Raw genomic sequence first — 70731 nt, 5'->3', positions numbered from 1 at the left:
GACTTATGTACTTCGAGAAAATCAGACGATACTTACCGACGCCACAGTCAACAGGAAAATGTTGGCGTCGGTAGCTCAGCAGAATATAACACTGACAATACACATACCACTGGGGTGACATTAAAGAGGACCACTGACCCAGCGAAGAAGTGGCTGGACAACATTCCGACACATACAGGTAAAAGTAACCAATTTCCGAAAAAGATACTTCTTACATTTTTCGGAGTACTGCAATATATTCGCACTGACAAAAGTAGAAAAGTTAAAGTGTCTTAATAATTGCCTAAAGAATACTGGATATTTTTGGTGTGGAATGTTACAGGACACTGTAAATGAATACAGAGAACTCCAGATATTATTTTTACAGCAGTTTTGGTGCACTCGTATCCAAATCAACGTAACGACACAATTGCATCCGGAAAAATATTTGATGTTAAGAAAGGGAAAAACTAGCAGGCTCATAAACAACATGTTCGAAAGAACTTTGTATCAACTCCAACTAACAGGCAGACAATAAACATTGACTTTAAAGAGTAACTGCTTACATACGATAGACCAGGGAAGTAAAAGAACGCAGGAATACGAAAACACCTGCACATGGAAACACTCTCTCTGAGGCTAAGCTATCCTCGACGGAAATTCTTGTTTATAATGAAGCTTAAAGCAAATTTCTTGTAGATGTGTTGGTATAGTGTTATGTTTTATCAGTACTGATGACATGATGGCATCATGGGAATTTTCCATAGCGAGTTATTTTCAATCTATTAAACGAATTTATACAACTACGATTGGTTTTGCCATCAAATTGCTAACCATTTGATTGGAGTTCAGTACAGTAAGTACCTCCATGATTGGCGCCGTAAACAGTTGTCCTGTGATGGAGGTGTTTACCCTTGAAATAACCCACAGGTTGTTCAGAAACTACGGCCGGCATTCTCACGGTCCCCTCCCACAGAGTGGGAGAAACTTACAGTTCGTTTATACATTCTAGAGCAATAATAATTTAAACAGAACTGCTAGGGATAGATCCCTGTTTTTTGATCGGGAAGGTATTAGTGCTTCGGCCATGACTAGCGGCTGGAGCCACCAACCCAGCACCGTACCTCGCTCAGCTGACCAGACAGTTGGCTGTGCGAAATAACCCACGTGAAGACGCACACCCTGTGCACCGACTGTTTCCCGCAGGGGGAGGGGTGCTGGCCGGGAGATGACCCTCGGAGTCAATCAGACGGAGGTGATGGTCCAGGGATGCTGGGTACAGCAGCGTGCAGGAGTGGTAGGAGGAAGTGTTGGCGGCCACCTGCGGATTGAATGGCCGAGGTGGAGGGGAGTTGTGGAGGGGGAAAGAGGGGGGGGGGGGTTGTGATAAAAAAGGAACCAGGGCTACTTTCGGAAGAGCAGAGAGCCCACGTCGTATCCCCGGCGGCCGGAGTCCGTAAAGCAAGGAGCGGACGAGAGCCGGGCCAGAAGGCGAAGGAAGGAAACGAGTCGGAAAGGGCGGGAAGTACCGACGAGGGTCCTTGGAGAGGATTCCTGGCGTCGGAACCCCCCCCCCCTTTTTTTTTCTGCCTCTCCCGGGCACGCCCCGGGTTCAAGGCCGACCCCCACCTAGCCAGGAGCGATGCCAGCAACACGTACACACCTCTATGGCGTGTGTTCCCGCTCCGGGTCATTATTCTATACTTACATTCCACGGGAAACCTTCTTTTCACAGACGAGAGAGCCAAACGCCTGATCGTGCATCTTCGGTTTTTTTTTGGGTTCATTGTAAATAAATATAACGGTGTTGATAAAAGGAAAGACCATGAACAAGGCAACGGTATATATTTGTAATTGTTTTTAGAAGATAATACCTAATTGAAGAAACGTACTTCGTGGATTTGTATATTTTTCATACCGTATAAAATCTAGGAAGTCTTTGTCTTCCACAAATATTCTCGGGACGCCCCATATTCCGTGAATTTTTATTTCGGACAACTCATGATAACCAATGTGCAATTAGGTTAGGTTAGCTACATTATAAATACTTTAAAACATTGTGGACAGTCGATTTGGTTAGGATAGCTACATTATAGATACTGTGAAATCATGTAAACGGTTTCCTAGCACTGGATAGCTACATATTAAAAAAGTTATTTCCTAAGCAACCATAAAATGAATTAACAGTATTTTTAATGTAGCTATACTTACCTAATATAACCAACCATCCACAATGTTTTAAGGTATTTATAATGTAGCTAACCTATCCTAATCGACCGCAAAATTTAATGCCACACCGGTTTATACATTGAGATAGAACGGAAAAAAAAGCGAACATGAAGTTCGGAGAACTTCGGGTGTGGCTCTCTCGTCTGTGAAATGAAGGCTTCCCTACATTTCACACGGCCAAACTTGCCGACTTTTGAGTGGCTTAACTTTCACAAAATAAAAAAGGAGGGTTGTCTGTAAAGTCGGTTTACGGACGATAATTTTACGTGTTAACGTCATAAGAAAGCATTGATGAAAAATTGCATACTTTTTAATTTTCGAATATTATTTACAGTTTTTTGCAAATATAATTTAATTAATTTGTTTAAATATAATCAGAAATAATTAGCCTACTTATAGAAATAAACTGAAATCAAATCAATGTCAATAAATTGTTAATTTGAAATGACGAAATTGGACAAATAAATCAATTTATTTTTAAAATTGCTGCTTTTAAAAAGCCCGCCTTAACCTGTTTGATATTATAGAAGATTTTCTCGCACGGTCGTTGGCCGGTTCTTGCACGCTCGGCTCAGGCGGAACGTGACAATGAGTCATGCTTGTTCGTGCGCGCAGCCGGCGTTCATCGATTTATAAGACGTTATCACGTCAAAAAATATTTATATCGCATACTTTTTTGCATAATTTGATTGCAAACTTGCATTTTTAACGTTTTTTCGTACTATGGATAATGAAAATGAAATGTGATATAAAACTGGGCATCCTTACTGGACACTATGTGATATGGTAGAATTTATTTCAGAAAAATAAGTATTATTTTTTAGCTAACCTTTTATAATCCTCAGAATTTTTAAGAATTAAAAAAACGAAACTAAAAATAAAATTTCCTGAAATAAATTTGAACCATACCATGCACTAAAACCCAGAATTTTATTTATATATTCCATTTCAATCTTCTTATCCACACTGTACAAAATGTTCACAGTTGAACTTTGTCAGATAATTATGGAAAAAAAGTATGCACTGAATTTTTTTCGTTTTTTCTTCTGAAGCCCGGTCACTTGAAAACCTACAGGTGTAACCGTATTAAAAGTAAAAATAATATTTATTTAAAACTTACGTTTAACATGGTTAAACTTGTAGACTTTTTGAGTGGTCGAATTTCAAGGAAATTTAAGATATATATAGTACATTATTTCCACATAATTATCTGGCAAATTTGATTTTTAAAATTTCTTTGCAGTTTGGATAAGGAGAACAAAACGTAATAAATAACTGAACATTTTGACGTGACAACGTCTAATAAACCGATGAACGCCGGCTGCACGCAAGAAAAAGGATGACTCATTGTTCCGTTACGCACATTGTCCCGTTTAGCTCATTGTACGCTTGCGCCGCATCTATCTCTCAACCAACTCGATTGGAACAACCATCGATTTGACTTTTTTGAGGCACATTAAACTTGAAACACTCCCATTCGTTTCCTACTTTTCCTATCATCGTCCTATCCTTAACAGAATAACACAGATTGGAAGAAGTTAAATAGCAAACATGTATAAAAGTTATAGTTATAAAATCTCTTCGTTCAAGTTATAAACATATTTGAATGAATGAGTGCAAATAAAAGTCAATTTATCAATTAAATTGTAGATTTCAATTCACTCCTTCTTTGTATCCATACAAAATAGTGATAATTCAATAAAAATGATTCAATTTTATCCATAAAAGTATGTAATCATTTCATCAATGTTTTTTTATGACGTTGTCACGTTAAACTATCGTCCGTAAACCGACTTTACAGACAAACATTTTTTTGGGGGGGGTTTAAGTAAATGCTGCTGGCTACTGCGTGTTATGGTTTGAATTTTTTTTGGAAAAAAATTATTTAATGGAATGTTAATGCAAATGCAAAATAATGATCTGGCACGGGGCACCCCCCCTCCCTTCTCTAACCATGGGCGGCTGCTAGGTGATAGGCCGTCGTGGCGAATGCTGTCCATAAAGCCACGCCCTGAACTTGCTCACGTGGTGTCTGACAACCAATTACCTTCCCAGTTCCCTTTTATTGCGTTCCTTACGTGTAACATCTGTGATCATCCGCCAGAATCAACGGCAACACTGGGAACATATACACCAATTCACAACTGAATTTGTTTTAAACTCAAACGTAGCTTGAATTTATTTCAAATGGAAAAATGAACTATGAAAGCAAAAAAAAAGTTTATTATTTTTATTTGTACACACTGATAGGAAACATTTAAAAATAATTTTGAAGTGCTCAGCTTAGCCCTTATTTACCTTTCCCTTGGATCCGGCCATCAGGAGGGGCGGCGCTAAGGCCGAATCTCGCATGTGCATCAAATGAGTTATAGTCTTAACTGAAGACTCGCTCTAAGTCAGCTTGTTGTATCACTGCCTGAGAAGAATGCATCGCCAACCTATACGTTACTAACGCGCAAAAAATCTGCCACGAGTCTGAGAAAACAATATGGTGGATAAAAACAACCTTTAAATGCCACTTCAAACGTAAATTCTTGATATAAATTTATCCTCAAATTGAAAAAAAAAAACATTTATTTCACAAACAAATGTTGAACAAATATGCACATACATTAAATCATTGATTAGAACACATTTCGAATGTCAATCACGTAAGGTAATAAATTTACTTCGTTCTTTCTGTCCCAAGCTAGATAATGTTTATTTTGATCGAACTAGGCCATATAAAAAAAAGAGATGAAAAAGTTTATACCCTGATGTTATGGAAGTTTGCCAACAGAAAAAAAAAAAAAAAAAAAACTATTGTTCAATTCTAAGGGCGGCTTAAGATACCCAAGCCGAACTGAAAATATACACATTTGAATGTGGGGCGTATTTCTATCTCTTCGTATATGGCGTGTAGGCTACGAGGAAGGCAACGGGATGAGACCGAGAAACGAGAACGCTGATGCCGCATTTCTTCCTATCTCAATTTTTTTCTTTCCTTCTCCGCCTGGCAGGATCTCGCAGGCAACCGAGCACTACGCACCGGTTCAGCTGGTTGCGTTCCGTCACACGGCCAGGGGCACACCTCCTCACGGCTCTGGCGTCTATAGCGCTTCTCATCCTTAGATTGTAGTGTGCATTTAAATGGGCATTTACTGTCTCTCTACAATGAAATTGTGTCTGCGTATTCCGTTGACAAATAAACACACACACAAGTTTTAGAAACTACTTTATAATTTAAAAAAAAAAGAACAAAAACTTTCAGGGCGTATTCTTATGTACGAGCATTAGGCGTTTTATTTACTTGGCGGGGTTAAAAAAAACCATTAAACTATCCATGCAAAAAATTAATAGCAAAAATATAATATAAGAACTGGAGTGATATTATAAATACGGTTGGTAATATACATTCGGTAAAATTAAAAAAAAAATTGAATAAATACTTAGTATTCAATATTAATATAAATAGGTGTATAAAATTAAGTATTTACTTTAACAAAGTATATAAGATAAAATTTAATTTGTAATGAAAATCAATAAAATTGCTAATTTTTTTTCTATTTTATTAATTTTATTTACTTTTAATATAACAAATAGGGTTTCCAGTGTTTAAAATTGATGATTTTTTTCCCTGTCAAAATAGAGTGTTTTATGGTCTTAGTAAAACAAACAAAAAGGAAAATTGACAAAAAAGTAAAACTTAATATAATAATTAATTATATGCAAAAAAAATAATAGTAATGTGACCAAGGAGGCAAGAGTGGGCACTATCGGCCCTGTACTGCAGTCCCAGCGTGCGACAGACTGTAGCGGCTGGCAGAGGGCGGGGGATCGACGTCTAGGGTGAGGGGGGAAGAGGACGAGGGAGGAAGCGAACAATACGGAGAGGGGTCGCGGCGAGGGGACTGGATGGCAGCTCACAGGCGCGCGTCCGGGCGGAGCACAGGCTATGGCCCTGGGGCCTGGAGCCTGGAACCTGGAGACTGAAACCTGGAGCCTGGAGCCTGGAGCCTGGAGCCTGGAGCCTGGAGCCTGGAACCTGGAGCCTGGAGCTTGGAGCCTGGAACCTGGAGCATGTAACCTGGAGCATGTAACCTGGAGCATGGAGCCTAGAACCTGGAGCCTGGAGACTGGAACCTGGAGCCTGGAACCTGGAACGTGGAGCCTGGAGCTTGGAGCCTGGAACCTGGAGCATGTAACCTGGAGCATGTAACCTGGAGCATGGAGCCTAGAACCTGGAGCCTGGAGACTGGAACCTGGAGCCTGGAACCTGGAACCTGGAGCCTGGAACCCGGAGCCTGGAACTTGGAGTCTGGAGACTGGAACTTGGAGTCTGGAGACTGGAACCTGGAGCCTGGAACCTAAAACCTGGAGCCTGGAGCCTGGAACCCGGAGCCTGGAGCCTGGAACAGGGCCGTGCTTCCCCTGAAACCTTGCCTGAATTGCGGCAGCAAGCATTGCTTCCAACCTGAAGCACTATAGAAATAAAATATAAAATAAACAAGCGTGGAAAAATTTTAATTGTAATTTTTACCTACGACGCCCTAACCTCCGCGGAACAAGACCAGTTATCAAAAATCTTATAAATATCAACTGGGAAAAGTAAAGGCAAAACTAAATATAATTATTTCATATATTTAAAATAATTAATTAACAAAAAAATTCAACCAGTGGTAGAGTTCAAAAGGATTATATGGATGTACAATAATTTACAAATAAACCAGATAATAAATAACATACTATCGTACGGCCAAAAGGTATCACAAAATATTTAAGAAAAAAATTGAAGTTACATTACATGCATAAGCATGATAATATGTATTTATATTGTACAAGATATTGCCATCATGCGTTGCAATGCCCCAATCATTTTTTTTGGTATGTAATTTATATGAAGTAGGAACACATATACAAAGCATCTCTCTAGCCATCTTTCTAATCCTCTAACTCTCTTTATATCTCTATATATATCTATACCTCTCAATATCTCTATATAACATTATCTCTATCTTTATCTACACATATATATCAACCTCTATCAATCTCTCTAACTTTATTTACCTCTCTCTCTAACTCTTTATCTATATATATATTTACCTCGATATATCTCACTTCCTCTATCTCTCATCTATTTAACTATATATTTATATCTCTATATATGTCTATATATATGCATCTTTGTATCTCTTTATTTATTTCTGTATCTCAAACTATATATATCGCTTTATCTACCTCTATATATCTTACTCTCTATATCTCCCTGTCAATTTATTTTTCTCTCTCTCTCTCTCTCTCTCTCTCTATATATATATATATAAATATATATACATCTATTCTCTATCTATCTCCCTTTTACATTTAATTCAATTCTATAATGCGTGCACACTCATACACCGAAAGCACACGAACTGCTGCCAAACTTTATGAAATACAAACATTTGTTGAAACAATATGGGCATATGGTAACTACAAACATATATGTATATATATATGGGACAAACAAACACATATATGTATGGGACAAACAAACATATATATGTCTTTATACAGCTAATTTTTTTTGCTATCAATATCCTAACCAGTTAACTTCAACTTCAGAACATATAAGCACTCCATAGACTAATACCTCCATGGAGATGACTCGCACGCCATCTATTTATTGTAAAAATTTTTGTGTTTCAAAGGTCAAATGTGCCAAAAATTTCACAGAGCTATGTTGAACAATGCGTTAACAATTAAATGGCAAAATATCATCCAGAATAATGAAATTATGTTTTAAGGGTTAATTTTATCGAAATCTCAAAGGCCAACCGTGCAAATTTTCATATATAAAATTTATAATTCAAAAGACCGTAATTATTATATAAAAAAAGATACATATTTGATGTTGAAAAGTTTTATTACTTGCTTTTAAGTCGATGGAATAATTTAAAATGTTAAATGTGTATATTAACAGGGCAAAAAAAAATTACGATGGACCCTTCCTCCATGGAAGCCACCGGCAGACTACCTCCCACCGCTAATATCAAGGATTATATTACTGCAGTTAGTATGACGTCACGCAAGCCATCTTGTTTTCGTCTGCCGCCATATTCGATTACATCATCACAGCCGCCATGTTGTTTCCTATTCTTTAGGCCGCCACGTTGTTTTCTATTCTTTAGGCCGCCATGTTGTTTTCTATTCCTTAGGCCGCCATCTTGTATTATATCATAGCTGCCATATTGTTTTCGTCTGCTGGAGGCAGCCATCATTATTTTCAGTACCTGATACTCGGAGTGCTAGTGTCACGTAGCGCACACATCGTCTGCCAGAGAGCGCTGCAGCCATTTTTCAGTACTTACTACTAAGAGTGCTAGTATACACATTGTCTAACAAAGTGCGCTGCTGCCATATTGGTTTCGAAGTCATTACTTCGGTGGCCTAGGGCGGCTTTTCGTCGGAGAATTTGGGTCGCTTTATGGAATTTTCGTTTGTTGGAAGGCAAAAATATTTCGAGGCATTTAAAATTTTAGACCTTTTTTACTTTTTTCCCCCTTGAAAAGAGAATTTAGAATTTTTCAGATTTTTTGGGGGCTTTTTGGGCAAAATATTTTTCCCAAAAACTGGACATTTTGGCGAAATTTTGGCGAATTTTGGGCTAATTTTAGCAAATTTTGAGTAATGTTTGGCAAATTTTGAAAGTAAAGGTGAAGGTAAAATGTAAAGGTCATACAAGATGGTCGCCGTGACGTCACAATACAAGATGGCGGATTACGACACCAACACCTCACCCAGAATCCAGTCTCAGAACCTACTTAAATATACTACTCATCGCAGCGGGCGGCATTCCCGCCGACAGGACACGTGGCGGACGGGCCAATGGGATGCGCTGTAACACCACATCGTGGTCGCCAACCACTCGCTGCCACGCACCGCGCGAGAAGCCTCTCTACTGTGTTCCAGTCCAAACGATCACTCAACATTTATCGCAGTAATGGCGGCGAATAAAGCGTAATAGGTTGTTTTCTGTAAAAATTTTACGTCACAACTGAGATACACGCTCAGCTGTACTACTAAATGGCTTGCAGAGCTCCAAGTGCCAACGTTACAAGATTATAGATTTTGTTCAATTATTTAGATTTAAAAAAAATATTATTCTATGTACAACGAACAAGGCTACAACCGGTGTGTTTACGGTTGTTTTAAAACGTTAAAATTCCTGAACACAGTATTCTAAGCAAGAGAGAGAGAGACATTTAAGAATCCCTAATCTTGAATATTCCTCCGTATAATGATCAGGTCACCGCTCAAAGTCCGGTGGAGGCGCGTCTCATAGGAGAAGACTGCACGCCAGTTCGTTGTCTGGCGCGTAGGGGCGAAGTGACGTGCGGAGCGCGAGCCATTGTCGCCCTTAGCGATCTAACTCTTTTGGAGCTAGTGTGGACATCGTTTATAAAATTTGTTTAAAAAATTGTCTTTTAAATACAGACATAGTTTTATTATTAAGTTACATATCCACAATCTTCGGCAATAAAGAGCTTCATAAGTAGAGACCGGAAAAATTCGCTGATTCATTTCACGATATGCTAGAATCCAAACAACTGTACCTTTTTATTGCTTCTGTGATTGGATTACAGTTTATCTGAAGGACTTTTAGCCAATGGAAAACCTTCAACCAAAAAAGTATCGAATCGCAAGCGTCCCAGTTGACAGGTGTCACGAGTCAATAGCCAATGAGCAAGTGGCATTTGCCTGAGTGTGTAGGGGGTTGTAGAGTCTATCATAAAGGTCATCGAAAGCGCGAATTTTTCCAGTCTCTATTCATAAGTACTTTATTTCTATATTATGCGAGAATGTACGTGTTATCTCTTGTTTAACTAGTCTCGTAGGCAACACGCCCATTAGTGTCCCGGTACGGAAACTTGAAACCCGAACATGCATCAGGTACCCACGACCGCGAGACCTAATTTAGATCACGTTAACGACTGCTGGTGTGGTTCGCAATCTCAGTGATTGCAGAGATGAGATAGACGTCGAGGTGGGAAAGGCGAGCAGCGGCAAGAGCGAGCTAACAAGCCCGATAGGCATAGGGTCGCTTATCGCGAACGGAACAAGGGGGAAGTGCCCCTAATCACTTCCGCGCTCATTAATCATAATAAGACAGGCCTGTTAAGCTGTTCCCACTCCGCACCGAGCGTCGACTGGAAGAAAAGGCTGGAACTGCCACTGGCGTGTGCGCCGGGCTCGTTCTTGAACTCTAGTGGTTTCCCAGGTTTCTACCAGCCGTCCTGGGACAGCGGACCTACCATGTGGGCCGTGGTGTTGTTGGTCACCCTGTGCTTGGGAGGAGAGAGAGGTAACTATGGCAACGAGGAAGAGCAGACCACTGAGCCTGTTTTGGCACAAGACGACTGTGTGGGCCACAAAGCTAGGACAACTTACTGACGAGCTGAAGGTTCCTGGTTTTAACCGCGCTGGTTCATCGGGTCAGAACTAAGGAAGGCAATAGTGAAGACCGTAGAATCATTTATTTAAGATTCATTGAAGAGAAATAGTAATCACTTAAATTTTATATTTAATTCATTAATAAGTTAAATTATATGCATCAATTCTATTTATTTTTGCTGTAAAAGTCACACCGTAAAATTCTGTGCATAATGATTTAGAAAAAAAAAGTATTTATAAAAGTAAAAAAAAATTGTAGGCAAAAGTGACATATTTTAAAGTATTTTTGAAAAAAAAAATATTTTTGAAATTTCATTAGATGTGGCACTGAAAAATAAAATAAAACAATACCAATAATACGTGTTGTTTTTAAAGTAACTTTAAAAATAGTAAATACTTCTATCATAATTTTTAGTTTAAAATTAACATTTATTTTGGTTCGGGCTACAGCTGTTGCAGGAATAAAAAACGAGAATTCCTTAATTTATGAATAGGGACACCTGTATTTCGCGATTTCATTGCATGTAAAGGTATTTCACAAAACACTGTAACTTTTTTCTAAGAGTCGTGGCAAATTGTGAGGGTGCAGCAGTACGGTGACCACATTCTCATTGGCCCCGTAAAGAGCGGGACGACACCTCTCACCGACCTCAGCCAATAACCACAGGAGAAAAGCTGCAGTGTTTTGTGAAATATCTTGACACGAAATGTATTCGCGAAATACAGGTGTCCCTAGTTTATGAATGAATCGGACGACGGCGACAGACGGACGACGCTCCACGGGAGGTGTGCCGTGTTGCAGCGCTGGGCGCGAGGGACCGCATCTCCATGGGCAGGGACTACGCCGAGCAGGAGGACCCCAGGTTCTGGAAGATCATCGGCGGGCAGGAGGCGACGTACGGCGAGTTCCCTTTCATGGTAACCGTCGCGATCTGTATCTCTCTCGCACTTGCCAGGCGTCGTGGCGGCTGCTCACCAATTGGTAGAGACCTGTAAAATTCACGATTTCAAATCCCTAAAGGATAGACTCCATGATCCTCTACGCACTCGTGCAAATTACATCTGCTGATTGGTTACCGACTCGTAACACCTGTTGACTGGAATGATCGTGATTCGCTAATTCTTCTGTTAAAGATTTTTCATTGGCCCAGAGTCCTTCAGATAAACTGTGGCCCAATCACTGAAGCAAAATAATGTCAAAAGTATTTGGACTCCATCCTATCGCGAAATGAATCCGTGAATTATACAGGTCTCTACCAATTGGCAGAGACCGGAAAAATTTGCGGATTCAATGACCTCTGGAATAGCCTCCACTGTCCTCTGAATTTCTCAAGCAGACACGCGTGTTCATTGGGTGCTAACTTTTGAGGCGTCTCCACTGGTAGCTTGTGATTCGATGCTTCTTTGGTCGATAGTCTCTCATTGGCCCAGAGAACTCCAGTTAAACTGCGAGCCAATAGCAGGACCAGCAGAATTGTACACGTGTTTGAATTTCATCTAGGTCACGAAATGAATTCGCGAATTTTTCCGGACTCTACCAATTGGTTAAAAAAATCTGAACGCCTATTAGACTGCAAGAAGGTATACCCGCACCAACACTTTCTTCCTTGTGATTGGCGGCGCGTCTGCGAGAGAAGTCGTTGCCTTGTTTGACCGAGCCACTCAGGACGCGTTTGCTTCCGCACTGGATTATCGTGATTGGTGTTGTTACTAAATACTTGTACCAGAAAGAAACTCACCCAATCACGAAACACAGACGATGCTACAGTGTTTTAACTTTTAGCTAGTCTCGAAATCTTTTCGCGAAATCGACATTCCCCTACTTAAAATTAATTAGGAGTTAAAACATTGGTTCAAAAAGTATGAATTAACGGCAACTGCCCCTGATCACTATCGTCATGGAACTCATTGCAAAATTATTTGAAAATCAGATGTGAAGCATTTGTTATACCAACACAACCACAGCAGTGTTAATTTTATAATAGTGACATGGAATGTCAAACTAACATTGAACAATAAATTATCAAGTGTGGGATAGTCATGGTGACATAAACGTGCACTCGTAATTTTCTACATTCATTTGTTGAAACATGTAATGTAGTTGTAAAGTTATTTTATCAAACACATTTTCAAAGAATTCTCATGTAAAATTAATAATATTAAATGAGAATTTTCTACCGCAATAATCACCAGTGCGAACTATATTACCACAAAAATTACAACTGTCATGGTCATAACATCACCATTTCACACAATCTCTCACCATCACTATCACCCCCAGCACTTCTCCGAATCTTGCCGATCTGCGAAGCGCTGTTGGTGGAAGCTCTGGTCCTGGGTTAAAGCCCCGAATAGATAATAGGTAGTTTGTCGTTCTGCATAAGTGTGAAGGTTTAGTTATTTTTAACACTTCTCCTGTTTAGCCTTAAACATAATACATAAAGCGTTAGTGAAAAGCGTTTAAAAATCTCTACCACCATAACCACATACACATTATTTAAAAAATTCATCCTCCACACACAAGTACCGTAGTTCCCACGCCTCTTGGGCTGGATGTCCCTGGAAGAACTCCGTGGCTAGGACCATCCATGAAAGGTCACAGCCCGAACAAGGAACTCTAGACTTGAGGTAATGGAACCTGGTGAAAATACCGTGTCCAATCTTACGGCTGGTGGCAGTAGACAACAAGTAATAATTAGAAACCGGAAAAATTTGCGGATTCATTCGGTGATAGGCTAGAAGTCAAATACATATAGCTTTTAGATGATTTTGCTATTGGCTTACTGTTCATCTGTACGAATCTCAACCAATTATAAACCCTCAACCAAAGAAGGATCGAATCACAGACAAACCAGCTGAGACGACTCACAAGTCAGCAGCCAATGAACTGGCGTTAATTGCCCGAGTGTACATGGGAATGTGCAGTCGATCCTGAAGGCTATTGAAACCGCGAATTTTCCCGGTCCCTAGTAATAATGTTCGCAGGCTTTCACGGCCATTGTCTGAAGTAGCTTGTCTTGTGGGTTGTAGCCGCGTCCTTGGGCGAATAATTCACCGAAGTTTCGGTCGAAATTGCAGTCCCCATCATCATGGAGCAGATCAGCATGAAAACTGCTCCCTGATGATGGCGACTGCAATGTCGACCGAAACGTCGGGTGAATTATTCGCTCGAGGATGCGGCTGAAACCCAGAAGCCTAGCTACTTCAGACAACAAGTACCCTGGGGATTGCGACTTAGGGTAACTTCTTCTGTGGCCCTGTGATGTGAGAACGGAGAAACGAAGGAATGTACGGGCGATGGGAAACGGGAGCATCCTGATACAACCTGTGACCGTGTATGGTCACGAGACGTTAATTTAAGATTCTACACACAAACATATGACATGAAGAAGCTTACCTTTCATGTTAGCGGGTAGGGATAAACTGACATCTTGTGACGTCATGACTCATAGATAGGTTAGGGCTGTGTGCGGCAAAGACAGTGCACTTTCACAAAAAAAAAAACATAGACAAAGTGGAGACTTCATTCCAACACAACATCGAATTCAGTGTTACCAACTCCGGGATTTATTCTTCTTCTTCTAAATCAGGAGTTCCTCAGCGCCGCGGTCCCCGTGGAAGGCAGTGTGCTTGGATGTGTGGAGAAAACAGGTGGATGGACGAGGGAGGTTGGTTTGTCGACAGCTGGCGCTGGAGTACGAAGGACACTCCATGTGCGGAGCTTCAGCCATCGGTGACTACTGGGCCCTGACTGCGGCACACTGCGTCCACATGTGAGTGCGCTCTTCACACTTCATACATACGGGAAGCCTTCTTTTCACAGACGAGAGAGCCAAACGGCCGATCGTGCATCTTCGTTTTTTTTTGGTTCATTGTAACGAATGATAACTAATGTATTTTTCAAAACACCTAAGTAAAGAAATGAATAAAAAAAGTCTTTTTAAATAATTTTATCAAAAATTAAATGGCTTATTTACCTACATAAAATGACAAATGTTTTTTATTCAGTTGAAAAATGGACAAGCTCATTAAATATTATGTGAAGAAATACGTTTTTTTTTAATGAAATATTCACAATTTCCAAGACTTTGGTTTATTCATATTATAAATTATGACTAGTTCTTATATTATGTTTATATTATGGAAATAACTAGTAATTAAAATAATGATTACATTAAGATTAGTTATAGCTGTAACCCTGCATTGCTGGAAACATAGGTTATGGCTGTAACCTTACATTGTTCAAAACATAACTTAAGAAAGTATTATTTATATAGTTTGCAATATAATCTCAGTCATGCATAATTCTTAATTAACAAATAAGCCCCGAAAAAAACCTCTCTTTCTAACATAACAAAGCCAAACGCATTACTAATCGGAACTTTTTGGAGGTTATGTAAATTTGTGATACAAATATAAAACCACGCGCATGTGAAGGATAATACATAACATTTAAATAGGCAGCCAAATACAGCTAATTGTTGTGAATTTTGTAAGATGATAGATTGATCTAAAGGCATGAACTTATATCTTCGTGTTATATTGTGTTATATGCAACTTTTTATTTTATAGAAACTATAAATAACTAAAATTTCATAGTTTTGCTAAGGGCTTTGAGTTAAAAGTTCTTTAAGGTAGAATAAATTTTAATTTTGTAATGCTATAATAAAAAAATAATGTACATACCTCCAGGAATGACGTCCATGTCACAGAATAAAATATAATCACTTCACTTTCACGTGATTGAATTACTGAGAAATGGTTTTTTTTGTTGCAGTAATGCTCACTCGATACATTTTCCACGATGGCTGACTTTGAAATGAAAAATCAAAGATAGATGCAAAGCCAAGAACTTCCACTTTCGCAGATAGACACCCAAGATATTCCACTACCAACTCCACCAGTCAAAATTACTCTAGCGTAGATGACCAATTTTGAGGTTTTGGCTACCTTGTCAGGGTTTGGCCCCACTGTGCGTCGCCACGTGCCGGCCGAGTTCTCTGTACCGTCCGCAACATACCAGAGAGATGCCAAGCATGCATCCGTAGTGGGACATCCGTAGCGGGACAATTTTTCGTGCGTGCAGAAGCCTTCATCCATTTATTAGACGTTGTCACGTCAAAAAAATTTTCTCGCTGTTATCTGATGATGACAGCGTGACACGTTACGGTTCGCGAACAGCAGATCTGGCAAGGAAAAAATTATTGATAAGTAGAGACCGGAAAAATTCGCGAATTCGTTTCGCGATAGTCTAAAATACCATTAGTTATACCTCAGTGCTGCCTCTGCTATTGGCTCACAACTCACCTGGGTGACTCTGGGCCAATGAGAAACGCCAAACCAAAGCTTTATCGAATCACAGGCTGCTACGTTGGGACGTCTCACAAGACAGCAGCCAATGAGTGGGTGGCATTTGACCGAGTGTAGGTAGAACTATGGATTTCATCCTGCAGGTCATTAAATACGCGAATTTTTCCGGTCCCTATCGATAAGTGATAAACAATTTTGTGTTACAATTTGTTATTGCAGGAAGTATTTACTGACGTGAACAAATAACTTTATTCTTAACCTTATCCTCAATCTTTAATTTTGAAAATAAAAATAAAAATTAAGCCAATAATAGTTAAACGCATGCAACATCACAGAATTGTTAACCTAAAAGAATATTCATTCAAAAATTACCGTTATTTTAAGAACTGTGAACAGGCACTGGCTCACAGCAGTCCCGACACCGACTGGCGACTGAGAAACGCCGGCAAGGATCGCCTCGCCGGAGGATAGCATCACAGGAAACTAACCTCAGCGGGCGATAAGAACGGAATTTTTATGCTGTCCATGTCGATGTTACGGTAGCACTGAAAGAACCGGGAAGCTATTTTTAATTCCCGGTTCTTTTATAAGGACTGTGCTGATGAGTAGGGACTCCTGTATTTCGCGAATACATTTCGTGTCAAGGTATTTCACAAAATAGCTGTAGCTTTTCTCCTGTGGTTATTGGCTGAGGTGGGTGAGAGGTGTCGTCCCGCTCTTGACGGGGCCAATGAGAATGTGGTCACCGTACTGCTGCAACCTCACAATTTGTCACGACTCTTAGTAAAAGCTACAGTGTTTTGTGAAATACCTTGACATGAAATGAAATCGCGAAATGCATTTGTCCCTACTGATGAGTTCACAGGGAATACGTAGTAGTTAGCGATGATGGGAAGGTCGCCGACAAGTGGGGCGGGGTCCAGGGTCTCAGGGGCGTGTCCGACGACTGTCGCAGGATGGATGCGGAGTCCATGAAGCTGAGGGCTGGCTCCCTGAAGAGGATGGAGGGCGGCACTCTGCACCAGGTCGTGCGGGCCATCGCGCACCACCACTACCAGACCGACAACACCATGGGCAACGACATAGCTCTGCTCCAGGTGTGTGCGCCGCTGCGAGGATGGCCGGTTCCCTCGCCGACACCTCCGCCCACCTCGGTGGCGCAGTAGTTGGGTGGTTCCATCGCCGACACCCTCCTTCCACCTCGCTGGCGCAGCAGTTGGGTGGTTCCCTCACCTACAACCACCGCCCACCTCTATCGCGCAGTAGTTAGGTGGTTCCCTCCAGGAAACCTCCGTCCCCCTCGGTGGCACAGCAGTTGGGCGGTTCCCTCACCTACAACCACCGCCCACCTCTATCGCGCAGCAGTTGGGTAGTTCCCTCACCGAAACCTCCACCCACCTCGGTGGCACAGCAGTTGGCCGGTTCCCTCACCTACAACCACCGCCCACCTCTATCGCGCAGTAGTTGGGTAATTCCCTCACCGAAACCTCCGTCCCCCTCGGTGGCGCAGTAGTTAGGTGGTTCCCTCACCTACAACCACCGCCCACCTCTATCGCGCAGTAGTTGGGTGGTTTCCTCACCGAAACCTCCGCCCACCTCGGTGGCACAGCAGTTGGGCGGTTCTCTCACCTACAACCACCGCCCACCTCTATCGCGCACCAGTTGGGTGGTACCCTCACCGAAACCTCCGTCCCCCTCGGTGGCACAGCAGTTGGGCGGTTCCCTCACCTACTACAACCGCCCACAGTAGTATACGAATGTATTTTCTGGAACATGGCTTCTGGCTGTGGAGCGGGGAGCCGAGCCACATCTCTGACGCCACGTCCATCTCTGACGTCACGGCGGCCATCTTGGACCCAAAATTCCTCAAAATTCCTCAAAATTGACTCAAAATTCCTCAAAATTGACTCAAAATGACTCAAAATTTCCCGTTTTAAGAAAAAAAATTCCCGTTTTCGAGGGAAAAATTCCCGTTTCGATGGAAAATTAGGATTTCGAAAAACCACAAATGTCTTTTGCCTTAGAAAGAACTCAAATTCCTAAAACTGGCTTAAGCATCCTTAACTCAAGCCAGCGTTAAGCCATTTATAGGATTATGACGTCACCGTTGCAATTTTCGTTACGTCCGCCATTTTGAAAATCCACAATTTTTATGTTAGAAAATCGGGAAAAATTTTAAAAATCATTAAAAAAATTATTTAATCGAATTAAAAAAATATTAAAAACCACTGTTGCAGTTATCGTTACGGTTGCCATCTTGGATTATATAAATGTTACATATTTCGTTACACCCGCCATCTTGGTTGAGTACCATGTCATTCTTACACTTTACGTTACGACCACCATATTGGATACTATTAATGTTGCAATTATCGTTATGGTCGCCATCTTTAAATTTGGACGCCATCTTGGAAATCCGTAGTTTTTATGTTAGAAAATCGGGAAAAATTCCAAAATTCATCAAAAAATTAATGTATTTAAATTCTGTATGATTATATCGATGTACGTCCTTGGTTCGATTCCCGACGAGAGTAAACGGTCGATCCTTCCTCCATGAAAGCTACCTAGACTGATCTACCACCACCAGTACCAAGGTTTATATCATCAACTGGTATGACATCATGTCCACCATCTTGTCTTCATCCGCTGGAGTCCACCATCTTGTTTTCGTCTGCTAGAGTGTGCCGATACCATGTAGTATAATTATCTGGTCACCATACTTTTGTCCTCAACTGTTGACATTGATCATTGACCTTGGCCTTTGACCTTGACCTTGAAATTTGACCTTGACCTTGAAATTTGACCTTGACCTTGAAATTTGACCTTGACCTTGAAATTTGACCTTGACCTTGAAATTTGACCTTGACCTTGAAATTTGACCTTGACCTTGAAATTTGACTTTGTCCTTGTCGACCATCATGGATCCGACATTTTATGTTCAGTACATGCTACCAGGAGCTACCACCTGCCAGAGTACTCCATCTTGTGTGTGTACTTGTATTATAGAGTACATTTCCATCTGGTTAATTTTATTCTAACCCGCTACAGTGCAGTAATCATTTATTACCGAGGTGCCCCCGCCATCTTGAAATTCGACCGCCATCTTGAAATCATGTAATAATGTAGCTAGAAAAGCGGGAAAAAATCCAAAATTCATTAAATAAATCACTCATTAACTTACATATTGATTCGATCCGCTCCCGTCCTTGGTTCGATACCCGATCGATGCAATAATGTTTAATTTTATGAAAAAATAATAATTTCAATATACCATGTTCATCATTCTTAAAGAGACTTTAAAACCTCTACTAACATCATCCTATCAGACATCAAGACCACCATATTGGAAATTCATAATTGAAATGTTAGAGATTCGTGAAAAAGTTCAAAATTCATTAAATAAATTTGTAATCTATATACTGATTGATTAAATCGACTAAGGTCCTTGGTTCGATCCCTGGCCGATACAAATCAACTTTAATTTTAAAAAAGTACCAGAAAAGTGTAAGGTTCGAGAAATAAAACACCTCAAAGTCTTTTACAAACATAATATTTATTACACAATTTCTATCCTACTACAGAATCACTTGCGAAAGCCAGCAATCTTATAAACATTTAGCCCTGCATAGACGTGCATCGACTACTTCTTAGCTCCAAATGGCTACAAATGCTTCAAAAGGCTCCAAATGCTCCAACAGCTCCAAAAAAAGGCTCCAAATGCTCCAATAACCACCAAATGCTTAACACAGCTCCAAATGGCTCCAAATGCTCCAAACGGCCTCCAAATGCTTGACAGCCTCCAAATGCTTGACTGCTCCAAATGCTCCAAATGCTCCAAATGCTCCAAACAGCTCCAAATGCTCCAAACGGCTCCAAAAGCTCCAAATGTCTCCAAATGCTCCAAACGGCTCCAAATGCTCCAAATGTCTCCAAAAGGCTCCAAATGCTCCAAACGGCTCCAAATTGCTCCAAATGCTCCAAACGGCTCCAAATGCTCCAAACGGCTCCAAATGCTCCAAACGGCTCCAAATGTCTCCAAAAGGCTCCAAATGCTCCAAACGGCTCCAAATGCTCCAAATGATCCAAATGTCTCCAAAAGGCTCCAAATGCTTCAAAAGGCTCCAATTGCTCCAAACGGCCTCCAAATGCTCCAAATGGCTCCAAATGCTCCAAATGGCTCCAATTGTTCCAAGAGCTCCATCTTCAATTGATTCCAACTGATTCCAATTACTTTTCTTATCGAACTTGGCATGGTTACTAACATGTCTTTATTAGTATACATTTTGACTGGCAGTGGTAACGTATTTTGCACCTTTAAGTTATAAGTTTTATTTAGAAATCAGATTTCGATAAATGGTAGATACCATTTGGAAAGAAAATATATTAATTTATCTTCAAGTTTATACACATTTAATTTAAGCCATTATTGTATGTAGCCAGCTTCCCTCAGTTCTTTGAGTATGAAGGATATTTCTTTAATGTTCGAATAGTTTCCTGCACAAAGCGATCCATGTAGTAGTCGTAGCCTGTCAACCAATATGTTAGGATCTTCCCATGAGGTATAATCAAACTCTTCTGCTGCGTTCATCATCCTTGCATGTTTATAATAAATATTATTATCTCTGGTGTCTATCGTTTTAACACCAACCTCAAGGTCACTTTCGTCATCGTGACAGTGATTATCACAAGCTTGATCAGGATAATTTATTTTATTACGACGTTTCCATCGTTTTGGTCTCAAACCACCATCACAGTCTTCGCTCTTGCATGCTTTTGGTGCTTCAGCACAGTACTCAATCATGTCAGCCTTAGATGTGTCAGCACAGTCTTCGTTCACGCCAGCTTCTGATGTGTCACCACAGTCTTCAATCATGTCAGCACCACAAACTTGATCAGGATAATTTATTTTATTACGTCGTTTCCATCGTTTTGGTCTCAGACCGCCATCTCAGTCTTCGATCTTACCTGCTTTAGGTGCTTCAGTACAGTACTCAATCATGTCAGCCTCAGATGTGTCACCACAATCTTCAATCATGCACGCTTCAGATGATTCATCATAGTCTTCGACCTTGTAAGCTTCAGATGGTTCTCCATCTTTCTCATTTTCATGGAGACGACTAGATATTGGAGTAAATATATTTTCATTTCTAATGTGGTTACAACTTCCTTCGTTTGTTTTAGATTTTAAATTATTATCTTGATCTAGATCAGTAATTTTAGCATTAGCTTTTTCGCCTTCGTTCCTCTTCCGCGATGTTGTAGCCCAGTCTTCGTTATCTTTATTCATCTTAATTGTACAGGTCTTGTAATGTCTATCCAAGTAATATCTTCTACCAAAGGATTTCTGACACTGACTGCAATGAAATGGTTTTTGACAAGGACCCAAATTACACTCGCTTCTCTCATGTCGTTTAGCATTCTTTCTCAAGGTAAACACCTTGCTACAGTATCTACAGTGATGACGTTTCGATACAGCGTCAGATCCTAAATCGGAATTCATATTAGTTACCGAGACTAATGCCAGATGCAAACTAAGAGTTTTAAATTAGATATATTACTTAAATAGAATTTTTTAATTATTTCATCAGCGAGAATTAATTTATCTCATTCAAAGGTACTTTTTGCAAGTAGTTCTGCTTTTCAACAACAGATGTCGCCACATGTTACTTGCAGGTAAATAATATTTAGTTCTTTTATGCGGGATGCGGGATGCTCACTAACGATCGAAATAGAACGATGGCTTCGCTAGACTCCAAGGAGAAGGAAGTTCGTCCATCCTGTTAGTGCTTCTTAGATTTCTCAGAAATTATTTGACTGAGTAATGATAATTTTTTTTTTTTAATTTCCGCCTGATAAAAATATTACAAGTAATGATTGAGTAGCAGAAGTTCACTAATTATATGCAACCTTGAATAAAAAATGACATGCTTCATTAAGTAAAAAAATCCTTCACGCAGAGATAAATTCCTCATCAGTAACCAGAAGCACTCGGAGAAAACCATCAGATGTATAGTCAGGAATAATCAGAAGCACCCAGTGAAAACCATCAAAATATTGTCAAGAATAATCAGGAGCACACGGAGAAATCCATCAAAATATTGTCAAGAATAATCAGGAGCACACGGAGAAATCCACCATAATACTGTCAAGAATAAACGGGAGCACACGGAGAAAACCGCCATAATATTGACAAGAATAATCGGAAGCACACGGAGAAAACCGCCACAAGTTTTCTTTGATATCATAAAATTTCAGGAAAAAATAATAAAAAATAAAAATAAATTAATAAAAAATTTAAAAAAATAAAATAAAAAATACATAAACAGATTCTGCTAGCTTGTGAACTTCTCATTGTTGAGCAAAGATATAGTTCTAGTACAAGCCAGAATTTTATGTATTTTTTATTTTATTTTTTTAAATTTTTTATTAATTTATTTTTATTTTTTATTATTTTTTCCTGAAATTTTATGATATCAAAGAAAACTTGTGGCGGTTTTCTCCGTGTCTTCCGATTATTCTTGTCAATATTATGGCGGTTTTCTCCGTGTGCTCCCGTTTATTCTTGACAGTATTATGGTGGATTTCTCCGTGTGCTCCTGATTATTCTTGTCAATATTTTGATGGATTTCTCCGTGTGCTCCTGATTATTCTTGACAATATTTTGATGGTTTTCACTGGGTGCTTCTGATTATTCCTGACTATACATCTGATGGTTTTCTCCGAGTGCTTCTGGTTACTGATGAGGAATTTATCTCTGCATGAAGGATTTTTTTACTTAATGAAGCATGTCATTTTTTATTCAAGGTTGCATATAATTAGTGAACTTCTGCTACTCAATCATTACTTGTAATATTTTTATCAGGCGGAAATTAAAAAAAAAAAATTATCATTACTCAGTCTAATAATTTCTGAGAAATCTAAGAAGCACTAACAGGATGGACGAACTTCCTTCTCCTTGGAGTCTAGCGAAGCCATCGTTCTATTTCGATCGTTAGTGAGCATCCCGCATCCCGCATAAAAGAACTAAATATTATTTACCTGCAAGTAACATGTGGCGACATCTGTTGTTGAAAAGCAGAACTACTTGCAAAAAGTACCTTTGAATGAGATAAATTAATTCTCGCTGATGAAATAATTAAAAAATTCTATTTAAGTAATATATCTAATTTAAAACTCTTAGTTTGCATCTGGCATTAGTCTCGGTAACTAATATGAATTCCGATTTAGGATCTGACGCTGTATCGAAACGTCATCACTGTAGATACTGTAGCAAGGTGTTTACCTTGAGAAAGAATGCTAAACGACATGAGAGAAGCGAGTGTAATTTGGGTCCTTGTCAAAAACCATTTCATTGCAGTCAGTGTCAGAAATCCTTTGGTAGAAGATATTACTTGGATAGACATTACAAGACCTGTACAATTAAGATGAATAAAGATAACGAAGACTGGGCTACAACATCGCGGAAGAGGAACGAAGGCGAAAAAGCTAATGCTAAAATTACTGATCTAGATCAAGATAATAATTTAAAATCTAAAACAAACGAAGGAAGTTGTAACCACATTAGAAATGAAAATATATTTACTCCAATATCTAGTCGTCTCCATGAAAATGAGAAAGATGGAGAACCATCTGAAGCTTACAAGGTCGAAGACTATGATGAATCATCTGAAGCGTCCATGATTGAAGATTGTGGTGACACATCTGAGGCTGACATGATTGAGTACTGTACTGAAGCACCTAAAGCAGGTAAGATCGAAGACTGAGATGGCGGTCTGAGACCAAAACGATGGAAACGACGTAATAAAATAAATTATCCTGATCAAGTTTGTGGTGCTGACATGATTGAAGACTGTGGTGACACATCAGAAGCTGGCGTGAACGAAGACTGTGCTGACACATCTAAGGCTGACATGATTGAGTACTGTACTGAAGCACCTAAAGCAGGCAAGATCGAAGACTGTGATGGCGGTCTGAGACCAAAACGATGGAAACGACGTAATAAAATAAATTATCCTGATCAAGTTTGTGGTGCTGACATGATTGAAGACTGTGGTGACACATCAGAAGCTGGCGTGAACAAAGACTGTGCTGACACATCTAAGGCTGACATGATTGAGTACTGTGCTGAAGCACCAAAAGCATGCAAGAGCGAAGACTGTGATGGTGGTTTGAGACCAAAACGATGGAAACGTCGTAATAAAATAAATTATCCTGATCAAGCTTGTGATAATCACTGTCACGATGACGAAAGTGACCTTGAGGTTGGTGTTAAAACGATAGACACCAGAGATAATAATATTTATTATAAACATGCAAGGATGATGAACGCAGCAGAAGAGTTTGATTATACCTCATGGGAAGATCCTAACATATTGGTTGACAGGCTACGACTACTACATGGATCGCTTTGTGCAGGAAACTATTCGAACATTAAAGAAATATCCTTCATACTCAAAGAACTGAGGGAAGCTGGCTACATACAATAATGGCTTAAATTAAATGTGTATAAACTTGAAGATAAATTAATATATTTTCTTTCCAAATGGTATCTACCATTTATCGAAATCTGATTTCTAAATAAAACTTATAACTTAAAGGTGCAAAATACGTTACCACTGCCAGTCAAAATGTATACTAATAAAGACATGTTAGTAACCATGCCAAGTTCGATAAGAAAAGTAATTGGAATCAGTTGGAATCAATTGAAGATGGAGCTCTTGGAACAATTGGAGCCTTTTGAAGCATTTGGAGCCTTTTGGAGACATTTGGAGCATTTGGAGCATTTGGAGCCGTTTGGAGCATTTGGAGCCTTTTGGAGACATTTGGAGCCGTTTGGAGCATTTGGAGCCGTTTGGAGCATTTGGAGCAATTTGGAGCATTTGGAGCCGTTTGGAGCATTTGGAGCAATTTGGAGCCGTTTGGAGCATTTGGAGCCTTTTGGAGACAATTGGAGCATTTGGAGCCGTTTGGAGCATTTGGAGACATTTGGAGCTTTTGGAGCCGTTTGGAGCATTTGGAGCTGTTTGGAGCATTTGGAGCATTTGGAGCATTTGGAGCAGTCAAGCATTTGGAGGCTGTCAAGCATTTGGAGGCCGTTTGGAGCATTTGGAGCCATTTGGAGCTGTGTTAAGCATTTGGTGGTTATTGGAGCATTTGGAGCCTTTTTTTGGAGCTGTTGGAGCATTTGGAGCCTTTTGAAGCATTTGTAGCCATTTGGAGCTAAGAAGTAGTCGATGCACGTCTATGCAGGGCTAAATGTTTATAAGATTGCTGGCTTTCGCAAGTGATTCTGTAGTAGGATAGAAATTGTGTAATAAATATTATGTTTGTAAAAGACTTTGAGGTGTTTTATTTCTCGAACCTTACACTTTTCTGGTACTTTTTTAAAATTAAAGTTGATTTGTATCGGCCAGGGATCGAACCAAGGACCTTAGACGATTTAATCAATCAGTATATAGATTACAAATTTATTTAATGAATTTTGAACTTTTTCACGAATCTCTAACATTACAATTATGAATTTCCAATATGGTGGTCTTGATGTCTGATAGGATGATGTTAGTAGAGGTTTTAAAGTCTCTTTAAGAATGATGAACATGTTATATTGAAATTATTATTTTTTCATAAAATTAAACATTATTGCATCGATCGGGTATCGAACCAAGGACGGGAGTGGATCGAATCAATATGTAAGTTAATGAGTGATTTATTTAATGAATTTTGGATTTTTTCCCGCTTTTCTAGCTACATTATTACATGATTTCAAGATGGCGGTCGAATTTCAAGATGGCGGGGGCACCTCGGTAATAAATGATTACTGCACTGTAGCGGGTTAGAATAAAATTAACCAGATGGAAATGTACTCCATAATACAAGTACACACACAAGATGAAGTACTCTGGCAGGTGGTAGCTCCTGGTAGCATGTACTGAACATAAAATGTCGGATCCATGATGGTCGACAAGGACAAAGTCAAATTTCAAGGACAAAGTCAAATTTCAAGGTCAAGGTCAAATTTCAAGGTCAAGGTCAAATTTCAAGGTCAAGGTCAAATTTCAAGGTCAAGGTCAAATTTCAAGGTCAAGGTCAAATTTCAAGGTCAAGGTCAAAGGCCAAGGTCAATGATCAATGTCAACAGTTGAGGACAAAAGTATGGTGACCAGATAATTATACTACATGGTATCGGCACACTCTAGCAGACGAAAACAAGATGGTGGACTCCAGCGGATGAAGACAAGATGGTGGACATGATGTCATACCAGTTGATGATATAAACCTTGGTACTGGTGGTGGTAGATCAGTCTAGGTAGCTTTCATGGAGGAAGGATCGACCGTTTACTCTCGTCGGGAATCGAACCAAGGACGTACATCGATATAATCATACAGAATTTAAATACATTAATTTTTTGATGAATTTTGGAATTTTTCCCGATTTTCTAACATAAAAACTACGGATTTCCAAGATGGCGTCCAAATTTAAAGATGGCGACCATAACGATAATTGCAACATTAATAGGATCCAATATGGTGGTCGTAACGTAAAGTGTAAGAATGACATGGTACTCAACCAAGATGGCGGGTGTAACGAAATATGTAACATTTATATAATCCAAGATGGCAACCGTAACGATAACTGCAACAGTGGTTTTTAATATTTTTTTAATTCGATTAAATAATTTTTTTAATGATTTTTAAAATTTTTCCCGATTTTCTAACATAAAAATTGTGGATTTTCAAAATGGCGGACGTAACGAAAATTGCAACGGTGACGTCATAATCCTATAAATGGCTTAACGCTGGCTTGAGTTAAGGATGCTTAAGCCAGTTTTAGGAATTTGAGTTCTTTCTAAGGCAAAAGACATTTGTGGTTTTTCGAAATCCTAATTTTCCATCGAAACGGGAATTTTTCCCTCGAAAACGGGAATTTTTTTTCTTAAAACGGGAAATTTTGAGTCATTTTGAGTCAATTTTGAGGAATTTTGAGTCAATTTTGAGGAATTTAGAGGAATTTTGGGTCCAAGATGGCCGCCGTGACGTCAGAGATGGACGTGGCGTCAGAGATGTGGCTCGGCTCCCCGCTCCACAGCCAGAAGCCATGTTCCAGAAAATACATTCGTATACTACTGCCCACCTCTATCGCGAAGCAGTTGGGTGGTTCCCTCGCCGACACCCTCCGCTCACCTCTATCGCGCAGCAGATGGCCCGTTCCCTCACCTACAACCACCGCCCACCTCTATCGCGCAGCAGTTGGGTGGTTCCCTCACCGACACCCTCCGCTCACCTCTATCGCGCAGCAGATGGCCCCTTCCTTCACCTACAACCACCGCCCACCTCTATCGCGCAGCAGTTGGGTGGTTCCCTCGCCGACACCCTCCGCTCACCTCTATCGCGCAGCAGATGGCCCGTTCCCTCACCTACAACCACCGCCCACCTCTATCGCGCAGCAGTTGGGTGGTTCCCTCGCCGACACCCTCCGCTCACCTCTATCGCGCAGCAGTTGGCCGGTTCCCTCACCTACAACCACCGCCCACCTCTATCGCGCAGCAGTTGGGTGGTTCCCTCGCCGACACCCTCCGCTCACCTCTCTCGCGCAGCAGTTGGCCGGTTCCCTCACCTACAACCACCGCCCACCTCTATCGCGCAGTAGTTGGGTGGTTCCCTCGCCGACACCCTCCGCTCACCTCTATCGCGCAGCAGTTGGCCGGTTCCCTCGCCTAAAACCATTGCCCACCTGTATCGCGCAGTAGTTGGGTGGTTCCCTCACCGATACCTCCGCCCACCTCGGTGGCACAGCAGTTGGGCGGTTCCCTCACCTTCAACCACCGCCCACCTCTATCGCGCAGTAGTTGGGTGGTTCCCTCACCGAAACCTCCGTCCCCCTCGGTGGCACAGCAGTTGAGAGGTTCCCTTACCTACAACCACCGCCCACCTCTATCGCACAGCAGTTGTGTGGTTCCCTCGCCGACACCCTCCGCTCACCTCTATCGCGCAGCAGTTGGCCGGTTCCCTCGCCTACAACCACCGCCCACCTGTATCGCGCAGTAGTTGGGTGGTTCCCTCACCGATACCTCCGCCCACCTCGGTGGCACAGCAGTTGGGCGGTTCCCTCACCTTCAACCACCGCCCACCTCTATCGCGCAGCAGTTGTGTGGTTCCCTCGCCGACACCCTCCGCTCACCTCTATCGCGCAGCATTTGGCCGGTTCCCTCGCCTACAACCACCGCCCACCTCTATCGCGCAGCAGTTGGGTGGTTCCCTCACCGAAACCCAGTCCCCCTCGGTGGCACAGCAGTTGAGCGGATCCCTCACCTACAACCACCGCCCACCTCTATCGCGCAGTAGTTAGGTGGTTCCCTCACCAAAACCTCCGCCCTCCTCGGTGGCACAGCAGTTGGGCGGTTCCCTCACCTACAACCACAACCCACCTCTATCGCGCAGCAGTTGGGTGGTTCCCTCACCGAAACCTCCGTCCCCCTCAGTGGCACAGCAGTTGGCCGGTTCCCTCACCTACAACCACCTACCACCTCTATCAAGCAGTAGTTAGGTGGTTCCCTCACCGAAACCTACGCCCACCTCGGTGGCACAGCAGTTGGCCGGATCTCTCACCTACAACCACCGCCCACCTCTTTCGCGCAGCAGTTGGGTGGTTCCCTCACCGAAACCTCCGTCCCCCTCGGTGGCACAGCAGTTGGGCAGTTCCCTCACCTACAACCACCGCCCACCTCTATCGCGCAGTAGTTGGGTTGTTCTCTCACCGAAACCTCCGCCCACCTCGGTGGCACAGCAGTTGGCCGGTTCCCTCACCTACAACCACCTACCACCTCTATCGCGCAGTAGTTGGGTGGTTCCCTCACCGAAACCTCCGCCCACTACAGTGGCCCAGCATTTGGGCGGTTCCCTCACCTACAACCACCGCCCACCTTTTACGCGCACCAGTTGGGTGGTTCCCTCACCGAAAACTCCGTCCCCCTCGGTGGCAAGCAGTTGGGCGGTTCCCTCATCTACAACTACCGCCCACCTCTATCGCGCTGTAGTTGGGTGGTTCCCTCACCGAAACCTCCGCCCACAACAGTGACACAGCAGTTAGCCGGTTCCCTCACCTACAACCACCGCCCACCTCTATCGCGCAGCAGTTGGGTGGTTCCCTCAATGAAACCTCCGCCCACCTCGGTGGCACAGCAGTTGGGCGGTTCCCTCACCTACAACCACCGCCTACCTCTATCGCGCAGTAGTTGGGTGGTTCCCTAACCGAAACCTCCGCTCACCTCGGTGGCGCAGCAGTTGGCCGGTTCCCTCACCTAAAACCACCGCCCACCTCTATCGCGCAGCAGTTGGCCGGTTCCCTCACCAACAACCACCGCCCACCTCTATCGCGCAGCAGTTAGGTGGTTCCCTCACCGAAACCTCCGCCCACCTCGGTGGCACAGCAGTTGGGCGGTTCTCTCACCTACAACCACCGCCCCCCTTTATCGCGCAGCAGTTGGGTGGTTCCCTCACCGAAACCTCCGCCCACCTCGGTGGCACAGCAGTTGGGCGGTTTCTCACCTACAACAACCGCCCACCTCTATCGCGCAGCAGTTGGCCGGTTCCCTCAACAACAACCACCGCCCACCTCTATCGCGCAGCAGTTGGGTGGTTCCCTCACCGAAACCTCCGCCCACCTCGGTGGCACAGCAGTTAGACGGTTTTTCTCACCTACAACCACCGCCCACCTCTATCGCGCAGCAGTTGGGTGGTTCCCTCACCGAAACCTCCGCCCACCTCGGTGGCACAGCAGTTGGCCGGTTCCCTCACCAACAACCACCGCCCACCTCTATCGCGCAGCAGTTGGATGGTTCCCTCACCGAAACCTCCGCCCACGTCGGTGGCACAGCAGTTGGGCGGTTCTCTCACCTACAACCACCTACCACCTCTATCGCGCAGTAGTTGGGTGGTTCCCTCACCGACACCCTCCACTCAGCGCTATCGCGCAGCAGTTGGCCGGTTACCTTACCTACAACCACCGCCCACCTCTATCGCGCAGCAGTTGGGTGGTTACCTCACCGAAACCTCCGCCACCTCGGTGGCACAGCAGCTAGGCGGTTCCCTCACCTACAACCACCTTCCACCTCTATCGCGCAGCAGTTGGGTGGTTCCCTCACCGAAACCTCCGCCCACCTCGGTGACACAGCAGTTGGCCGGTTCCCTCACCTACAACCACCGCCCACCTCTATCGCGCAGCAGTTGGGTGGTTCCCTCACCGAAACCTCCGCCCACCTCGGTGGCACAGCGGTTGGCCGGTTCCCTCACCTACAACCACCGCCCACCTCTATCGCGCAGCAGTTGGGTGGTTCCCTCATCGAAACCTCCGCCCACCTCGGTGGCACAGCAGCTATGCGGTTCCCTCACCTACAACCACCTTCCACCTCTATCGCGCAGCAGTTGGGTGGTTCCCTCACCGAAACCTCCGCCCACCTCGGTGACACAGCAGTTGGCCGGTTCCCTCACCTACAACCACCGCCCACCTCTATCGCGCAGCAGTTGGGTGGTTCCCTCACCGAAACCTCCGCCTACCTCGGTGGCACAGCAGTTGGGCGGTTCTCTCACCTACAACCACCGCCCACCTCTATCGCGCAGTAGTTGGGTGGTTCCCTCACCGAAACCTCCGCTCACCTCGGTGGCGCAGCAGTTGGCCGGTTCCCTCACCTACAACCACCGCCCACCTCTATCGCGCAGCAGTTGGCCGGTTCCCTCACCAACAACCACCGCCCACCTCTATCGCGCAATAGTTGGGTGGTTCCCTCACCGAAACCTCCGCTTACCTCGGTGGCGCAGCAGTTGGCCGGTTCCCTCACCTACAACCACCGCCCACCTCTATCGCGCAGCAGTTGGGTGGTTCCCTCACCGAAACCTCCGTCCCCCTCGGTGGCACAGCAGTTGGCCGGTTCCCTCACCTACAACCACCGGCCACCTCTATCGCGCAGCAGTTGGGTGGTTCCCTCACCGAAACCTCCGTCCCCCTCGGTGGCACAGCAGTTGGCCGGTTCCCTCACCTACAATTACCGCCCACCTCTATCGCGCAGTAGTTGGGTGGTTCCCTCACCGAAACCTCCGCTCACCTCGGTGGCGCAGCAGTTGGCCAGTTCCCTCACCTAAAACCACCGCCCACCTCTATCGCGCAGCAGTTGGCCGGTTCCCTCACCAACAACCACCGCCCACCTCTATCGCGCAGCAGTTAGGTGGTTCCCTCACCGAAACCTCCGCCCACCTCGGTGGCACAGCAGTTGGGCGGTTCTCTCACCTACAACCACCGCCCCCCTTTATCGCGCAGCATTTGGGTGGTTCCCTCACCGAAACCTCCGCCCACCTCGGTGGCACAGCAGTTGGGCGGTTTCTCACCTACAACCACCGCCCACCTCTATCGCGCAGCAGTTGGCCGGTTCCCTCAACAACAACCACCGCCCACCTCTATCGCGCAGCAGTTGGATGGTTCCCTCACCGAAACCTCCGCCCACGTCGGTGGCACAGCAGTTGGGCGGTTCTCTCACCTACAACCACCTACCACCTCTATCGCGCAGTAGTTGGGTGGTTCCCTCACCGACACCCTCCACTCAGCTCTATCTCGCAGCAGTTGGCCGGTTACCTTACCTACAACCACCGCTCACCTCTATCGCGCAGCAGTTGGGTGGTTCCCTCACCGAAACCTCCGTCCCCCTCGGTGGCACAGCGGTTGGCCGGTTCCCTCACCTACAACCACCGCCCACCTCTATCGCGCAGCAGTTGGGTGGTTCCCTCACCGAAACCTCCGTCCCCCTCGGTGGCACAGCGGTTGGCCGGTTCCCTCACCTACAACCACCGCCCACCTCTATCGCGCAGCAGTTGGGTGGTTCCCTCACCGAAACCTCCGCCTACCTCGGTGGCACAGCAGCTAGGCGGTTCCCTCACCTACAACCACCTTCCACCTCTATCGCGCAGCAGTTGGGTGGTTCCCTCACCGAAACCTCCGCCCACCTCGGTGACACAGCAGTTGGCCGGTTCCCTCACCTACAACCACCGCCCACCTCTATCGCGCAGCAGTTGGGTGGTTCCCTTACCGAAACCTCCGCCCACCTCGGTGGCACAGCAGTTGGGCGGTTCCCTCACCTACAACCACCGCCCACCTCTATCGCGCAGTAGTTGGGTGGTTCCCGCACCGAAACCTCCGCTCACCTCGGTGGCGCAGCAGTTGGCCGGTTCCCTCACCTACAACCACCGCCCACCTCTATCGCGCAGCAGTTGGCCGGTTCCCTCACCAACAACCACCGCCCACCTCTATCGCGCAGTAGTTGGGTGGTTCCCTCACCGAAACCTCCGCTTACCTCGGTGGCGCAGCAGTTGGCCGGTTCCCTCTCCTACAACCACCGCCCACCTCTATCGCGCAGCAGTTGGGTGGTTCCCTCAGCGAAACCTCCGTCCCCCTCGGTGGCACAGCAGTTGGCCGGTTCCCTCACCTACAACCACCGGCCACCTCTATCGCGCAGCAGTTGGGTGGTTCCCTCACCGAAACCTCCGTCCCCCTCGGTGGCACAGCAGTTGGCCGGTTCCCTCACCTACAACCACCGCCCACCTCTATCGCGCAGCAGTTGGGTGGTTCCCTCACCGAAACCACCGCCCACCTCGGTGGCACAGCAGTTAGGCGGTTCCCTCACCTACAATTACCTACCACCTCTATCGCGCAGTAGTTGGGTGGTTCCCTCACCGACACCCTCCGCTCACATCTATCGCGCAGCAGTTGGCCGGTTACCTTACCTACAACCACCTACCACCTCTATCGCGCAGTAGTTGGTTGGTTCCCTCACCGAAACCTCCGCCCACCTCGGTGGCACAGCAGTTGGGCGGTTCCCTCACCTACAACCACCGCCCACCTCTATCGCGCAGTAGTTGGGTGGTTCCCTCACCGAAACCTCCGCTTACTTCGGTGGCGCAGCAGTTGGCCGGTTCCCTCACCTAAAACCACCGCCCACCTCTATCGCGCAGCAGTTGGCCGGTTCCCTCACCAACAACCACCGCCCACCTCTATCGCGCAGCAGTTAGGTGGTTCCCTCACCGAAACCTCCGCCCACCTCGGTGGCACAGCAGTTGGGCGGTTCTCTCACCTACAACCACCGCCCCCCTTTATCGCGCAGCAGTTGGGTGGTTCCCTCACCGAAACCTCCGCCCACCTCGGTGGCACAGCAGTTGGGCGGTTTCTCACCTACAACCACCGCCCACCTCTATCGCGCAGCAGTTGGCCGGTTCCCTCAACAACAACCACCGCCCACCTCTATCGCGCAGCAGTTGGGTGGTTCCCTCACCGAAACCTCCGCCCACCTCGGTGGCACAGCAGTTAGACGGTTTTTCTCACCTACAACCACCGCCCACCTCTATCGCGCAGCAGTTGGGTGGTTCCCTCACCGAAACCTCCGCCCACCTCGGTGGCACAGAAGTTAGGCGGTTCTCTCACCTACAACCACCGCCCACCTCTATCGCGCAGCAGTTGGCCGGTTCCCTCACCAACAACCACCGCCCACCTCTATCGCGCAGCAGTTGGATGGTTCCCTCACCGAAACCTCCGCCCACCTCGGTGGCACAGCAGTTGGGCGGTTCTCTCACCTACAACCACCTACCACCTCTATCGCGCAGTAATTGGGTGGTTCCCTCACCGACACCCTCCACTCAGCGCTATCGCGCAGCAGTTGGCCGGTTACCTTACCTACAACCACCGCCCACCTCTATCGCGCAGCAGTTGGGTGGTTCCCTCACCGAAACCTCCGTCCCCCTCGGTGGCACAGCGGTTGGCCGGTTCCCTCACCTACAACCACCGCCCACCTCTATCGCGCAGCAGTTGGGTGGTTCCCTCACCGAAACCTCCGTCCCCCTCGGTGGCACAGCGGTTGGCCGGTTCCCTCACCTACAACCACCGCCCACCTCTATCGCGCAGCAGTTGGGTGGTTCCCTCACCGAAACCTCCGCCCACCTTGGTGGCACAGCAGCTAGGCGGTTCCCTCACCTACAACCACCTTCCACCTCTATCGCGCAGCAGTTGGGTGGTTCCCTCACCGAAACCTCCGCCCACCTCGGTGACACAGCAGTTGGCCGGTTCCCTCACCTACAACCACCGCCCACCTCTATCGCGCAGCAGTTGGGTGGTTCCCTCACCGAAACCTCCGCCCACCTCGGTGGCACAGCAGTTGGGCGGTTCCCTCACCTACAACCACCGCCCACCTCTATCACGCAGTAGTTGGGTGGTTCCCTCACCGAAACCTCCGCTCACCTCGGTGGCGCAGCAGTTGGCCGGTTCCCTCACCTACAACCACCGCCCACCTCTATCGCGCAGCAGTTGGCCGGTTCCCTCACCAACAACCACCGCCCACCTCTATCGCGCAATAGTTGGGTGGTTCCCTCACCGAAACCTCCGCTTACCTCGGTGGCGCAGCAGTTGGCCGGTTCCCTCACCTACAACCACCGCCCACCTCTATCGCGCAGCAGTTGGGTGGTTCCCTCACCGAAACCTCCGTCCCCCTCGGTGGCACAGCAGTTGGCCGGTTCCCTCACCTACAACCACCGGCCACCTCTATCGCGCAGCAGTTGGGTGGTTCCCTCACCGAAACATCCGTCCCCCTCGGTGGCACAGCAGTTGGCCGGTTCCCTCACCTACAACCACCGCCCACCTCTATCGCGCAGCAGTTAGGTGGTTCCCTCACCGAAACCTCCGCCCACCTCGGTGGCACAGCAGTTGGGCGGTTCTCTCATCTAAAACCACCGCCCCCCTTTATCGCGCAGCAGTTGGGTGGTTCCCTCACCGAAACCTCCGCCCACCTCGGTGGCACAGCAGTTGGGCGGTTTCTCACCTACAACCACCGCCCACCTCTATCGCGCAGCAGTTGGCCGGTTCCCTCAACAACAACCACCGCCCACCTCTATCGCGCAGCAGTTGGGTGGTTCCCTCACCGAAACCTCCGCCCACCTCGGTGGCACAGCAGTTAGACGGTTTTTCTCACCTACAACCACCGCCCACCTCTATCGCGCAGCTGTTGGGTGGTTCCCTCACCGAAACCTCCACCCACGTCGGTGGCACAGCAGTTGGGCGGTTCTCTCACCTACAACCACCTCCCACCTCTATCGCGCAGCAGTTGGCCGGTTCCCTCACCAACAACCACCGCCCACCTCTATCGCGCAGCAGTTGGATGGTTCCCTCACCGAAACCTCCGCCCACGTCGGTGGCACAGCAGTTGGGCGGTTCTCTCACCTACAACCACCTACCACCTCTATCGCGCAGTAGTTGGGTGGTTCCCTCACCGACACCCTCCACTCAGCTCTATCGCGCAGCAGTTGGCCGGTTACCTTACCTACAACCACCGCCCACCTCTATCGCGCAGCAGTTAGGTGGTTCCCTCACCGAAACCTCCGCCCACCTCGGTGACACAGCAGTTGGCCGGTTCCCTCACCTACAACCACCGCCCACCTCTATAGCGCAGCAGTTGGGTGGTTCCCTCACCGAAACCTCCGCCCACCTCGGTGGCACAGCAGTTGGGCGGTTCCCTCACCTACAACCACCGCCCACCTCTATCGCGCAGTAGTTGGGTGGTTCCCTCACCGAAACCTCCGCTCACCTCGGTGGCGCAGCAGTTGGCCGGTTCCCTCACCTACAACCACCGCCCACCTCTATCGCGCAGCAGTTGGCCGGTTCCCTCACCAACAACCACCGCCCACCTCTAACGCGCAGTAGTTGGGTGGTTCCCTCACCGAAACCTCCGCTTACCTCGGTGGCGCAGCAGTTGGCCGGTTCCCTCACCTACAACCACCGCCCACCTCTATCGCGCAGCAGTTGGGTGGTTCCCTCACCGAAACCTCCGTCCCCCTCGGTGGCACAGCAGTTGGCCGGTTCCCTCACCTACAACCACCGGCCACCTCTATCGCGCAGCAGTTGGGTGGTTCCCTCACCGAAACCTCCGTCCCCCTCGGTGGCACAGCAGTTGGCCGGTTCCCTCACCTACAACCACCGCCCACCTCTATCGCGCAGCAGTTGGGTGGTTCCCTCACCGAAACCACCGCCCACCTCGGTGGCACAGCAGTTAGGCGGTTCCCTCACCTACAATTACCTACCACCTCTATCGCGCAGTAGTTGGGTGGTTCCTTCACCGACACCCTCCGCTCACATCTATCGCGCAGCAGTTGGCCGGTTACCTTACCTACAACCACCTACCACCTCTATCGCGCAGTAGTTGGGTGGTTCCCTCACCGAAACCTCCGCCCACCTCGGTGGCACAGCAGTTGTGCGGTTCCCTCACCTACAACCACCGCCCACCTCTATCGCGCAGTAGTTGGGTGGTTCCCTCACCGAAACGTCCGTTCACCTCGGTGGCACAGCAGTTGGCCGGTTCCCTCACCTACAACCACCTACCACCTCTATCGCACAGTAGTTGGGTGGTTCCCTCACCGAAACCTCCGCCCACCTCGCTGGCACTGCAGTTGGGCGGTTCTTTCACCTACAACCACCGCCCACCTCTATCGCGCAGTAGTTGGATGGTTCCCTCATCGACACCCTCCGCTCACCTCTATCGCGCAGCAGTTGGCCGGTTCCCTCACCTACAACCACCGCCCACCTCTATCGCGCAGTAGATAGGTGGTTCGCTCACCGAAACCTCCGCCCACCTCGTTGGCACAGCAGTTGGGCGGTTCCCTCACCTACAACCACCGCCCACCTCTATCGCGCAGCAGTTGTGTGGTTCCCTCACCGAAACCTCCGCCCACCTCGGTGGCACAGCAGTTGGGCGGTTCCCTCACCTACAACCACCGCCCACCTCTATCGCGCAGTAGTTGGGTGGTTCCTTCACCGAAACCTCCGCCCACCTCGGTGGCACAGCAGTTGGGCGGTTCCCTCACCTACAACCACCGCCCACCTCTATCGCGCAGCAGTTGTGTGGTTCCCTCACCGAAACCTCCGCCCACCTCGGTGGCACAGCAGTTGGGCGGTTCCCTCACCTACAACCACCGCCCACCTCTATCGCGCAGTAGTTGGGTGGTTCCTTCACCGAAACCTCCGCCCACCTCGGTGGCACAGCAGTTGGCCGGTTCCCTCACCTACAACCACCTACCACCTCTATCGCCAAGCAGTTGGGTGGTTCCCTCACCGAAACCTCCGTCCCCCTCGGTGGCACAGCAGTTGGCCGGTTCCCTTATCTACAACCACCGCCCACCTCTATCGCGCAGTAGTTGGGTGGTTCCCTCACCGAAACCTCCGCCCACCTCGGTGGCACAGCAGTTGGCCGGTGCCCTCACCTACAACCACCTACCACCTCTATCGCCAAGCAGTTGTGTGGTTCCCTCACCGAAACCTCCGCCCACCTCGGTGGCACAGCAGTTGGCCGGTTCCCTCACCTACAACCACCTACCACCTCTATCGCACAGCACAAGGCCGGTTCCCTCACCTACAACCTCGGCCCACCTCGGTGGCGCAGCAGTTGTGCGGTTCCGATCTCTCGTACCGGAGATTTATTCTATACCAAGTTTTTAATAGTCGGAAAATTTTAAGTTGAGGTTTTAATGTTCTTTCTCCCAATATATGAAGCTTTAATAAGTCCAATAAAATAAAAATAATAAGTTTCTTACCTACAATCACCTCTTGCTGTATGATAGGCAACACGTCGGCGTTGCTAGCGCCACAATTTGCCTACCAACCAGGCGTTATCGGTGCCTGGCAAAATGACAGTGTGTCTTAGTATGTCTTTTTGTCAACAAAATGAGCAATAAATTTTAGATTATATCAACATTATCCTAAGGAATAACCAGGATTAAACGGAGAAAACCATCATACGTCTTTCTAAATGGAGCTCATGAAATCACAAAAAAATTACATTAAAAATTATTACACATAACTTCTGTTCACTTTTGAACTTCTTCTTTGTTCTGCAAGGATAGAGTTCTATAAAAGCCAGAATTTTTTGTGTAATTTAAAAAAATTCTCACCAATCGTAAGGGGAAAGAGCGGGTCCCTATATTTATAGGGTTATCCACGAGGATATACTATATACACAGAATATGCGATCCTAATAAAACTCGCAAACTGTAAGAACTTATTATTTTTAATATATACCAGACTTAACAAGTCACAAAAATTAAAAAATGCAAACATGAAATTATCACAAAGTATATAACCTTTCTCAATTAAGGAGAATATAACACAATATCAATAAACTATTCTTAAAATTTACTTTGCCTAAATCTTTCTACCACCTAACTAAAAATAACATGGTAACTACATGAAAATCTTCACAGATGTAACTTCGTATCAATACATATACTGGAATCTATAACCACATTGTAGCTGTATTACGATCATATTGTTTAAATTCCAATATGTGTTAATTTAAGCGATTATTAATATATTAGCGAAAAAAAACAAAACATAATGCACAGAATTCGTTGAAAACCTCGCTTTTTCAGATGAAAAAAAAAACATCATGAGGTGTGTTTAAGTAGCTGGGAAATGCCAATCAATAATTAACCCCCCTCCCCCCACCCCTCGCCACCTGAACAACTGGTGACCACTTGCTATCGAGCGAAGATTATTGCTTCAATTAATTTACCAGTGTGTTGTGAACCCTCCATCCAGCCACCGTATTTCCCGCGAGTGTTCACAGACGTCTGAGATTACTACCGTTATGGCAAAAGATGAAGTGCTTTCATCTGGTGAAGCTCGAAATGAGAAACGTGAACCATTTTCTTCCCTGGCGGTTTATTTATTTATTTATTTTTTTCATTTTCAACTATTAACAACAACGTGGCTCCATACTTCAAACTCTTTTAAAGTTCCTGGTTTTCAACAAGTTTTTCTTTTCTTTGTTTACATAGTTATAATGTGTTTAACTTCAAACTTTCATAAAAAAAATTCTTTTAACTTCCCGAATTTGGTTGAAAGGAAGCCTATTCTTCTTTGATATGTGAAAGAAACTATATCTTTTACATATTGTTTGTGTGTGTTCGTCTTCTATGCGTTTGCGTATCGTTCATCCGACTGAGTTGAAACTTTGTACAGTTATTGTTGGCACTTTCGAGAAGGTTTCGGACACTGTGCCATCAATGTACAATAGGTGACGCACGTATCGTATAGTTTACTGTGTACTGTAAGTGTAACAGTGTACTGACAATGTACAATGACCATCAACTTACAATAAGTGGCGGATAATTACCATGAAGTAATATAGGACATTTCCTATTTTCTATGGTCCGAATATTAATTGAAAAAAATATTTTGACATTCGTAATTTTATTACGGTAAAACATTTTTGTTTATTATTACAAAATTTATAAAAGGTGAAAGAGGAATTGCAAGGGATGCTGGGAATTAGCTAGTAGATGTGTGTGTATAATCTACTTTGGGGAGCTAAAAGTGTTTATAAGGAAAGTAAATAGAGCGGCCATGTTGCAGGTGTCGCAAGAGCTCACCAGCAACAAGTACGTGAAGTTGGTATCCCTGCCGAGCCACACCAACATGCCGCTGCCTCCCGGCACCTGGCTCACCGTCTGTGGCTGGGGCGCCACCGGCTCCGTGAGTGTGCTTCCGCACTCCGCCCTCTGCACTCCGCCTCTCTGCACTCCGCACTCTCTGCTCTCCGCACTCTCTGCACTCCGCACTCTCTGCTCTCCGCACTCTCTGCACTCCGCACTCTCTGCTCTCCGCACTCTCTGCACTCCGCACTCTCTGCACTCTGCACTCTCTGCTCTCCGCACTCTCTGCTCTCCGCACTCTCTGCTCTCCGCACTCTCTGCTCTCCGCACTCTCTGCTCTCCGCACTCTCTGCTCTCCGCACTCTCTGCACTCCGCACACTGCACTCCGCACTCTCTGCTCTCCGCACTCTCTGCTCTCCGCACTCTCTGCTCTCCGCACTCTCTGCTCTCCGCACTCTCTGCACTCTGCACTCTCTGCACTCCGCACTCTCTGCACTCTGCACTCTCTGCACTCCACACTCTCTGCACTCCGCACTCTCTGCACTCCGCACTCTCTGCTCTCCGCACTCTCTGCACTCTGCACTCTCTGCACTCCGCACTCTTTGCACTCCGCACTCTCTGCTCTCCGCACTCTCTGCTCTCCGCACTCTCTGCTCTCCGCACTCTCTGCTCTCCGCACTCTCTGCACTCCGCACTCTCTGCTCTCCGCACTCTCTGCTCTCCACACTCTCTGCACTCCGCACTCTCTGCTCTCCGCACTCTCTGCTCTCCGCACTCTCTGCTCTCCGCACTCTCTGCACTCCGCACTCTCTGCTCTTCTCACTCTCTGCTCTCCGCACTCTCTGCTCTCCGCACTCTCTGCTCTCCGCACTCTCTGCACTCCGCACTCTCTGCTCTCCGCACTCTCTGCTCTCCGCACTCTCTGCTCTCCGCACTCTCTGCTCTCCGCACTCTCTGCTCTCCGCACTCTCTGCTCTCCGCACTCTCTGCTCTCCGCACTCTCTGCTCTCCGCACTCTCTGCTCTCCGCACTCTCTGCACTCCGCACTCTCTGCTCTCCGCACTCTCTGCTCTCCGCACTCTCTGCTCTCCGCACTCTCTGCTCTCCGCACTCTCTGCACTCCGCACTCTCTGCTCTCCGCACTCTCTGCTCTCCGCACTCTCTGCTCTCCGCACTCTCTGCTCTCCGCACTCTCTGCTCTCCGCACTCTCTGCTCTCCGCACTCTCTGCTCTCCGCACTCTCTGCTATCCGCACTCTCTGCACTCCGCACTCTCTGCACTCCGCACTCTCTGCACTCCGCACTCTCTGCTCTCCGCACTCTCTGCTCTCCGCACTCTCTGCTCTCCGCACTCTCTGCACTCCGCACTCTCTGCACTCCGCACTCTCTGCTCTCCGCACTCTCTGCTCTCCGCACTCTCTGCTCTCCGCACTCTCTGCTCTCCGCACTCTCTGCTCTCCGCACTCTCTGCTCTCCGCACTCTCTGCTCTCCGCACTCTCTGCTCTCCGCACTCTCTGCTCTCCGCACTCTCTGCTCTCCGCACTCTCTGCTCTCCGCACTCTCTGCACTCCGCACTCTCTGCTCTCCGCACTCTCTGCTCTCCGCACTCTCTGCTCTCCGCACTCTCTGCTCTCCGCACTCTCTGCTCTCCGCACTCTCTGCTCTCCGCACTCTCTGCTCTCCGCACTCTCTGCTCTCCGCACTCTCTGCTCTCCGCACTCTCTGCTCTCCGCACTCTCTGCACTCCGCACTCTCTGCTCTCCGCACTCTTTGCTCTCCGCACTCTCTGCTCTCCGCACTCTCTGCTCTCCGCACTCTCTGCTCTCCGCACTCTCTGCTCTCCGCACTCTCTGCTCTCCGCACTCTCTGCTCTCCGCACTCTCTGCTCTCCGCACTCTCTGCTCTCCGCACTCTCTGCTCTCCGCACTCTCTGCACTCCGCACTCTCTGCTCTCCGCACTCTCTGCTCTCCGCACTCTCTGCTCTCCGCACTCTCTGCTCTCCGCACTCTCTGCTCTCCGCACTCTCTGCACTCCGCACTCTCTGCACTTTGCACTCTCTGCTCTCCGCACTCTCTGCTCTCCGCACTCTCTGCTCTCCGCACTCTCTGCTCTCCGCACTCTCTGCTCTCCGCACTCTCTGCTCTCCGCACTCTCTGCTCTCCGCACTGCACTTTGCACTCGGCGTTCCGCACTTTGCGTGCGCGTGCCAACTTCTAAAAAAAATAATAATCGCGTGTCATGGTGGACGCAGCTGGTCTGTTTTGGAGGTTATGTAATCATGCATTTCATTGTTTGTTCAATTACAAACAGTTTCTGTTTGATATTTGAATACTGGCGAATTATAAAATGACTTGCTTTAAATTAAATATTTTTTAACAAATTTTTTTAGCTATTCTTTATAAAAACACTTGCGTCAATGTTTACAACGTGTTATTTGACAGTTGTGATAACGAAACGAGTGCCTATGTTAGCCTCGTGAGCAGAAGTCATCACTATGTCTATATCATGTTTTTAGTGGAAAGACTTGGAGTCAGGCATCGGAACAAGCGTTCGCTCGTGGAAGTTTGTGGTCGAAATAAAATAATTAAATTCCAATTTGCGAGAATCATTAGTTTTAACGATTTTAGAGTAATTATTTTAAATGTCGCTGATATAATCTAACCAACTTTCCATTATAGTTAAGATCGTCTAGAGGTTCAAAAAAAAGGTGGTTATTATTTTATGACGTTATATAATGTATTATTTAATGAAGTAATTTGAGGCATATAGTTTGGTGCATTTAATTGTTTCAAAATCGAATATATTATATTTTTAGATATAAGATATTATGATATAATAATCTTATAATATTACACCAAACTATTAGTTTATGTTAAACAAAAAAAATATAAAAATGTCTATCAGCATTATGTATAACTTACTACAACTTTTAAGAAAATTGCATTTTTTATTAAAATTTAAAGTTCTGTTATTCGAATTTACTTATAAATTTGAAACACTTGATACTATTACTTTCCAACTAAAGAAGCATAACACGTTGATATAAATCAATTTTGGTATTCTATTCGTGTAATATAAGTTACAGACCATTACCAAATTTAATTGTTTTTTTTTCTTTAAAAATTTAAATATTACATTTAACTATCATGTATAACATTATGTTTTTTTAGTTGACTATAATAGATAGTATTTATTATTACTTAAAAGCATAACTTAGGGAAAGAGTGGACAGGTGGCGTAGCGAATTCTTTGATCCTTCAGCTATCCAGTGGTGTAATTAAATTTTGGACGGAGTTGATAGAAATGTAGCTGCAACGCCGAACTGTATCCCCCGATTTTGTTATCATTAGTTCTTTGACGCGATAACGTCTTATAAATCGATGAAAGCCGGCTGCACGCACGAAAAAGGATGACTCATTGTCCCGTTACGCACATTATCCCGTTACGCTTTGTTCTGTTACGCTCATTGTATACTTGCGCCATATCTATCTCTCTTTCACTCGATTGGAACAAACAACTTTTTGACTTTTTCGAGGCACATTAAACATGAAACACTCTCATTTGTTTCCTACTTCTCCTATCATCGTCCTATCCTTAACAGAATAACAAAGATTGGAAGAAGTTAAATAGCAAACATGTGCAAAAGTTACAGTTAAAATAATCTCTTCGTTAAAGTAACAAACATATTTGAATTAATGAGTGCAAACAAAAGTAAATTTATCAATTAAATTGTAGATTTCATTTCACTCCATCTTTGTATCCATACTAAATAGTGATGATTCAATAAAAAAAAAGATTCAATTTTATTCGTAAAAGTATGCAATCATTTCATCAATGTTTTGTCATGACGTTGACACGTTAAACCATCGTCCGTGAACCGACTTTACAGACGACCAATGTTTATTTTTTGAGTGCCTCCCACTACGGAGACGCGCTCACGCGGACTGAGTTGGAAGAGTGGCCGTGTTCTGGGCCGCAGATCTTCGACCACGGACTGCCGCCCACGCTGCAGAGGACCGACGTGCTCGTGCTGAGCAAGCAGACGTGCCAGGACGACCCCACGCTGTCCGGACACATGGTCATCACTGACGACATGATCTGCGCCCAGGAGGAGGGCCACACCGCCTACAAGGTGAGGCTGGGCGATGCAGCCTTCAGGCACGTCAAGCGCAGTTGCGGATCCAGATTTCAGAATAGCCAGAGAAAAAAAATGTCTTAAAATACTACATTTGTATTTAATGTACTCGCACTACACATAACATCCATCAGCCTCCAGGTTCCTGTGAAGCCACTCTTCTAGCCCAGCGGGTGCTGTAGTGGTGGAGGGGACATGTTTTCTGGATCTGGTAGATTCAGTAAGACGGGGCTCTGGACTATACAGATCTGCAAGCACACTCCCAATCTACCCTTAAAGGGCGCACATTTGGGAGGGGTGGAAGGAGGGTGCGTTGGCCTTCGGGCCTCCGAAAACATACACATAACATCCAACCACCAGATTTTATGATTCTACAAGAAATCCATTAATTATATTAAAATATTTTTATTGGTTTCAGAAACAATCATTTTTGTCGGCAATATTAATGTACCACACAACTGGTTTTTCAGGAAGGGGGGGGGGGGGCACTTGCCCCTGGTGGCTTCCCCCCCCCCCTTGGATCCGCCATTGCGTCAAGGTCGGCGTCTTCAGCTCTGTCACCTAGGCGCGTGTTAAATAAAATATAAATATCTAACACGAACAAAACACGGGGACTTTGGTTCTTTAGAAATGGGTTACATTTTTATTGAATATATATACATATTTTTTTTCATTAGTCAGCTCGAACTCAGTACTCTGAAGTTTAGGCGTATCCCAAGCGCAATGTTTACTATTAATTTTTTTAAAATTTTTTTTATTAATTTAAAACTGTTATTGGTTTGAAGTTTACGTTCCTTTGATTTCCGTCAGTTTGAGAGATTGTGAGATTCTCATGAGATATTAGAATTTTCTTATGAAAGAATTTGTTTTCTCCGAAATCAAATGGGAGGTTATTTTGAAAGCTTTAATGATTATGAGTCGTGTAATTAAAAACTTCACCTGCTAAGGAATTTTAAAGTATCTATTATTATTTTCATAAAGATTAAAGCAGGAAAGTTTACTACTTGTTATTTGAATTGTTTCAAGAAAAATCCTTATAACACCGAATAGGTTGACCGCTAATTAGGACCATTCGTTATACCATACGGATTCAGGGTGTCCACAAGGAAAAAATATTCCGTACCATCTTATGTGAGAAAAAAGTACTAGATTAAAAAAAAAGTACTAAATTATAATTTGTTATGGTTTTAATAATTTAGGAAGTTATAATGCAATTGCAATGCTCTAACTTAAATATCACCACACACACACACACACACACACATATTCCACAGTTTAAAAAAAAATATTACGCTTAGTAATAAAACATATTGGAGTTACTGTAATATTATTATATCAAAGAAAAAAAGTATTAGATCTGAGCGTAAATGTACTAGACCACTAAAAAACTTATAAAAGTACTAGATCTAGTACGGAAGTACTAACTGTGGACACCCTGTGTGATTAATATATAAGAGTATTTATTTGGTGTGTTGATGGGGGGGGGGGGGGGGTGTTAAACTCCGACCAGAGTGAATCCGCGAAGTTGACGGTTGTTTATCTCCTTAGCGCAGGCGGATGTCCGTGCTTGCGGCTTGTGGTGGTTGTGGTGGTTGTGGTGGTTGTGGTGGTTGTGGTGGTTGTGGTGGTTTTGGTGGTTTTGGTGGTTTTGGTGGTTTTGGTGGTTTTGGTGGTTTTGGTGGTTGTGGTGGTTGTGGTGGTTGTGGTGGTTGTGGTGGTTGTGGTGGTTGTGGTGGTTGTGGTGGTAGTGGTGGTTGTGGTGGTTGTGTGGTTGTGGTGGTTGTGGTGGTTGTGGTGGTTGTGGTGGTTGTGGTGGTTGTGGTGGTAGTGGTGGTTGTGGTGGTTGTGTGGTTGTGGTGGTAGTGGTGGTTGTGGTGGTAGTGGTGGTTGTGGTGGTTGTGTGGTTGTGGTGGTTGTGTGGTCGCACGCGCGCGCTGTGTGCTTCAGGGCGACTCGGGCGGCCCGCTGTTCCTGCGCTCGGAGGACGGCGACATCCAGGTGGGCGTGGTCTCCTGGGGCGACTTCACGGGCCAGCAGCACCACCCCACCATCTTCTCCCGCGTGTCCAGCCACCGCCACTGGATCCGCATGAAGTCCGGGATATGAGCCCCTCTTGAGCTGCACTTGAGTTCCCCTCTCCCGCCCGCCTTACCGCTGGAGCTGCGTCACTCTACCCTGGGCTCCGCAGCCGCGCCGCTCTACCCTGGGCTCCGCAGCCGCGCCGCTCTACCCTGGGCTCCGCAGCCGCGCCGCTCTACCCTGGGCTCCGCAGCCGCGCCGCTCTACCCTGGGCTCCGCAGCCGCGCCGCTCTACCCTGGGCTCCGCAGCCGCGCCGCTCTACCCTGGGCTCCGCAGCCGCGCCGCTCTACCCTGGGCTCCGCAGCCGCGCCGCTCTACCCTGGGCTCCGCAGCCGCGCCGCTCTACCCTGGGCTCCGCAGCCGCGCCGCTCTACCCTGGGCTCCGCAGCCGCGCCGCTCTACCCTGGGCTCCGCAGCCGCGCCGCTCTACCCTGGGCTCCGCAGCTGCGCCGCTCTACCCTGGGCTCCGCAGCCGCGCCGCTCTACCCTGGGCTCCGCAGCCGCGCCGCTCTACCCTGGGCTCCGCAGCCGCGCCGCTCTACCCTGGGCTCCGCAGCCGCGCCGCTCTACCCTGGGCTCCGCAGCCGCGCCGCTCTACCCTGGGCTCCGCAGCCGCGCCGCTCTACCCTGGGCTCCGCAGCCGCGCCGCTCTACCCTGGGCTCCGCAGCCGCGCCGCTCTACCCTGGGCTCCGCAGCTGCGCCGCTCTACCCTGGGCTCCGCAGCCGCGCCGCTCTACCCTGGGCTCCGCAGCCGCGCCGCTCTACCCTGGGCTCCGCAGCCGCGCCGCTCTACCCTGGGCTCCGCAGCTGCGCCGCTCTACCCTGGGCTCCGCAGCCGCGCCGCTCTACCCTGGGCTCCGCAGCCGCGCCGCTCTACCCTGGGCTCCGCAGCCGCGCCGCTCTACCCTGGGCTCCGCAGCCGCGCCGCTCTACCCTGGGCTCCGCAGCCGCGCCGCTCTACCCTGGGCTCCGCAGCCGCGCCGCTCTACCCTGGGCTCCGCAGCCGCGCCGCTCTACCCTGGGCTCCGCAGCCGCGCCGCTCTACCCTGGGCTCCGCAGCTGCGCCGCTCTACCCTGGGCTCCGCAGCCGCGCCGCTCTACCCTGGGCTCCGCAGCTGCGCCGCTCTACCCTGGGCTCCGCAGCCGCGCCGCTCTACCCTGGGCTCCGCAGCCGCGCCGCTCTACCCTGGGCTCCGCAGCTGCGCCGCTCTACCCTGGGCTCCGCAGCCGCGCCGCTCTACCCTGGGCTCCGCAGCTGCGCCGCTCTACCCTGGGCTCCGCAGCCGCGCCGCTCTACCCTGGGCTCCGCAGCCGCGCCGCTCTACCCTGGGCTCCGCAGCCGCGCCGCTCTACCCTGGGCTCCGCAGCCGCGCCGCTCTACCCTGGGCTCCGCAGCCGCGCCGCTCTACCCTGGGCTCCGCAGCCGCGCCGCTCTACCCTGGGCTCCGCAGCCGCGCCGCTCTACCCTGGGCTCCGCAGCCGCGCCGCTCTACCCTGGGCTCCGCAGCCGCGCCGCTCTACCCTGGGCTCCGCAGCCGCGTCACTCTACCCTGGGCTCCGCAGCTGCGCCACTCTGCCCTGGGTTGCGACGCAGTCCGATTGCTGGCTCTGTCTGAGATCGTGTGTCATTCAAACCAACCCTCCTCACGTCCCGGTGACTTGATTCTTGTGAATAATAACTGGCCCGGGTTCCATTCACCAGGTACGCTTGTGTTTTACGTCAAGTCGCTACCTATCTGTAGTTTTTCGTTCAGATCATGGGAAAAGATTTTTGGAAATGATATTGTATTACAAAAAATTTGATCACTAAATTAATATTTTGATAAAACACAATTTTAAAATAAATATGAAAATAATTTTATAATTAACTTACTTTACATTGTTTAAATGTGGCAAACATGTTTAACTCAAGTGCATAGGTTTAAAGTTTATAGTTAATTCTTGTATGTACTCTAACAACGGGGGAAAAATTTTTACTCTTAAATTTACTTTGTGTTTATTATTTGTCTCATTGGAAATAAAGGTAATTTCTCGTGCGCAACTGTTGTTTGTGATGTTTATTTCCATATATCCCAAAAACCTAAAAGAAAAAATATATATATATTAATGAAAGTTCACCATTTATACGCTTCGTTCCATCTTAAGTTGTCAAAAAAATATAAATTTAGTTGTTAGAGTCATTGCATGATTACTTTAATGGTTTTGCAGCTGAGAAAATAATGTTAATGTTAAAAAGGTTTTATTGAATTTTCTTCGGATTTGTTTGTGAATGTGATTTTATGACATACCTTATGTTGATAAAATTAAGGCTCTAAATAATAGAAAAACTAATGAAGTACATAAATATGGTATCAACTTTCTTCTTAATGCAAACGGTAAGGGATTCAGTGAAAGTTGAAAGTAACTTTAATTTTTTTACTATTTCATATGAATTATAATTTGAATAGTAACATTATTGGGGTACTAAATATATCATCCTTACATATAATAAGCAATACAGTTGAGTTAAGAAAGCTGCCTCACTCAGAGTAGATAAAGCCATTAGGTTTAAAATAAGAACATGCTAATATTTGGTTTGCCACAGAGTATTAAAAATAAACCCTCTTCATTTTCAAAAAAATAATCATAATGCTCGAGCAGATGAATACGAATAGTTGGAAACTTATAAAATAGTTGTAAAACTTCGTCATTTAAAAACACATATCACAATTATTGCTCTATAGGTCAGCCATTTTTCACATCGAAGAATGTATGTATGTTATCGTAAGTGAGCGGAAATAACATGGGCCCACATCCAGGTAATTATAAAGGACAAATTATGGTGTGATTAGAAAAGGAAAAACAGAATAAATATCGTGTAGAGTAAACCAGAGTGTCACGAATAAAACACTTTTCTCCGTAACGCCCGCTAAGTTTACCATTTGGGTAAAATCTGAAGGAGATCAATGTTTAGTACATTGGGCTTTAAACCTATTGAAATCCTTTAAATATCAAAATAATGTACACATTTTGAGTTGCGAAGGAAAAAGTATTTTAATACATTAAGAAAAGAAAATAATTAATATCCACAGTATTCTTGATTCTACATGTTCCAACATTTAAATTTATTTTAATCAACGAAAAAAATTATTTTATACGACAAAACTGAACAAAAAAGTCAATGACTTGGTAGTAAATTCCATATACTTTTACTTTAATGGATTAGTAAAATAAAAATGATTTATTTCTGTTGTTTGATTGTAATTTTTTTAAGGTATGAATAATAACTATGCATAAGTTATTATAATCGGATGCAGTAACTATGGATCAAAACAGCACCGCACAACTGCCTAGAAATGTGTGCGATAAAGGTAAAAATGTATTTTTTCATGCGCCAGTCGCGGCACGGGGCAGTGTGCAGCATGCAGCTGAGGGCGAATCAAGCAAGCGTGAACACTGTATGGTTGTGGAGGCGGAAGGGGAGGGAGCGGTAATGTTCCCGTTGTCGGGTCGGCGAGCACACAACCACGCTCTACTACCACCCAACCCCCGACCAGGGTCCACAGCACTACGCGGGTTGCATCGCAGTCCGAGCCAGGCGCCCCTCGCATTTCACATGCCATCTGCAACCGTGAATCGAAAGTTGTGTGAACTCATTGCTTCGTCATTTTTCCACATTTTTGCAATGAAACTGCTCCTTCACCTGAAAATGGAAGCATGAAACATGGTATAAAAACACACATATTTCACTTACTCAATTCGTAATATAATCTCGAATATATTACAACAAAACATTTCATGTAAGCAATTTCAAATTTATCGTAAAATTGGTTGTGTACGTAAAAAAATTGTAGTTGAATACTTTTGCCGGGGGAAAATTATGTAATGTGTTTCAAATAAGAGAGATAGTGGTTGGAAATAGTTTAAATCTTTCAGGGCAGGACTACTAGTGTATGGTAGGAATGGGTAAGGTAGTGGAAGGAAATAATATGTGCAGTAGATTAAATCAAAACATTTAATGAAGGATGGTCTAGTTGTGAGCAAACGAATAAATAATTAATATATAAAAGTTTTGAGAGTTCCATCCAAGCGGTGCTGGGGCTGTTGAGTTAAATGGCTAAAACATGTTTCGTTACAGCTAATTGAACAACTGTAGCCATTATTTTGGAAATAATTAACTTTTAATGTCACTTTTCGCTATTAAATTTTCATGATATAATTTTTGAATATTATAATTTACTCATATCTCAAATAAAATACAAAATCATTCATTGTGATACTGAGAAGTTTTTCTGATAAAAAAAGTGATTAAAAATTAATATTTTAATGTTTCGTTAAATTCCGCTGTCTTTCGTGCCTAAAACCATATACAATTTCAGCTTAGGGGTAGTTTTCATATCTTTCTAGTTAAGTCTAATTATGGGCTAACTTAGATCACATTTAAGATACGTATAAGTGGTTTCTGTTTCTTTCATTTGGCTCAGGATTTTTATGTATCGAAAAACACGTGATACATTTCATTTCAATACAAATTATTTTCTTTATTTTAATTTGTGATATGGAGGAAAAAAAAATACTAACACGATTCGTCTGTCTTATTGATGTACAGTTGTTAACCTTCGTATACATTTTACCCCTTACGCGAGTATTTAAATGCCAGAGTGTCAGCTTCGTTTCGATCGAATACAATTTTTTTTTAACCTCCCGTGTTTTGATGAACACCGTTTTCGAGTGACTCAAGCCACTTTGTTCTCTTCTGCTCGCGGCATGGTCGACTGTCTTACGCGAGACACGAGGGAGTACAAGTCTCGTCCACCGACCCATTGTCCCCGCGGAGACAGCTCGCCCGCTCATTGGCCGCTAGAGACGCGCCCGCAGAGATAAGTGCTACTCACTTGAGGGGAGGGGAGGGGGAGGACAAAACGGCGGAGTGCCTTCAGGAGGCGGGGATTCAGCGAGGGGATAATTTTTTTTTCCCCTTTCCCACCCGGAGCGTTGCTGCAACTACACTTTCCCACAGCTTGGGGGGATGGGGCGTCTCTTTCAGGCGCTCGAATATCTTCCCTCGTCGCCTCTGGGCGCCGTTGCCCGGGAAGACGGTCGTAATCCCCTCCCACAATGCCCTCGGCGGAGGCATGCGTGGAGCCCGAGGTGGGCATTACGGGGAAAAGGGAGGAGGGGGTAGCTGTCAACGCAGTCCAAGGGCGGGCGGGATGAAAGGCGCATCGCTTTTTTTTTTTTACATCTGCGCGGGATAAAGGAGCCGGGCCGGCAGGGAAAAGTGAATTTCCCTAGGAACCCTCCACTCCCTCTACTAACACCCTTGCCGTTCCTCGGCCATTATGCCCGCGGAAAATAGATTCTAAATGAACGTCTCGCCGCGCCGAGAGGCAAGGCGTGTCTCGCTACGCCCTCTTCAGGGCCGCTCGCACACACACACACACACGCGCTCAGCTCATCTGACGGGTTTCCCACGCGTGACGTCGCGTCTGTGCGATCAACTGAGGCAGGGCTTAAAAGGACCCCGTGCGTGTTCGACTGCCGGTTTACCTGGAACCTCGCGTCGAGAATAAAACTGAACGATTCACGACTGAGCGTTCGTAGGCGCAGCTCAGTTTATTTTTCTTTCGTCTAGTTCCTCCAGTATATCCCATGAGTAGAGACCTGCAATATTCGCGGTTTCGATGCCCTTCACGATAGACTGCACATTCCCCTGTACACTCGGGCAAATAACGCAAGTTGATTGGCTGCCGAATTGTAAGTCGTCTCAGCTGGTTTGTCTGTGATTCGATCCTTCTTTGGTCGAGGGTTTATAACTGGTTGATATTCGTTCAGATGAACAGTAAGCCAATAGCAAAATTATCCAAGAGGTATATGTGTTTGAATTCTAGCCTATCACCGAATGAAACCGCGAATTTTGCAGGTCTCTACCCATCAGCTGTGTCAGTTCTGAACTTATTTTGCCACTTTACCAATATCACGTGCTTCAGATACTTTTACATCCCCTCCCCCCCCCCACAAGTACATCGTACGCGGCAGCCTTTTTTAACTTACTCCCAATCCACAGCTCGGAAAGATATTCGTACGTTTTTATAAATTAAAAGGGGGGTCTCTTTTTTTTCTCAATGCGGCCATTTTGAAATGTCCCACGCAACTGACGGGACTGAACTGTCAGTTGACCGGAGGGAACTGAGGTCCAGGGGCCAAGGTCAGACATCGGAGGTACAGCCGGACAAAACTGCGCAGTTACTGCAGTTAACCGGTCGGACATGACGTCACACACAGCGAACTGACAGACAAACTGAGCGTGTATGGGTTATGTCCTTCTATACCTACCCATGAACATCAGTTCCCCCAGGACAGTTCAAGGTCCAATCAGACCCGTCAGTTGTTTGGGACAGTGGCCACATTTAAAAAAAAGAAGAGAGATAATCGTTAAACGTAAAAATCTATTTTAGGGGTGTGAGATTCCGATAAAATTAACTATAATAACAAGTTGATGAAAAAAACCGCCACTACGTAACACGTACTCTTGGATTGAACAATAATTTTGCTAATCGTGAAGTGGTGAGGGAAAAAGCTGACGAACTTCTCTCAATCTCTCAGGAGCGGAGGTCCGACACCACTGAAGGAGCACTGGAGAGACAGAATTTAAAATTAAAAAAAAAAAAAAAGAGCTGCCCCTTCAAACGCTGATTTCAGGCAGTAGTTCACTTAAGGCAGGCTTCAGGCGAACTGACGGATGAACTGGAGGAGGGCGAAGCCTTCAGCGGCTGGTGTCGGCCTGGGTCGCGGACGGTCTGTGCCCATGTACGGGACGGGGACGATAGAATTGTATCCCCTTGGAAAGGGTACCTTTCATACTTTTGGTGGCGGTAGTGTAGCTGGGTAGAAACTAGAAAGGTACCCTTTCCCGATTTCTTTAAAATGTTTCGGTTTTTAATGAAAATATGCACTGGAAAGTTATCCCCATCGGAAAGGGTACCTTTCAGGATTTTCTGGTACAATGACACAGCAGAATATAAACTGGAAAGGTACCGTTTCCGATTTCTTAAAATGCATATTATTTTCTGCTTTAAAATCCTGAAAGTTATCCCCTCAGGAAACATATCCCAAAATGGCTGCCAGACAAGTAATATATCGATACAAGCACCTAGTTCCTCAGTTTCATACTAGGTAGCGCTGGTAGGGAGTGTCCACAGAATACCTTACCTAACCTAACCTCTATTAAACGTTATAGGGAACTAATAAATTAACATTTTCAAAAGTATAATTGTAGACAAGGTATTTTTACTGATGTGTTAACTTCATGCAATTCTTTCGCCTGGCCTGTATCGATACATCACTTGTCTGACAGACATTTAGGGATGTGTTTCCACAGGGGATATCTTTCAGGATTTTATGAGCGAGCACAACCATGTCGCAAACTGGAAAGGTTACCTTTCCAAGGGTATAACTTTCAGGATTATAAAGCTGAAAATAATATGCATTTTAAGAAATCGGAAAGGGTGCATTTTCAGTTTATTTTCTGCTGTGTTATTGTACAAAAAAAATCATAAAAGGTACCCTTTCCGAGGAGATACCTTTCCAGTGCATATATTTGCATTAAAACCAAAACATTTTAATAAATCGGAAAGGGTATATTTCCAGTTTCTACCCAGCTACACTACCGCCACCAAAAGTATAAAAGGTACCCTTTCCAAGGGGATACAATTCCGCCGCCGCCCCCCCCCCCCCAGGGACGACGGACAACCCGGTGTTCGAACCCAGGACTCGTGGGCGGTATGTCCAATAGGTCCAGAGACCCAGTGCGCAGTGGTCACGACCCGGATGCGAGGCGAGAATGGAGCGAATGTGCGAGGGCTTCAGGAGCACTCCGAGAAAACCCACCCGCTCAGGGCACGCGTGCGCCACACGTTTCACACTTGAGCCGGCCTGGCATCGCACCCGGATCTCCTGCCGAGCTGATCGAGTGACATGCCGGCACGCCGGCTGCACGCACGAAAATTGTCCCGTTACGCACATTGTCCCGTTACGATGTGACCCGTTACGCTCATTGTACACTTGCGCCCCATCTATCTCTCTTCCACTCGATCGGAACAACCAACGATTTGACTTTTTTCGAGGCACATTAAACTTGAAACACTCCCATTCGTTTCCTACTTTTCCTATCATCGTCCTATCCTTAACAAAATAACACGGATTGGAAGAAGTTAAATAGCAAAGATGTATAAAAGTTATAGTTAAAATTATCTCTTTGTTAAAGTAATAAGCATGTTTGAATTAATGAGTGCAAATAAAAGTAAATTCATCATTTAAATTGTAGATTTCATTTCACTCCTTCTTTGTATCCATACAAAATAGTGATAATTCAATAAAAATGATTCAATTTTATTGTTAAAAGTATGTAACCATTTCATCAATGTTTTGTTATGACGTTGTCACGTTGAACTATCGTCCGTAAACTGACTTTTCAGACAACCAATATTTTTAAGTGAATTAATTTTTCTAAATTTAATTACAATAAATGCTTGGCTGGTTGGTTAATTTCATCACTAAAGAGAGCAAATCATCTCCCCCCCTTTTTTTACTCGCTGTTGATAATTACACATTTTTCATCACAGTTCCATTAAGGGATAACAAATAATGTAAAAAAGACAGACAACTGTTTAGACTCTGCAGTTTCTGTTGCTATATTTGTTACGATTTTGATCGGCCATTGCGAATTATCTGATTATTTGTTTTATGGTTGAAGTGGATTATAGAATTGCGTTTTTTCATTTCTTACTTGAATGGCGAACACGCATCCTTTTGTTGCTAACACATCATATTTGGTGGAATCAATATTGACACGGGCTGTTTCTGTGTCTTGGTGAACATGTTCACGGAAACAGGGATTTGTCTTGAGTCTAAACACATCACAACATTTGTAATCATTACAAACTGGCATATATCTCGTAAAAGTTTATTTAAAAATCCATTACCACTAGTCAATTTTACTTCAAATATATGTTCATTGTGAGACGTGATATAATATCTTATAAATTCAATCAAACACTCAAATGCCTCTTTTTTTATTTTACGGAATTTATTCTTGTATCGAAGTGCATGCATGTCACCCACCTTGCCTAATACTCACTTAACACCAAAAGTATGGGCAAAATGTAGAAGTTCAAAGCATAAATGGCTTACTTTTCATTTTCTGGATTTTATAAAAAAAATGGTTGTCTGTAAAGTCGGTTAACGGACGATAGTTTAACGTGACATCGTCATAACAAAACATTGATGAAATGATTGCATACTTTTATGAATAAAATTGAATTATTTTTATTGAATATTCACTATTTTGTATGGATACAAAGGAGTGAAATAAAAATCTACAATTTAATTGATAAATGTGCTTTTATTTGCACTCATTAATTCAAATATGTTTATTACTTTAACGAAGAGATTATTTTAACTATAACTTTTATATATATTTGCTATTTAACTTCTTCCAATCTGTGTTATTCTTTTAAGGATAGGACGATGATAGGAAAAGTAGAAAACGAATGGGAGTGTTTCAAATTTAATGTGCCTCGAAAAAGTCAAATCGATGGTTGTTCCAATCGATTTAAGAGAAATAGATGTGGCGCAAGCGTACAATGAGCGTAACGGGTCACAGCGTAACGGGAAAATGTGCGTAGCGGGACTTTTTTTCGTGCGTGGAGCCGGCGTTCATTGATTTATTAGACGTCACATCAAAAATTATTACACTATATTTATTTTATACTGTTAAAAAGAATATCTTACAGAAAATAAGATAACACATATTACAATTTATATATTCTACAAAACAATATGAACTAACTAAACAAATTACTTGTAAGTAAACATTGTTAAATAAATGATAAATATAAATTCGATGTATAAAAATCAAAAGTTCGAAATAAATAACAATATTACATTTTAACGCAAACCATTAAATATACATTTTATTCTTAACAATTAAATATTCATCGTAACCTAAATGGGCAAGATGTTTCAAGATTATTAATTAATCATGAGAACATATATCTTATTGTTTTAATTTTGATATTTATTAAATTCTACAATTAAAAATTAAGGCATTTGAAAAAAAAATATTAAATGGTACTATTGTGTAACGAGAAATAGTGTTACGATTTACTTTATTTAAACTTATAATTAACTATTTTCATAACGAACAGTTGCAAGTTTACGTTTTGAGAAAGATGTAATTATATCTTAATGCTACTTTTGTTTATCTGAACCACATGCAGTAACTTTCATTTGATGACGCCTGCAGAACTCTAGCACGCAATCCGCGCAGCAGAACTGTGTGACGGGTTGCGGCAGTCAGGCACTGCAGGCGTCAGGGCTCACGCCTACCTCGCCTCGCGCACTGGCTCCCAATCAAGCTCAATTAGGTCGAGAATTGCATGCGGTGGAGAAGGGGGGAGGGACTTGGCCTTGATTAACAATTGATTCGCGAGGTTGCCACGCCGTCAGTCCCAGGAGAAATTCGCAGATGATTATCTAGGAGCCGAGCTATATTCGGCGTCTTTGTGAGGCTGAATTAATTACTGGGGAACGCACGTTAAACGTCGATCAGAATGTTCAGCTACCAGAGGGGCGAGGGCGGGCATGACTGAGCAGTGAAACTGCGAGTTCAGTATTTGGAAGACCTTGCACAACAAATAAACTCCAAACACACAATAAAATGCTTGAAATCTAAACAATCTAAATTCCTACAAATATTACAAAAAAGTGTCATGGGTTAGATTTTGTAATGGCAACGAAGAACTAAAATTTCACTAAATTTTAGTTTTTCCTTAACCCACAGGAGTAAATGACACCTTTTTTTTTTAATATAAAAAGAGGGTTGTCTGTAAAGTCGGTTTACGGACGATAATTTTACGTGATAACGTCATAAGTAAAACATTGATGAAAAATTGCATACTTTTTAATTTTCAAATATTATTTACAGTTTTTTGTAAATTTAATTTAAATAATTTGTTTAAATATAATCACGAACAATTAGTTAAAAAGCCCGCCTTAACCTGTTTGATATTATAGAAGATTTTCTCGCACGGTGGTTGACAGGTTCTTGCACGCTCTGCTCAGGCGGAACGTGGCAATTTTTCGTGCGTGCAGCCGGGTTTCATCTATTTATAAGACGTTATCACGTCAAAAAGTGATTAGGTGCTTAATACCTTGTGTAAAACAGTAACAAATTAATGTGTGACAGATATAGCAGTTCGTTAGGCGTACAATTTAATAACTCATTCAGAATTTTGATATTTTAATATAGGCTTACGTTTTTTTTCTCTTAGAGTAACAATACAAATTTATTTTGTACATTTATGACTTACTGGTATGGAACGATTATGCAATCGTATGTTTACACGTTTGTAGTATAATTGTATACTGACTGTTGTAAAACACTTTACAACAAGGAACTAAGATGTGATGTGGTGCAAAAAGGAACTTACGGAAGGTTCTCGGAGGATGCCTTCGTGACGCCACGAGAAGCGCTTCCCGCTGTCTGGAAGGCTGCAAGGACTGGACCAGCGCGCCTATTGGTCTAGCGGCGCGGGCAGTGGAGGGGAGACACGCCCTCCCTCGCCAGCGTGACCCACGATCCCACAGCTCATCCGCTGGAGCACACGGAGAAAACCATCAAAGTATTGTTAGAATTAAATCAGGAGCACATGGAGAAAACCATCAAAATATTGTCAGAATTAATCAGGAGCACATGGAGAAAAACATCATAGTATTGTCAGAATTAATCAGGAGCACACTGAGAAAACTAAAGCACGTTACCCCTAATATCAGATAATCACAGATAAAAAAATGAAAATCTTAGAAATTAAAAATAAAAACAAAACTATAATGGAAAAAAAAACACCCCTTGCCTGTTCGGCCGGCGAACAATTAGGCGTGTCAGAGGTGATCTGGGCGATCACTCCAACCTTATCGTTTCGATCGATAGTATCCTTGCTCATTCTGGACTTTTTTTGTATTCTCATTCCTTTTTTAAGTAAATATTTTTTTTGTACAGCCTGTAAAGTAACATCAGAATCACAAGGTAACGTAGTTAATGTGTGTAACTTCTGTAACGTAAGTAACGTAAGTAACGAATACTGATCGATGGCGTGAGTTTTGTTTTATGAAATTTGGTTTTGAATTGGTTACAGATGGAATTAACACCACATGAATTCATATACTTTCAAATATTTTTGTAAACGTTTACATACTTTTGCGTACTTTCATAACACGTAATTCGCTACTCTTGACTCTCAACTCAAAGGCCGGACCTGTTGTTGGCATTAGAATTGTGATAATTTGTATAGACATTTCCAATACGTTTATGTATCATATTTTAGCTATAATAAACCCATTAACTCATTCTTAGATTTCCCTGAAGAAATGAAGAGGCAGTAGTAAATTCGATGCATGATTAAGCGTGTTTTAAATATTAGAGTGCCCTAAAAATTTCATGTCCCTCTTATGTGTGAAGTTTCGCTTCTAACGCGCGTGGGTGCCACTTAACCATGCTTTTCTCCGTGACGTCACTATGTCGAAAACCTTTAAAAAAATTTCGTTTCAGAACGAGCCAGCATGGAGCTACTAAAAAGATTGAAGAATTTTATTTCTAGAAAAATAGTTTTTGAAAAAATTATTCTATGTAAGAATAATTTTAAAAGCTATCAGTACTTAAGAGTTTAAATGTATAACGAAGAAGTTCTCAGATAATGATTGAGAAAAAAAAAAAAACCTTAAAACCTACATTCGACAAACTACCCTTTGTTTCCAATATATATATTCACTGGTGAAGTATTATTTGAAAACACTTAAATTTTACACGCATGCACACGTGATGGCTTTCAAAGAGCTTGAGTAACAATCGTAAGCTATCCGGATGTTCGCTGGAGTATGCGAAAGAGGCGTTGTGATTGGGGCGGACCCGCTACATCGAAGCTGCAGAGAACAGCAACTGTCACGCACCAGGTTACAGCTGGTGTGTTCTGGAGGGGGTCGTTTAACAACGCCGAAATACCACAACGCCGAACGTACAATAACGCCGAATACCATAACGCCGAATGCCAAATTGACCACAACGCCGACAGCTAGAAAATTGCTGTGTACCACAACGCCGAAATACAGTAACGCCGAAAAATGTACCACAACCTAACCTAACCTAGGCTAGCCTAACCTAGCCTAACCTAACCTAACCTAACCTAACCTTACCTAACCTTACCTTACCTTACCTAACCTTACCTTTGTGGCAGTTCTGCAATTACATTTTTCGGCGTTAATGTATTTCGGAGTTGTGGTAATTTGGCGTTGTGGTACACAACAGTTTTCTAGCTGTTGGCGTTGTGGTCAATTTGGCATTTCGGAGTTATGGTTTTCGGCGTTATTGTACGTTCGGCGTTGTGGTATTTCGGCTTTGTGGTGCGTCCCCGTTCTGGAGCCATCCGTTGGCTTGGCTTCGCGTGGAGGAGGAGGGTGGGGGGGCGTATCGACGAAGGCACTTCCGGCCCGTTCTTCCGGTCGCCGCGCAGCTGACAGGCGACCCGCTGCTCTGCTGACGAGCATGTCGCTCGCCGAGAGACTGGCTCGACTCTTGACAGACGACAGACGCCTCGAACCCGGGCAGAAAGCAGTCGCATCAGCGGAGCCCTTGCACGGGGGTGTGGAGAGGGGACAGAGGGGTGTCCATCGATCACCCGTCACCGGGACCAGCACCCCCCCCTCCCTTCACACTCTTTAATCTTCACACGTCGCGGGTGTCTGCGGCGCGAGACACCACCTCCAGGTCGTACTTCCGTCAAGACACCAGACTCTTGGCTCTCGGAAGAACCGCGCGTGTACTCAGAGTGTAACTACACGAACAAAAGCTTATTTAACATACAACACTACCCTAATTTTTGATATTATTTTAGTTATCATTTTATGAATATTTTCGTGATCTGTTGTCACCGGCTGGCCTCTACGTTCAAGACCAGGGCTGACAACCGTGCACACGCTCGCCATCAAAAACGTAAAAGAACGGAATTTAAAAAAAAATCCTAAAATATTCATAAAATTATTATTCCTTGACATAAAGAAATAGTCCAAATGAAGTAGCGATAAATAAATCAATCAAAGGAAAATAATTGCCAACTTAACAAAATAAACCCCAACTGAAGCGAGACAGTTACCGATTCGCGCCACGTTCTCGTGAAACGGTAACACTGTGCAGACCACAAGACATCTACCCAAAAAAAGAATTACGATAAGACGTTTAGTTTTCAGGATACATTTTTTTTGTTAAATTTACGATTATTATTGTAAAAACCTAAATTTTCAATCACCAAATATTTAATTTCAGTATCAATTTTTTCCTCAGCATTTAAAGATTTATGAATTATTTTTTGTAACATTAAAAACATTTGTTTACATATGAAATTAATTTTTTTGCACTGTGGGAAATATAGGGAAGAAACAATGAAGTGTATTTGGGTGTTTGAGTGTAAATATAAAACTATTGTCGAGTGAGCTGCGAGACCGCATAGGCACCAATCAATAGCTCGCACAGCAAGAAAACAAGTCACCAGAAGGAGTTGCAAGCGAACATTTCTTAAATTGCTGACGACGTCTCCATCACTTCTCCCGGCGACAGAGTGTCGACAGACGACAACCACACCTCCTTTGCGACGCATCAGGGTGTTTGGAAAAGGGGGGGGGGGGGGGTTGTGAGAAGCGACGGCAGCTCCCGTGAAGATGCCAAGTCCCAGTGAAGATGCCGGCGAATAACACTTCGCGAAGGGGGTTGATAAATAGAGAGATGTTCGGAGGAGGATTTATTTCAAGTGGCTCTTCATACGGTTCACAAGGATTTTGCAGCCGTTGTGAGACTAACTTTGTTTCTGTATTCCAGTCACGTTTCGCTCACTGCTTCCTTAGTTGAAACTGTTGAGAAGACAACTCACTACAGCCTGGGAAAGATTCCAGGTACATACGATTGTACAAGTTACAAATCTACTAGTGCAATGCCCTGTACGTAAAAGTTACACATTACAGCTGTTCCACGAAGAATTGTTACAAGTGTGGGAATGAAAGAAAAAACCGAACAAGTCGGCAGTATTTATATATGTTTTTGATGTTATAACCTAAACCGTGGTGTGGTGGTAATCAATTATTTATTATTTTGGGTTGGATTTAAAATGTCTTTCAATAAATGCCAAAATCGATTATTTTAAATGATCATAAGGGACGAGAACACGAGACATGTTCTCTGATAAATGCACCAAGCAAGAGAAATAAAATAAACTTTGTTAGAAATCCACAAGAAGGGCCTGTGCCTTTACGTATACGAGACACATCTTGGCAGAATTTGAAGATAAAACACCACTGTAACATTACTATAAAATTTTGTTTTTGAAATTTATATTTTAAACTCACTAGGACAACTCGCGCACAACCCACAGGAACAATTTATTGTGAAAATTGTACTTTAAACTTACTTGTGCTTGGATCACAAACTGTGGTGATTCTTTTGCACAGACGTTGAAACGTCTGAGACACTGGTGCTCAAGTGGAGACTTCCAGATCCCAACACTGACTGGGGTAGGATGTGTGTGTGTGTGTTTTCCTCTCCTATCTCCAGGGCGTGCGAGGTCAGCCACATGATGTGATGCCGGCGGCATTGTCTTTGAGTTGGAACTGTTGCTGTCTGCCCTAATAGCCCTGCACAGCTGGAAGTACCTGGCTGTGAAGAGCCCACAGTCGCCAGAGCGCCAAGGACGAATGAGACACAAGCATCAGATGTCTAATGCTTTTACGCGCAAGGCACAAACTGGAGTGAAATGGTTTCGACGCGCGGTTGTCTCATGGATAGAGACCGGAAAAATTCTCGGATTCATTTCACGATACGCTAGAATCCAAACTACTCTATCTTTATATTGCTTCTGTGATTGGCTTACAGTTTATCTGAAGGACTTTGAGCCAATGGAAAACCTTCACCCAAAAAAGTATCGAATCGCAAGCGTCCCAGTTGACAGTTGTCACGAGTCAATAGCCAATGAGCAGGTGGCATTCGCCTGAGTAGATAGGGTATTGTGGAGTTTATCCTAGAGGTCACCGAAAGCGCGAATTTTTCCAGTCTCTACTCATGGAAAATATAATTTTATCGCATGACAGAGCAGGCACATTATTTGGAATGCGTAAGATTGATTTAATATGTTTTTTTTGGACACTCGCCATTTTTGGCTATACCTACTGTATGTCCTAAATAAACCTCAATTATGGAAAAATAGATGGCTACGCAAACACACAGAAAAGCCCCGAAATCTATGCATTTAACTTTTGATTTTGTCTTGTGTTCTGTGTGTTTCCGTGTTCATCTTTCTGTGTCCCCTATTGAGAAATCTGTGCAGTCAGCGCTGATCACACGGCTGGTGGATCTATAGGAAGAGATTCAATCTTGTGTCATTTGAAGAGCGGGGTTACGCAGTCTCAATGCTTTGATATACATGAAAGATATTTTAAGATAATAATAATAATATAATTTAGTCGCCCAATAACAAGCGCTTTTCTTTATTTGTTCACTTCAGAGACTTAAAGGACATCGAATAGGAAATTTTTTCATTATTTAATAAATAGGTTATTAAGATGTAGCACTCCGTGGATTATGGTTTTGGTCACCTAGTATTTTATTGTGTGTATTACTGTGAAAGACATTCATCCGACTAACATTGAAAGACTACTATTATCTATTATCTATTATCTAAATATATTTAGTGAGTCAAAAGTGAAGCAGAACATAATCAATCAGCTTGCAGATTAGGTACAAACTTATGGATCTTAAAAATATAACTTGTGGCTGGACTGCGTGTAATGTAAACTGTATCCGTTCAAGGACAAAGTGAAGAAGTGCGCATTAAAGACAGTGGATACTCCAATTTACAATTTTTGAAGTGAAAACGTCTATAGGAAGGTTTGTATTGGGAGTAAATTCAGGTAAGTCGTCATCGACATGGTCACGTGACGTGAATGTTTAATTTATATATATATATATATGAATATTTTATACTCACATTTAACTGCACAGTAATCATATACTTAAGATTTAAAAAATTGAACAAAAACACAAATTGAACACTGTATACACACATTCGATTCACATATGCACAGCACTGATGTACAGAACTGAAGACGCGTACTGTATATATATGTGTATATATATATGTGTATATATGTGTGTATATATATGTATATATATATATATATATGTAATTTGAATAACGAAGAAAACGGAGTCTTTGTAGCAATATAAACTAAAAATTAAGAACATCATTATTTATTTTTTTAATACCTACAATTACTATGCAATGCATATTTTTTAGTAATTTAGGAGTTATTTTACTAACCTGATAAAACAAATTTGTTGTGTGTTAATTAATTTGGACATCCAAAAACAAAACTGTTTGTTTATAGTTTTAAGTTTTCACTTCTGTCGGCAGTCTTCATGACTGCTTTGAAAAATTTTTTTGACGACTGCACGCACGAAAAAGCACGACTCATTGTCACGTTCCGCCTGAGCCGAGCGTGCAAGAAACGGCCAACCACCGTGCGAGAAAATCTTCTATAATATCAAACAGGTTAAGGCGGGCTTTTAAACTAATTGTTCGTAATTATATTTAAACAAATTATTTAAATTAAATTTGAAAAAAAAACTGTAAATAATATTTGAAAATTAAAAAGTATGCAATTTTTCATAAATGTTTTCTTATGACGTTATCACGTAAAATTATCGTTAGAGAATGGAAAAATTCGCGCTTTCGATGACCTCTAGCATAAACTCCACAACCCTCTACACACTCAGGCAAATGCCACCTGCTCATTGGTTATTGACTCGTGTCACCCGTCAACTGGGACGCTTGCGATTCGATAATTTTTTTTAGATTGAAGGTTTTCCATTGGCTCAAAGAAGTCCTTCAGGTAAACTGTTAGCCATTCACAGAAGAAATTTAAAGGTACAGTTGTTTGGATTCTAGCATAGGATCGCGAATTTTTCCGGTCTCTAATTAGGCGTCCGTAAACCAACTTTACATACAATCCCCCCCCTTTTTTATATCTCGCGCGAAGGAACTAAACCTGCCTGCCTGGAGACGTTTGTTCTGGAAAGCCCGGTGTCCTGGTGTCCTGTTCCAGGTCGGGTGCGGCTCGACAGGAGGATCGCAAACCTAATTGCCGGCGAAAGCGCGCGTCGTCAGACGCGGGGGATCACCTCCGGAGGTGACAAGACAATCGTCTCGGGTGACTGATCGTGCCTCAAGTGTGTGTAGGTTGGGGAGTAGAAGGGTATGGGGGAGGGATTGATGAGGTCGTTTAAATTCCGGAGGCCTTCGCGCGCCCCCGTCAAAGGAGCTCTCTCGACAGGGACGTATCTGCGCCTCGGAGATCAAGGGCAAAAGCCCAAGAGCCTTCTGGAGAAGAAGGGGGGGGAGGTAGGAGGGCAACTCTCATCAAATTCGCAAACGTCTCACATCCTGAAACTAAGCCGACGATACTTTTGCCGAAGCAGGAGTTGTCTCCGACGAACACACACACACACACACACAGAGCCAAACAGCAGCAAGTCTTAACCGTACCCCGTTACAGACAACAATGACTAGGGACAGAAAACATTCGCGGGTTCAATGACCTCCAGCATTAACTCCACAGTTCTACGTACACTCGGTCAAATGTCACCAACTCATTGGCTGCTGTCTTGTGACACGTCCCAACGTAGCAGCCTGTGATTCGATAAAGCTTTGGTCGGGCGTTTCTCATTGGCCCAGAGCCATCCATGTGAGTTGTAAGCCAATAGCAGAGGCAGCACTGAGGTATAACTATTTGTATTTTAGCCTATCGCGAAATGAATTCGCGAAATTTTCCGGTCTCTAGCAATGTATAATCAATGGTTTGTACTCGACGTTTCGGCATGCCTTATTGAAGTCATCATCAAGGTTGTCGACCACCCTTGAAGTTGATTGCAACACGGCGCGCAGAAACGTCGTGCAAACCATTTTACACGCCTCACCTCAGAAACCAGGAAGCAGTCACCACTAGCAGCAGTAACATCATCGTCGATTAAAGGTTAAGCTGGAATCACAATGCCACGACAAACCCGATTAGGCGTCGTGAAGCGTTAGATCACGTGAGAATTAATAGCGCAGGTTGTACAATAATACCACGACAATATTAACAGGAAGAACTCTAATATGGCTGTCGGAAAATCTTCCCATGCCAAAAGCGTCCACATGATGCAATATAGTCGTTCCTGACACGAAGTGATATTAAAGTTCTTTTAGATACAAGTAAGCAAGATACATATATGTTATTAATGGAAAGAAAAAAATAATTCTGCTGTTAGCTATGCGAAGAATGAAAATTAATCCTTGACGAAATGTAGGATAATAACGACCGTAAACACTAATATATATCCTTTTACACAAACACAAATATGAATGTGTACTCACATGTATTATCTATGAAATATTTGTGCAATGGGAGTGCATGCCTTGTGTTTGTTTTGTATTTTCGTTTTGTCGTGTTTTTGTCTTGTTTCAACTGTTGTGCTGAATTTTTTTGGGTTCAATATTTTTGTGCTGTCATCATTTGTGGGTGTTTTTTTTTTCGTTCTCTTAGTCCATTTTTCTTTGTTTGTTGACCATATTCCTGTTATGGAATATTATGTGGTGTTTATATCCTGCTGACAACAGCAATGTTTTGCTTGATTTGTATTTTTTTGTCTTTTGGGTATTTTTTAGTTTTCTTCTACAGAAAGAGTGCTTAGCAATGGCGTATGTCCAAAAGCTTACATCAAGTTACTCACATGTAAAACGAAATTTCGTTTTCCAGCACAAAGATTTAACAAGCAGGTTAAATATTTTTGAATTTTTAAGTTTTTGTGAGGTTTCCGTTTTTGCTTCCCGTCGTGGCAGCACGACACGACGGAATCAAAAAATTACAATATATTCCTAGCGGACCGTCATGGGGGCACGTATTTCGTCGTGCTGACGTCACGGCGACCTTGTGTCCCACTGGCGTGACGTGCATGTCGTGGCTTTGTCGACTCCAGCATCAGAGGTGTGTCATCAGTAGACAACTTACGTATGGACATTGTTTGCTCGTCGAAGCGTAGAGACGACGACAGGCCGTGGATCTCCAGGAGGTTGACAGTGGAGGAGTGACAAGGGGAGGGGGGGACAAGGCGTCTCCGGAGCGCGGACGAGCCATCAGCGGCGCTGACGTCGCACCAGATGACGCCCGTCGCCGCGGAAGGGCGCCTCAGACGAGGCGGAGGACAGATGACTAACGACCTGCGCGCACGAGGCCCGAGCAGGGCGACTACACTGTAAAAGAAAAATTGGTTGTCTGTAAAGTCGGTTTACGGACGATAGTTTAACGTAAAAACGTCATAACAAAACATTTATGAAATGATTGACTACTTTTATGAATAAAAGTGAATCATGTTTATTGAATTATCACTATTTTGTATGGATACAAAGGAGTGAAATGAAATCTACAATTTAATTGATAAATTTACTTTTATTTGCACTCATTAATTCAAATATGTTTATTACTTTAACGAACAGATTATTTTAACTATAACTTTTAAACATGTTTGCAATTTTACTTCTTCCAATCTTTGTTATTCTGTTAAGGATAGGACGATGATAGGAAAAGTAGGAAACGAATGGGAGTGTTTCAAGTATGATGTGAAGGAAAATGGCTTACCCAACACCAAGATGCAGTCAAAAATAATATATTTGCGCCACGGACTCTGCAGCAATGCTAGGAGGAACGGGTTAGCAAAGAGCAATGAAAATGTTACATTGAAATGCATGAAAACAGAACTACGCCACGGACTCTGTCGCAATGCTAGGAGGTTCAGGTTAGCAAAGAGCAATATAAAATGAGCGTAACGGGAAAATGTGCGCAACGGGACACTTTCGTGCGTGCAGCCGGCGTTCATAGATTTATTAGACGTTGTCACGTCAAAATATATTTTTAATCTACGAACGTGATCATTTCTTCCATGTTGCATTCTAAGCTAGTTATTAGTGGTAATGTGGGATTGAATTGCTTATTAGGGTTCACACAGGGGCGTATACTGGCGTGGTGTGAAGACTGAAATTCTATCTACCTTTTCAGAAATGCCCATAGTTTTTTTTTTAACTTTCATAGTTTCAATAGAATTGTAATTTCAATAAACATACTAAACATATACTGAATGGTAGATCCGACTGAGTTGTTCATTGGTCAAAACGAAATTCTGATGGCTAAATGATAGAAACCGGAAAAATTCGCGAATTCATTTCGCGATAGGCAAAAATACAAATAGTTATACCTCAGTGCTGCCTATGCTATTGGCTCACAACTCACCTGGATGACTCTGGGCCAATGAGAAACATCCAAACAAAGCTTTACCGAATCACAGGCTGCTACGTTGGGACGTCTCACAAGACAGCAGCCAATGAGTGGGTGACATTTGACCGAGTTTAGGTAGAACTATGGAGTTCATCCTGGAGGTCATTGAACCCGCGAATTTTTCCGGTCCCTACTAAATGGTGAGTAAACATTGCAATGGAAACTGAAGAATAATGGTATGCAACCAAAACAAATCTGTTTGGTAGTGTATACTGTATAGCTTTTTACTATACCACGTTTTTTCTCTCGATATTCAGTATAAAGTTAGTACAGTTATTAGGAACTTAGTGGTAAATACCATGACACGGGTGCCCATTTTGAAGAGATTTGCATGTCTCACTTATCTGAGGTACACAAGGCTTTTTGACGTGATTACGTCTTATAAATCTATGAACGCCGGCTGCACGCACGAAAAATTGCCACGTTCCGCCTGAGCCGAGCGTGCAAGAATCTGCCAACCACCGTGCGAGAAAATCTTCTATAATATCAAACAGGTTAAGGCGGGCTTTTTAACTAATTGTTCGTGATTATATCTAAACAAATTATTTAAATTAAATTTGCCAAACCTGAAAATAATTTTAGAAAATTAAAAAGTATGCAATTTTTCATCAATGTATTCTTATGACGTTATTACGTAAAATTATCGTCCGTAAACCGACTTTACAGACAACCCCCCTTTTTTTAAAGTTACAAATTGCAACCATCCTCCTGGAACAAAGCCAGTAAGTAGCTGCTATACAGCCCGCTAAGAAGCAGTAAGTACTACACTGGTATAACTGGTGGCGCATCCTGCAATACACTTTACGAATTAAGGTGGCTGCGTAAACGTGCCCCGCGTGTGAATGTGCCCTGTCTTATATCGAATTGAAGAAAAAAAATTATTTCATTAAATTACTTAAAACGTTCCACAAAACTGAGCATGTAAACGCAGTGAAGCAGCTGAGCTTCTGGGTCGTAGCCGCGTTCTTGGCGAATAGTTCCCCGACGTTTCAGTCGACATTGCAGTCCCCATCATAAGTTACCTAGTAGGCAACTGCCCCCTGATGATGGCGACTTCAATGTCGACCGAAACGTCCATGAACTATTCGTCAAGGACGCGGCTACAACCCAGAAGCCAAGCTACTTCATACAATGGCCGTGAACGCCTGCGAACATTATTAATAGAGACCGGAAAAATTCGCGAATTCATTTCGCGACAGTCTAAAATACAAATAGTTATACCTCAGTGCTGCCTCTGCTATTGGCTCACAACTCACCTGGATTACTCTGGGCCAATGGGAAACGCCCGACCAAAGCTTTATAAGAATCACAGGCTGCTACGTTGGGACGTCTCACAAGACAGCAGCCAATGAATGGATGGAATTTGATCGAGTGTACGTAGAACTATGGCGTTCATCCTAGAGGTCATTGAACCCGCGAATTTTTCCTGTCTCTATACATTGAACAAGTTATCAGTTGGAAGTGTGTGTGCGCGGTTGCTTGCCGATGGGAGACCCGGGGCTGCCGGCCTGAAGAGGGGCAGAGGCCTGGGAGGACCTCGTGACGGGGGCACGGAGGGGGGCAGAGACCCCGCGACTGGCTGACGGCCCCCGGCAGAGTGCGGCTCGTCGATAGCGACCCGCGGGGGAACAGCCCTCAGCCCGGTGTTTACGGCTTCCCCGGACTCGGCGCCGCATAAAAGGGAGGAATATCCGCGCCGCACTGACTCGAGACGAAATAAAAAAAAACGTAAACCGAGAAATTCTTGCGTTTGTAAAAAAAAAAGAAGAATGCTAAAAGGTTAAAGTCAGAGTTTCATCACTGCAGTAAAATAAAAATAAAAATAGAATACTCAAAACTTATTATAGAACCTTCCAGTATTAATCATAACGTTCTAAAATATTTAACGTCTTTCTTTCTTAAGAACGAATGTATTAAAGTAGAAAATTTATTAAATATTTTAAATTTCTTTGCTTACATATACCTAAAAGGAATTTTTTCGTTTAAAATTACATTCTAAGATTCTTTTCCAAGTGTGAATAAAGCAGCAGGACGATTTGATATTTCTGCAATTTTTTTTGAATATTATTGTTTCTCCCAAAAATTAAATTATTATTGTTATTAATGGTGATATTTAAACTGGCACTACAAGTATAATCTAAGAAAATATGATTAAAACTAATTATGAATTTCGTTTGTAATCGCAGATATGAGTGTTTTGCATGAAAGTAACTTTATAAAGATGATGTTCGACACTGTTGTACATTCATAATTATTCTCAAAAAACATTAGGCAAAAATAATATTTTATGTTTTCTAAAATAAATTTACGTATAAATTAAATAACATAGCGGCAAAATGTTTGCAGGGTTATAAAGAAATGATGTAGTGTAAATGATAAATTAAAATAAATAAATAAATAAATAAAGTCCGTGGTTACAATCAACTGTCCATAATTTCATTATCAACTAGCTGACCCGGCAGACTTCGTACTGCCTAATTAAATTGCAATAAAGTCCTGTCAAAATGATTTGTAATTTGACATTTTTTTGTTCCTACATATTTTATAGTCGGGGCAAAAAATTCTCCTGAACAGAACCGTCACCCTGGTGATAGGGTGTTGTGAATAAGAAATATAATTAAATAAAAAATATAAATAAAAAAGATAAATAAAAAAATAAGTAATCTCTTTATTGTTAATAATGTGAAACATAATAATTTTTATTTTCATTGTAGTGCATGATTAGATCGGTAATTAGTTTGGTTTGTAGCATTTCGGGTTATTCTACCTAAATTGATTCGTCTAATAGGAGGCATATCTGTATTATAGATTATTTTGTCACATGCAATAATTAGCGATCATAGGTAAATAAACACTGCAAAAAACACTATATAGGTAAGAATTTGTTTCGTGTATAAGTTGACAAAAGCAAACTCATTAGGGTAGTTAACCTAACATCCAAGAAAAAAAAATCACTGACATTGACAGTTTGTTGTTGTTTCAATTTTTTTTAAATTTGATATGACTTGGAGTCAAATCCTTCAAGCCGTATTTAAAATAGGGAAATGAAATAATAAAACTTAAACTTATGAAATACTTTTGGTAACGCTGGTTTTGTTTGACTGATGTAATGACTTGAAAACTGATGCATTTTAAAGTAAAACAAATGAAATAATATCGCGAAGCCGACCAAATTGAACTATTCGATTTCGGTTTATTATTTTTTTATCTGTGCTCCAACGCACACTGTTTTGATAGATATGATTGAACTTTGTACAGAGGTAATAAAGTGCAAATTTACTGTTTGACGTTAGGAACATACCTACATTGTTTAAACAACAATGAGTGCTCGTTTTAATTAGAAAACTTATGTATGGGAAAAAGAAAAGGCCTGGTTTTAGGGTTTTTCCGGCAATAGTTCGAATTTTTCTCGCCGTAAAAACCATCTTTGAACTTCAACGAACATTAAAAAAAAAAAAAAAAATGACCAAATTGGTCCAGGCGTTGTTGAGTTATGCGCTTACCAACATATTTTGCGATTCATTTTTATATTATAGATGTTCTTTCTGCTACAGTCTCAGTTATTGCTGTCGATGCCTGCACTTGTACAAGGCCGGGTGACGTCCGCCATCTTGGATTCATTCCTCCCCCTGCAGATTCGGAGCCCTGACCGGCGCCTCTCTGAAGTCATCACAAGCGCTCTTTCCTCTGT

General features: G+C 44.1%; 1 protein-coding gene across 1 annotated transcript; it reads left to right on the top strand.

Moving 5' to 3' along the window:
• Positions 1-10347: 10347 nt before the first annotated feature.
• Positions 10348-47637, top strand: LOC134528402 (trypsin-2-like). Its single transcript, XM_063362000.1, has 7 exons — positions 10348-10531; positions 11423-11538; positions 14305-14393; positions 16886-17027; positions 39359-39478; positions 43360-43512; positions 45463-47637. The coding sequence occupies exons 1-7, from the start codon at positions 10483-10485 to the stop codon at positions 45619-45621; spliced, it is 828 nt and encodes a 275-aa protein (XP_063218070.1). The 5' UTR covers positions 10348-10482; the 3' UTR covers positions 45622-47637.
• The last annotated feature ends 23094 nt before the right edge of the window (positions 47638-70731 follow it).

The sequence above is a fragment of the Bacillus rossius genome, chromosome 1 (assembly GCF_032445375.1).
Source record: "Bacillus rossius redtenbacheri isolate Brsri chromosome 1, Brsri_v3, whole genome shotgun sequence".
Classification (NCBI taxonomy): Eukaryota; Metazoa; Arthropoda; class Insecta; order Phasmatodea; family Bacillidae; genus Bacillus; species Bacillus rossius.
Note: the sequence above shows the minus strand (reverse complement) of the source record. Positions and strands in the feature narration are given on the sequence as shown.

Excerpts from the sequence above, each read along its gene's own strand:
- LOC134528402 (XM_063362000.1), top strand. The coding sequence starts at position 10,483 with ATGTGGGCCGTGGTGTTGTTGGTCACCCTGTGCTTGGGAGGAGAGAGA. Across the intron at positions 10,532-11,422 it reads GTGCTTGGGAGGAGAGAGAG|CGCTGGGCGCGAGGGACCGC; the intron begins GTAACTATGGCA and ends GCCGTGTTGCAG. Across the intron at positions 39,479-43,359 it reads GCTGGGGCGCCACCGGCTCC|ATCTTCGACCACGGACTGCC; the intron begins GTGAGTGTGCTT and ends TCTGGGCCGCAG.